The following is a 72,089-nucleotide window of genomic DNA, read 5'->3' on the forward strand; positions in this document are numbered from 1 at the left end:
CATGTATGTATGTATGTATGTATGTATTTATGTATGTATGTATTTGTGTGTGTAATTTTTTTTGATGTACTCTTTTGCATAAATGAAAAAATATAGTAATAAATTAAAAAAAAATATTTAAGAGATTGTAACCTTGAACTTTCCACCTTTCAATCTCACCTTCAACCAACTCACCTAGATAACTCTTCAAGAGTACTCTAAAGGAATGAGACTTTGAACTTATAATTTAGCAAGAATGTAAAGACTTAGAGTAGGAAAAAGGTTCACAAGATTTCAACCTATCTTCTTCATACAAAGGCTCATGATTTGGAAAAGCTACTTTTCCATTTACTTCAAAGCTTCTTTCAATAATCCCACTGGATCAAACATCCTTCCATGCCAAGATTTTGTATTGCCTTAGGATCATGTACATGTCATTTTATGCCCACTTTCCTATTGTAAAATCTCCTACAACCCACAATGTAGGGAGAAAGGTGCCCCTCTTCTTCCACAAACATAGATATTCTTTATCTATGCTAATGCAAGTTTCCATATAAATTAAATTATACCTACCCTACATGAGATTTGTTTTGAAAAAATATGGGATGACATTGGATAGGCACAAACCCTTATAATAGTGAAATGTTAAAACATAAAGATATCCCCTCGATTAAGTTTATATGCAAAATTACTATCTATATGCAATGGTCTAATTATTCCCTTTAGACTTACAGGCTTACTCTCTTCCCTAGTCCATAACACAATTACGATAGGAATAACTATCCAAGTATTAAAATTAAGAAAAAAAGACACATGAGTAGGACTCCCCCAACTAGTGGTCCATTGTTTAAATAGCATAGGTGTACCCATATCTACTTTCATTAAAATCAACTCATCATATATGAAATTAGAACTATAAAAAAATAAAAGGATAGAATAATGCATGAAGTCTACCTTAGTGGAATCTTATTGAATGGCCACCAGGTTATGATGTATCCCCTTTACTAGGTATTCTACATAGTCATACTCCTTGTTGACATGGGATGTTGAATATTCATTTCCATTGTTAGAAAATCTTAAGTCACACTCTTATCACAATCCATTCCAAGGACTTTATCTAGTCCATATACAATGTATCTCATATAATTGTGGAAAGTGTCCCACTCAAATGGTGATTTTACATCATTTGTAATTAGGCATATCCTTTTACCAAGACTAGGCATGTACCTAATTATAAATTTTCTCTTTAGCATAGCGATATCAATATAGGGTGCATCGCTTATTCCAAAAGCTTCCATGAAAATAACTCTATCAATCTTCACAAGGTTGGACTTATCCCTTTTCTTATCACTTTGGCTAGAGGGTATTAATACTTTGTTAGGTCCCTAAATAGGTCCACATCCATGAATAAATTAATCATAATCAATTTCTCTAAGTTTATCTACCAAGGGTTGCACATTGGTACTTCCCACACTCAATTATCCAAGAAATAAATGAATAATGAAGTACCAGTAAAAAGAATCTATACTAGTAGCATGTGTCCTTCCATGTGTGATCATTTCTAGAGATACTATTAGAAATCTTTGATAGAAGGTATAGAAATTCTTCAAAAAAATTTCCAACCTTGGATGTAGTGCTAACACTTGAATCTGCCATTGTTAAATTCTCAAGAGCTTTTACAAAATGCATGCCCACAAGAACTACTCTACAAATTAATCAATTTGACCAACCCTTTACTATCAACACATAAGTCTAAGCTCAAGGTTTCATATGAAAATGGTGAAATTAACTTTGTAATTGACCAACTTTACAAATTTCCTCATTTCATGCAATGTCCTATAACCTCATTTATTAATCCCATGTAACTCATTTATTATCCTCGTCAAGATTTAGACAAGAATTTATGTCATCAACCATTTGAGAGTAACCCTCTATAATTGAAAAAAAAAAATGTCATTTGGAAAGAAGAAGAAGAAGATTTTACATACCATCCCTTTATTTTTTCACATCTTCTTAATCCTCTTCTAGCTCGTATTAAACTCGACTTAGCAAGGTGTTGCAACACAATGTTCTTAGTATGATTTTTTTAAAGAAACCTAGTACATCCATACTATTTCAATTACTTAATTTTCTTTATTGAGTTTTATTAGCTTGTCTCTAATCATCCTAAGAGTATCCTCACTCTAATATTTATGAGGTAGGTTTTCCTAACCCATATAAAAAACTCCTCCAATAATGCTTACTTTTGGTTAAGGTTAGGCATCCAATCTCTAACAAAAACCCTATTCCTCATATCATATGATACCCCATTATTTCTCTTACAAATAACCTTTTATAGAAAAATAGAAGCCAGTTGACATTGAATTCAACATATAATGAGTTCTATAATGATCATGAAGCCACTTTTTAATCTATCCAAACACCAACCAAACCCCTCCCCATTTCATAAAAATTGCCCATTCTCTATGCATCTCTTCATTGTTTTCCTCTAGGCTTCAAAGTCTTACACACTATTATTGCACTATTATCTACTATTTCCAATTTAACTTTTGATGCTCAATTAAGGGTGATAGGGTTTTTGGATTTACATGTCTTCTTCTCCACCTATTGGAAACCACCACTTTTCCAATTCACCAAGTTGGGATACCCTTTCCACCTAGGATTTCTCTCATTCATTTTTTAGCTACTTCACTTGGTACTCAAGGCTTTCTCCACTTGAGGTTTTTCCAAAATACCAAAGCCCTAGTAGGTGGCCTCTATGGTGAGCCGATCCTTCAAATGCTTTCTCCCATGAGGGTTTCATTTCTATTTATAGAAATTCTCATCAAATATTCATTATCTCACCTAAAAAACTTTTCTAGTGGGTTCTTCAACCTTATATGGGTGCATTCAAGGTCCCTAATAGACATGCAAACTATAAAAAAAACCTTTGTCATGTTTTCCTTAATATGGGTTCATTGTATTCTTCTTGCAACAAAAAATATCTTATAGGTTATTGGCCAATTTATTTGTCAAGATTAGGGCTATGGTGTGAATATGTGAGAGGGAAATTTCAAACAAGGAATACCTTTAAACCTTCCATACTTCAACACAGTGAGATCATGCAGTCACTAGTGTACTTCACTATGAAAACATACATAGTTGGGTATCTAACTAGTGAGAAATGATATATTTACATTAACATTATCTCTAGACTTCATTCATTTATATAGAAATATTAATAACCATCACATCCACAAGGTAAGGGAGAAAGTATCAAAATTGTAGTCAAATACAAGTACCTAGTCTAATTTCACCATAACCAAAAACTAATTAACTTATTCAAAAACCACACCATACCCTTCTACCCCTCTTCATTACAATGGATTTCCTAATATATGCCATAGAAAATGAATTTTCAACTTCCTAAATATTCCTATCCAAGTGTACAATCTTTATGACCCTTCACATTCAAAAATTGTCATTTTGCAAGAAAATGTTGTCAGCAGCATTTTTGAGAACTTTGCAATATTTACAAATTTTTCCATTTTTGACATTTTATGCTACCACATGACTACTTGGCACCTAAAATAAGTCTAAAGGCTTACAATGATAATTTTAACATTAAATTTTAATTAATATATGGCCTTGCATGGTATTTTACACCTTTAGAGTGAAAAGCCAATAGAGTGAAAGCATAGCAGCCAGGTGTGAGCTGATAGAGTAAAAGCAAAACAACTAGGTATTAAGAGTAAAGAAAAATGTTAGTAAGCTATTCCAACTAGTAATTTTTAGAGCAAGCCTTAGGTTAATGTGTGAGAATAAATGAGTCTAGGGGATTCCATGTGCTTAGAAGATAAAAACTATCCATTGGATGACAACATTGGCATCATAATTTCAATAATATTGATTTTGCATGTTGAAATATCTAGATTAGTCATTCTAAGGGATACATGTAGTCACATGGTTGGACAATGGGTTCTGAAAGAGGATTAGAGCTCAAGAGACTACATAAACACTAGAATAGATCACTAAAAGGAGATTGCTAAAACTAGATGTAAAAATGTCTAAGCTTTGGAAATTGTGGAAAAGGCATTTTCAAAAATAAAGGGGAAATGAAGATGATTTGGAAAGGAATGTGCAAGTTGGTTGGCCTAATCTTGTGAGCATGATTTGTGTGTGTATTTGTAAATCTTTTATAGTCTTGTAATATTTCATTATTTTTTATTATATACAAGATACTAATAATGCTTGTATGTTTTCAATTTTTTATATTTATAGCCCAAGTATTTCCATTTGAATAAAGACTATGACTAGTAATATGAACCTAGAAAAAAATAGCAAGACAATTACTGGATTGTGGTCTTAGTTCCAAAGAAAAGTTTATTATAATTTTCCTTGCAAAAAGTGTAAGGGATTAAGGAATCAAAGAATTCTAATCACAATAGCCCAAAATCATTGTAGGAAATATCGTCACATTGAAGGGGGCATGGTTTTTTTCAACTGGTCAATGTGCATTTCCAACTGGAGGAACATGGAGGTGTGAATATTCAAGCCAAGAATAATGCTCACATGGAAGAAGATGATCCTATGCTAGAGAATAGAATTGAAGATGATGGTATTAGCATAGCTAATAATGTGCTAGAGGACATGATTGAAGAAGATGGTATTGGCACAACTGATCAATATGATCACGATGATAGTACTAATGCATCTAATAATGATGATAAGATGGTCTTGATGTTCCTATAGTTGAGAAGGAATATGAACCCCTATACCAAGGCTCCCAAACAACTTTTCTCTCCTTTATAGTGTTGTTGGTGAACTTGAAGGTTATGAATGATTTATCCAATGTAGTAATATCACATATGCTAAGGTATGACATTTTTCTCATCTTCAATGTTAGAATACCATTATTATTCATTATATTAAAAAATCATATTTTTTGTTGTAGGTTGATAGGTGAGTTTTTGTTACCACCATCAAACATTCTACCTCATTCATACTAAGAATTATCTACTATTATGAATCAAATTAGAATGAAATATGAAACAATACATGCATGTCCCAATGATCACATTCTATATCATAAACAACATGAATTTGCAACAAAATGACCTAATTTTCATATTAGTAGATATCAATCAGATCAAATAACAAAAAAGGTGCCTCATAAGGTTCTTTAGTACATTTCCATTATTCCATGTCTTGAATGATTATTCAGGTGTACTAGCTTGACAAAATCTATGGATTACCATGTATGCAATAGAAGTCGAGATGAAATTATGCAAATTCCTATAGATGGTTCTACATTTAAGGACATAGAAAATAGGTGGCCAATATTTGAAGAAGAACCTCATAATCTAAAGCTTTCATTGGTAGTAGATGGTGTCAATCCATTTGGAGATATGAGTTCTTTTTACTTAGTGTGGCCTATTTTTTTTATTAACAATAACATTCCTCCTTGGAAGTCCATAAAGAGAGAGCACACAATGTTGTCAATGATTGTACTAGGTATTTTTTCATTTAATAATTATCTAAATTAATTTATAAACATCACATCAAAATAGTCATAATAATTATGTAATATTTTTGTTCATTCAACTACGTGAGTACCAAGTTAAAGATATGAACATGTATATTGATCAGCCCCTTATTGACAAGTTGTTGAAGTTATGGAACATGGGGTCACTATGTATGACATGTCTAGACCAATAGGACACATAAAGTTCCAATTCCATGCAATGCTTGTATGGACAATAAATGCCCCTGGGCTAACTCATTTTTGTGGTATGTTATATTGTTAAGGTCACATATTTTTGTTATGTTATAGTGCTTACACATTATTATTGTATTTTTAAGTTGAACATGATAATTGTACATGATCTTTTATATCTTCAGACAAATGGAAAAAATTGCCTATCCTATTTATGGTCTAAAGATGAAATCTCGTCATTCAAGAAGTTTATGAAAGTAGGTGTCTAATGAGTTTAGGCCTTTTTTGCACAAAAATTAAGTATTGAATTGAATTATTGAAAAACATATTTTTAATGGGAAATAAGAGACAACATCAAGGCCACGAAGAATGACACCTCATTTGTGGAAGTTGGAATACAATAGAATAAATCATTGAGGTAATGTCATTCCATATGACAATTTTTGTTTGAAATTTATATTTTGATATTTTCTTTTATTTAGTAATGATGTAATTGATGCTCGTGAAGGTCATAAGGCATCAACGACCAATTTCATAGAGGAATACAAGTTATCCTACTCATTTGAGTAGGTTTTCGTACTACAAGGATCTCCCAATCATGCATTTACTTGATGCTATACATATTGGAAAGAATGTAACATAGACACTATGGAAAATATTGGATGGAAGGCATGAAAAAGAAAAAATTGCCAAAATTTGTAATGATATTCATGAATCCAATCATGCACTAAAAAATTTCATTGAATCAAACAACAATGGAGACTACATAAATATGAGTGCCCTTTGTTATTAATGGAGCAACAAAGTGATGCATTAAAAGAAATTTAAAAAGTAATTCTCATAGGATTTTCTACAAATATAAGTAGTCTTCTATTAAAGAAATGTGATTTTGGGCTAGGTTGAAAACACATGATTGGCATACCTTTATCAAGGCAAGTCATGTTCTCTATTTACATTATATTTTTAAAATTGCATGTACTTTTAATTGTATTATTTTATAATATATTGAAAAGATATTTTTTTAAATTATTGTAATATGTCCTACCTCTATCCCTCCCACAATAGTTTGACAACAATGTTAAACAAGTTTTATATGATCTTGGAAAATAAATGATGTTAGAAGTATTATTTCTTAAATTTTTTGTACATATATTATATTTATGACTTGCTTTAATTTTAATATAATTTATTGTATATTGTTTTCTAAAATATCATTTATATGTTCTTGCATCTTGAATCTCTTTTAGGTGGTTATCATCTAAATATATTGATAAAAAAGATATAAATTATTAGAAGAGAAAAATTCCCCATCTTATGTGTGAAATGAAAAGGTGTCTACAAATTTTTTCAATGCTCAAGACCACTACCTCATACATCAAGTTGAGGAGATTGAATTATGTGGGCCTGTACAGACTAGGTCAATGTGGATGGTTGAGAGGCACTTGAAATTTATGAAGGGCTTGGTTTGACAAAGAGAACATCTTGAGGGTTATGTTGGCACTCAAAATTGAAGGCCTAATTTTGAGCACCATTGAAGAAATCAAGCCCCATAAACACTTTTTGATGCCTACATACCCGATTGTACTGAGAAGCTTATGAGGTGTTTAATGCTTCTAACACCTTCCATTCAGTATGCTTGTCTGTTTCATGAAGTTAAACTGCCATTCCAAGTCATTTCGTGAAGTCTTGTTTTGAGCATATGTCAAATCTATATTTTTGCTTAGGTGTCAAATAGCGATTGGAGCCTGTGTTTGATATTGAATATCTTGCACCTAGTGATGTTTCATGAATCACCGTTTTGGGAGTATTTAGTGTCTATACTAGAGAACCTATGTTTTAGATTTTGAGTTGTTTCAAGTCCTTTGACTAGATTTTGAATCCCTCAAAGTTGGTCTTTTAAGGTTGTCATGCTGATGTGAATTGCTTAGAATTCTAGAAGGCCCTGTTTGACCTATTATAATTTTGACCCAGTTGACCGAAATGATGAAATTCCTTTTGTGTTGCATTCTAGTGGTTAGAGAATTTTTGTGTTTCAAGTTTGAGCTTATGATGAATCCATTTGATTAGTTTTCAAATCTGATTCCAAATGCAATTTCTAGCTTTTCACTGGTGTCAGCATTTGTAGATTTTTTGGAACCCCTGTTCATGATGTCATATCTTTGATCCCATAAGTGGTAAGATCAAAAAAATTGTACAAATATGTTATACTCTAAAAATACTTTAAGTGTGCCAATTTGAGAGTTTTGATGAATCCATCAACATACTTTTCCACGTCAATTCCATTTCCAAAAATCACTTTTTTGCCATTGTTTCTAGTCTGCAAATTTGAGAAGCCCACTTTGACCGCTCGCCATTTGCGCATAGTTATTCATCATGAGCCCAAATAATAGATCTATACTCTCCTCATGACAAAGAATCAGTGCCACAATTTTCATACCCCCAAATGTCTGTTTACCCAGTTTTCAAAGCCAAATCCGAACTCAATTTAGTGTTTTTTGACATGTTTGTTTGCAGATGTTTCTGAGAAGGTAACTTCGATAGTGAATATATTTTGAACCCAAATTCTTCATGAGATGAGATTTGAAAGGGTAGGAGTGTGTAGAACAAAGAATCAGTGTGCCAATTTTTAGAGCCCAGTTCGGTGTTTAGATCAAGTTTTAAGTCTAGTCAAAGAACCTCCTACTATAAAATTGGCAAGTCACATAAAGTGGTAAAATAATTTTCAAAGTTTTATTTAGTAGTCAAGTTTGACTTTCAATTAGTATTGGGTGCTCAATGGATCAATTTGATGGATCAAGTGTTTGGAAACAAATTTTTTTAGCCGAACCCACTTGGGGGCCCAACTAACCGTCAAACTAATATGATACTTGGAGATGAAGGTATGTTAATACAAGAGCATCATGTATCCTCTAACAAGAAGATTCCTACAACAAGGTGTGGATGTTCCAATAATAGACCTTTTGAAACCACCTCAACAAATTTATTTGCCAAGGATAGCTTTGCCCATTGGTCATGTGAATCAGCTTTCTCTATCAAGATCCTCTTGCAATATTTTTCCTAATGCACAGGATATGGTGACACCACTTCAATATGCTCAGTCTCATCATCTTTGATTATGAATGTCAAAGTGTATATAACTGGAGAGGGTTGAACAACTTCATAAGTTGAACACTTCAAAAAAAGCTTTCACAATTTGATGTCTTTTATCCATTAACAATTTGAAGGATGAATGTGCAAGAGATGCAAGGATAATTATATGCAAACCATTTTTGAACAATTTTTCTCCTAATTCAAGACTTTGCAATGTATTGTCTTTTGAAATGAGTGCCTACCTTTTCTTTGTTTCTTCTGATGTTGTCTGAGCTCTGAGAGATTCATACATTGAGTACAATGAATCTAATGGTATTTTGGGATTTGAAGGGTTCGGATGCCAAGTAAATTTGGCTTTTGTAGAGGTTTTCTTAGATAAATCTTTCAATGAAAGGTCATCTAGAATAAAATTTTTATTAGCCACACATAATTGAATATGTCCATCAATTGTGTGAGCTAGGAGCCTGATATCTTGCCATCATATCATTCCTTTTACACTTGTCAAAGTGAGACCAGGCAAGTCGATGGAAGGGAAGGACCCACACTAGAAAGAAGCCATGGTAGAAAGGAAGGTTTTAGTGCCACAAAAAGGAAGTTTTCAACACCATCTGTAGGTAAGGAACTTGACCAAGGAGGATGCCATAGGTTGAATTAGATTTAGATGCCATCAAAGTATAGAGGAAACCACACATTGAAAATAATCCACTAGTAGACCATGGACAAAGGAATCCCACACTGGTTTAAAGAACATAGCACATAAAATTGAGAAGAGAAGACATTGCAAGCAAAGGAATGTAACATGTAAGGACCAGCTCCACACGCAAGGCTTCAGGAAGAAAACTCATGCAATTAAGGAGGAGCATATGCAAAAAACAAAGGCACTACCATTAAAATATGCATGTGTTTCACACCAAATAAGAAAGCTGCCTATGCATCTATGTTGAGGAGTAGAATCTACCAAGAGGAATTCACACCAATAAACACAACCAATGATCATAATGGAGCATTCATGCCATACCATAAGGAATCTTCACACACAACTAAAGGACATCCCATGCATTGAAAGAAGGGAAGTAACACGAAAATAGTGAAAGCTTTGTTAGAGGCAGAGTGAATTATGTAAAAGAGAAGACCCTACATCAAGAAAAAGAACCCATGCTATTCTACCAAATAATTTTCTAGGTGGTTTGGAGATTCTCAAGTGTCTTACCCAAAGATTGAGAGTAAGTTAGTTCATTGGTAGAATCTAGCTGGGAAATTGATAAAAATGTTGCATCGAAGGAAATGACTTGATTCTTTTCTAAGAAGAAATAATTTTTTTCATCCTCATGGATGATTTTCCATCTCATCTTTACTAAAAATAGGACTCTTCATGAGTTCTCCAACCAAAATACTTTCAACCTCTTCAAAGATGGTACTTGCTCCATCTCCATCCAAACCATTCTCCTAATCAAGGTAGGATGTGAGAAAGGGCCATCCACAACACATATCATGCACACAAAACAGAGTAGAAACATGCCAATAGCCATAGGGGAGCACATATTTGCAGAGGATTTTAAAGAATACACTAATGGGAATAAGGAAAAGCTATGAGTAGTGTTCAAAGCTGCCAGTGCACAAGAAGAAATCTGCAGGGCATGAAGAAGGCAGCCCACATGAAGACCCAACAATGAAGAAAGCATAGTATGTGAAATAACATATATCCCACATTCAATAGACCAAAAGATTTTAAAAGGTTCATATACTATTCCTTACACAATGCTTGGTGTCTTAAATACAAGCACTTTTAAAGCATGAGCATTGAAGGTGGGCCCCATTCATCAAATGTCAATGCCAGTTGGAGATGATGTAAGAATAATTTTGAATAAAGAAGCACACACGATGATGTGGAAAATCAAAGGTGAAACTCATAGGATGCTATAACATGGTAGAACATATGGTTCTCACTATGTCACTAAGGGAAAGATGCATGATGGTTACTATAGCGACATAGCAAGTGCTTAGGTGGCAGGACTAGCTAACAATGAGGTGGCGATTGCATGGCATCAATGAATAGGAGGAGTTTGCCAAAAAAGTGATTAGAATATGGTGGTCACCATGTTGCCATTAGAAAATGGGAAAATTTCTAGCAAGTGACATGGCGACTTGCCAGAAATTTCAAGAATCTAACAGAGTTTGAATGTGGGTCCCGCTTGAGATCATAGCTAATCTAGGTGCAACAAGTGGCATTATTCGATTGGGTGAGGGGATATAAAGATATTTTTTAATATAAAATTCCCCCCACATTCAATCTCCAAATGAAAAATTTGATTTCAAATTTTAAATTTCTATAGTTTAAACTATAGAATATTTTAAATTTTTCATCTTTATTCTTTTAATTGAAAAGCCATGGAATGGGAGCCCAATTTTCAAATGGGTATAATAAGGCCAATTTTTATCCAAAATAGGTGCTCCAATATACCATTAGAACTGAGAACTGGGATGATCTGAATTTTCCATTTCTAAAGTCAGTTTTTGCACATATGCTCACTAGCTCATGTTATAAGCCAATTTGTAAATTTTGGAGCATTCTCAGCAGAATGGGTGTTTTTTTTATCATTGAGCATTAGAATTGGTTAGAGGGTAGATTTAAAGACTTTTTGGGGTTTGAATGTGGAAAAAATCAACTTTAAACAATTTTCTTGCATTCTGGAAGTCATATTGAGCTGATTTTTCACTTTTTACCTTGAGTTCATTTTGGCATCAAAATTGGTTATGATTCTCATCATCTCAAATATTTCTTTCTTGTAGAGGCTAAATGATGGGGATTTGATTTATAGTTATAGAGAGAAGGTAGAGAGATATTTTTTAGCTTGTTGAGGAGATTTTCCAAGTGGACACATGTTAGTTATAGAGTAGATCTAAGAATTTACTTCCTCCTATATGATTCTCATTCTGTCTCATTGTATAGGTTCCAGTTTGTTGGAGAAAAATTTCTCATGGCTTTGATACCAAGTTTTGGTTCCAGTCTTGATGTATTCCCAGTACTAAGACACCATTCTTCAGCATAATTCTCTTATATGAACATCAGTAGTGCAGATTATAGTATAAGTTTAGATCTATTAGGTTTTTTATAATTTCATTTTATGCATATGAATGTATTTTTTAAAGGAAATTAATACAAAGAACACCAGGTTGAGTTTCATCTTGAATCTTGTCTCCTTTATCAATAATCTTCAATGTTCTATGATCTTTGAACAAAGAGCCTAGGTCGAGTTGCAGTCCCTTAAGGCTGTATGTTATTTCATTGTTTCTTATAACTCAAGGGGTTATGTAAATGCTTCAGGGAAATCAATAGGGTTGCAATTTTACTAATGGGGATATCATGTAAGAATGGGATTTAAATTGAACATGGATGTTTGTTCATAAGGTGAATAGATAGATCATATATCTAAATATACAAATAAATATCAGATATCCATATGTATGTATTTGATTCATGGAATTATCCAATGGTTAAGGCACTAATCAGTTATAGGATCAATTGTTTATGTTGCTACATATCTAAGGTTTTGTTGAATCAACATCATTAATCATTTGTATTTCCCTTTCATGTTGAAGAACCTAAATGTGATGCCCTCACTCAGCTTATGAACTCCATGGTTTTGCATTTAGCTATTATAGATTTATGTCATTTCATAGGTCATTAGGAGATATAAGGGTTTTTATTTGCTTTTTTAGATTCATGAATTTTTTTTTGCACTGGTACCATATTGATTGAATTAGAGGTCCACTCACCTAGGTCTTGCAGAGCTTGAAGTAGAAGAAGGTTCTAGCCTTATAGTTGGCCCGGTGTCTAAAGTGATATGTTGAAGATGAGAGTTAGTTGCCCCTAGGTGTGTCATATTCTCATCAGGGTAATTGGAAACTTACAACATTTTCAAACACCAACAAAATGGAAACTTTTCTGGGGAGTTCTATTAAATCTAAATGATAGAAAAACTTGGAGAATTTGAAAAGGATTCAATACAGTAGGAAGGATTTGCTACAACAGTGAGGAATTATGGTGCTCATTTCATATCCTTGCTGAAATTTCATGTTCCCTAGTAAGCTTTATTCTCTTGTAGTAGTAGTTCTTGAATGGGATGTAAATAATGCCAAGAAATGAGTATACCTTCAATCATTTCAATTTTGTGAGTTGTTGTTGTAAAAATCAGAGTCTAGAATCTAAAAATGAAGAGTATCTTGTTCTCTTTTCAAATGTTTGAGGATTTGCAAGTTTATTTCATGTTGAAAGTCTGGTTCAGAATTAGATCAGTAATAATTTCTATTTGAAAGTCTTTTCTCACAATTGTGAGTGGCGACTCTATCTTTGCAACCAATGGCACTTAATTGTATGTGTATTTTGTTGAGGGATTTTAACACATTGTTGGGTAGATTTGAATTTGTTGTTGAATTTTTTTTTTGAAAAGAGAAGTGTAGTTTGGATCGGATGGTGTTGGAGACTTATGTTTCAGCTTTGTATAGAGGTTTCAAATTCAAGATAAATCTAAAGAGAGTTTCTTCTATCTACTATTGTTTCAAATCAATCTGTAGTTCTATTTAAATCTAATTCAATTCATGTCTCACTTAATGTCAGTGGCGACTCCAAGTTAATCTCTGTATCAGTGCAGTATTATACATGAATTGTGATTAGTTGTTGTAGGAGAAGAAAAAATCTAAAGAGGTTGAAACATTTAAATGGTTGCAAGATTTGTGGTGTTTTGATTCAAAAGGTTTAGTAAGGATTTGATAAGATTTTGGGTTTTCTGTTGTAAATAGTAGGTAGAGAAATTTCAGCCATCTAGATCTTGAGGTATTTTACACTTTCATGTGATTTCTTTTCCATTAAAATAAGTTTTACATGTGTGTTCTCCATTAAGTGAAATTTCAGCACTAAGAGGAGGAGAATAGTTTAAAAGGTTTTATACACTTCATTGGATCGAGTTTCAGCTATTGTTTTTAAAACTTCATGAAGTGTTTGAAGTGATTCATGGGTAGAAGGGTATAGATCCACTAAAAATTACAAATCAGATTTATTATGGGTGAATGAGTTTTGTATCTTTAAAGAATATCAAGTTTCATTTCATCTAGTATGTAGCTAGTTAGTGAAATTCCTAGATCTATTTCTACCAAGAGATATATGCCATTAAATTTCAATAGTATTCATGGTTTCCCAAATGTCATTCCTAATGATGTTAGAAATAAATTGCCTAAGTTTAGTGGGAACCATCTTGTTTCAGCTAGTCATCATGTTGAATTGTTTAGTGATTTGATGGGTGACTATGAGGTTTCTCATGAGGATGTGAACATGAAACTATTTGCTCAAACCTTAGAAGGTGATGCTAGAGACTGGTTTTCTTTTCTACCAGGGTGTTTCATTTCATCTTGGGATGAGTTGCATTCTGACTTCATGGAGCAATTTGGAGAGCAGGTAAGCATACCTAATTCTTATGATAAGTTTTTGAGGATTCACATTGAGAGTGATGAAATTGTCCCTCAATTTAACATCAGATTTGCAAATTTTTTGAGTGAGATCCCTTAGAGTTATAGACCTGATGATCAAATGTGTTTACCTATTTACTTTGATGCATTTGACAAGAAAATGAACTATCTACTAAGGGATAAAGAACCACAGAAATTATATTAGGCTTTTATGATTGCTATAGAAATTGAAAACAATCTGAAATATGAATTAACTAGAAGCCATTTTGCTAGAAATGTGTGCCAGTCTAATGTGTTTAAAAGAAAGGATGAACATAGTGTTGATGTTTTAGTTTCAAATCAAAATATCAACACCCCTATTGTAATGCATAATCAGATGGAAGATTTAGATTAGAATGTATGTATAAGGAAGGTTAGTTCAGTTACAAATATAGACACATATGTTCATGATGTTGCAGCAATAAGAGTTATTTCAGACTTTGACAAAAATGAGCAATGCGATGATTTTATGAATCAAGGTTTAAATACAATAGTAATTTCTTTTCATGATAATTATATGTGTGTGATGATGTTACAAATGTTTCTAGACTTGAAGTTGCTACATTTAAATCTCAGTCTTATGCAAGTGAGAAGGCTAAGAATTATCTCTTTGATCATAAGTTTGATGTTGTTGATCCGACATGCCATGGAGAGATAACACAAAATGAATAGTGTGAATCACATTTATCTCAATCATAGTTAGAAGGAAAGAGTGCATATGTTTGTAATGTTTTAGTAGTGGATGGTAATGTAGATTCGGTTAATCAGTCAGATATGCAAGAAATGATTTATCTTATTCATAGATTACATCATGTTGAGAATATTATTAAATCTAAAGTTGAAAGATATTCATCTTAATATGAGAATGAGAAAGTTGAAAGTCATGTTTCAAGTGATAAAAATGAAGTTGCTAATCTGATATATAATCAAGAGAAATCATATGAAGTTGATGATGAGAGTTGTTACATGAATCAAGAAGAAGAAAGTGGTAGTACATGTTTGTCTTCATGTGAATCAGATGTTGATTGGGAAGAAGAAAGAAATGATGGAATTTTTCACTCTTGTGCTAGTAGAGGTATGAGTTATTTTCTTAAATTAGAAAGTGAATTTCCAGTTTAGAGTTATACAAGTCAGCTAGATGTTGAAATTTGTGAACAGTTGTCTACACAATACATGGATAAAGAGGTTGTTTACAAGGACATATTACCTAATTATGTAGATGAATTTCTTGAGAATGGATGCAGTGATAATCAGTAGTATACACATGATTCTAAGGCTAATGCATCAAAACCTATTGGTAAGATAAATAATGATAGGTTTGCAAGACATTTGAATCATTTTAACATAGACAAGACAAGTAATATGGATTCATTTTCTACATGCTATGTTGATAGAATGGGTGGTGTGTCTTTGTGTGGTGATTATAATTTTTCTTCTTCACATGCTGAAAGTGTTCATGAAAGTTATGTTGGAAGTAATTTTAAAGTTTTCACTAATCTATTAAATGGTGTGGAGTTTGATGTTGATCAGAACATCACTTATCATAATGTCTACAAAGGTGCTTTGCATGGAGTTATTAATCCTCTTTTTGAAGAACACATGGAATTTTTAGATTTGATTGAGGATGATCTTAATGATGATATCTTATCCTACTATTGTAAGAGATCAAATGGTTCTTCTTCCAAGTGTGATGGTGAAAGTATTCATGAGATTTCATCTCATGATATGAATAACAAGGTGTTTGATGAGGTTGTTAATGAAAATCAGTATGCACCTTGCAATGAGTTTTATGATGAACATTCTAATGTGAAGACTAATCTATTTGCTGGTTGTGAAGAACCAATTGAAGATTATGGATTAGTTTCAGATTTTGATATTGATGGCATGTGCAAGTACAAATCAGATTGCTTGTTTGAATACCATATGGTTATGCATAAGGAAACACAATTTCAAGGTATGTGTGATCCTATTCCCCAAGTTGAGTATGAAGCCTTCATATTCAAAGTTGATAGCATGCATCATTCATTTTTTGAAGAAGATTTTCAGTTTCAGTCTAATATTTTAAGCATGCTAATCAAAAATTTCATAATGAGAAAATGGTTGAAGATGAACCTAGTTTTACATGCATTGTGAAAGTCAAGGTTTAGATTCAGTTTTGCTGAGTGCATTGATTCAAAATGATAATTTGATTGGTGAAATTGATAGGATAAGTATTTATAGTTTACCTCATGAGAATGCAAATGAAAATTAGATTTTTGACAGAGGTAAAGGTTTTGTTGAAGTTCGGTGGCCAGGAATCATCATTTGTACATAGTAGTGGTAGTTCTTTTCCTATTTTCAATAAAGTTGTTAGAGAGAAGTTTTGAGAATGGTCTACTTCTTCTAGAGATCTAAATCCTTGCCATGCCCACAAGGGATATGCATCCCTAGATAGACCCATTGTTGGCACTCAAAATTGAGGGCCCAATTTTGAGCACCATTGTAGAAATCAAGCCCCATAAACGCTTTTTGATGCCTACATACTTATTGTACTTGAGAATCTTATGAGGTGTTTATTGCTTTTGACACCTTCCATTCAGTATGCATGTGTGTTTCATGAAGTTAAACTGCCATTCTGAGTCATTTCATGAAGTCTCATTTTGAGCATTTGTCAAATCTTCATTTTTTCTTAGGTGTCAAACAACACCATGAGCCTGTGTTTGCAATTGAATATCTTACACCTAGTGATGTTTCATAACTTTCCACTTTGGGAGTATTTAGCATCCATACCAGAGAACCTATGTTTCAGATTTTGAGTCATTTTGAGTCTGTTTGACTAGGTTTTGAATCCCTCAAAGTTGGTCTTTTAATGTTGTCATGCTGATGTGAATTGCTCAAAATTATGGAAGGCCCTATTTGACCTATTATATTTTTGACCTAGTTGACCAAAATGATGAAATTCCTTTTGTGTTGCATTCTAGTGGTTAGAGACTTTTTGTGTTTCAAGTTTGAGCTTATGATGAATCTGTTTGATCAATTTTCAAATGCGATTCCAAATGCAATTTCTAGCTTTTTATTGGTGTCAACATTTGCAAATTTGTTGGAACCCCTATTCATGATGTCATATCTTTGATCCCATGATTGGTAAGATCAAACAGATTTTACCACTATGCTGTACTTTGAAAATAATTTAAGTGTGCCTATTTGCATGTTTTGATGAATCTGTTAGCATACTTTTCTAGGTCAATTCCATTTGCAAAAATCACTTTTCTACCATCATTTCTAGTTTGCAAATTTGAGTAGCCCACTTTGACCACTCACCATTTGTGCCTAGTTATTCATCATGAGCCCAAATCATAGGTCTATACTCTCCTTGTGACAAAGAATCAATGCCCCAATTTTCATGCCCCCAAATGTCTATTTATCTAGTTTTCAAAGCCAAATCTGAATGAAATTTAGTTTTTTCTGACATGTTTGTCTACAAATGATTCTGAGAAGGTAACTTTGACAGCGAATATATTTTGATCCCAAATTCATCATCAAACAAGATTCAACAGGGTAGGAGTATGCAGAACAAAGAATCAATGTGCCAGTTTTTAGAGCCCAATCAGGTATTTAGATTAGTTTTTAAGTCCAGTCAAAGGACCTCCTAGCATAAAATTGGCAAGTTGCAAAAAGTGGTAAAATAAGTTTCAAAGTTTTATTTAGCAGTCGAGTTTGACTTTTAATTAGTATTGGGTGATCAATAGATCAGTTTGAAGGATCAAGTGTTTGAAAATGAAATTTTTTTAGCTAGACCCACTTGGGGGCCTGACTAATCCCATCAAATTGATATGATACTTGGAGATGAAGGTATGTTGATGCAAGAACATCACTAATCTTCTGACAAGAAGATTCCTACAACAAGGTGTGGATGTTCTGATCGTAGACCTTTTAAAACCACCTCAACAAATTTATTTACCAAGGATAGCTTTGCCCATTGGTTGTGTGAATTAGATTTCTCTATCAAGATCTTCTTGCAATCTTTTTCCTAATAGATAGGATACTTTGACACCACTTCAATATGCATGGTCTCATCATCTTTAGTTATGACTATCAAATTGTATATAACTGGAGAGGGTTGAATAGCTTCATAAGTTGAACATTCCAAAAAAAAGCTTTCAAAATTTGATGTCTTTTATCCGTTGACAATTTGAAGGATGGATCTGCAAGAGATGCAAGGATAATTATATACAAACCATTTTTGAACAATTTGTCTCCTAATTCTAGACTTTACAATGTATTGTCTTTTGAAATGAGTGCCTCCCTTTTCTTTGTTGCTTTTGATGTTGTCTGAACTTCGAGAGATTCATTCATTGACTACAATGAATCAAATGGTATTTTAGGATCTAAAGGGTTTGGATGCCAAGTAAATTTGACTTTTGTAGAGGTTTTCTTAAATAACTCTTTCAATGAAAGATCATCTAGAATAAAATTTTTTATTAGCATCACACAATTGAATATGTGCATCAATTGTGTGAGCTAGGAGCCTGAGATCTTACCATCATAGCATTCCTTTTACACTTATCAAAGTGAGAATAGACAAGCCAATGGAAGGGAAGGACCCATGCTAGAAAGAAGCCATGATAGAAAGGAAGTTTTCAATGCAATCTGCAGGTAAGGAACTTGACCAAGGAGGATGTCATAGGTTGAATCAAATTTAGATGCCATCAAAGTATAGAGGAACCAACACATTAAAAAGAATCCACCAGTAGACCATGGACAAAGGAATCCCACATAGGTTTAAAGAATAGATCACATCAAATTGAGAAGAGTAGATGTTGCAAGCAGAGGAATGTAACATGTAATAAGTAGCTCCACATGCAAGGCATCGGGAAGGAAACCCACGCAATTAAGGAGGAGCATATGCAAAAAAAAAAGGCACATCCATTAAAAATATGCATGTGTTTCATGCCAAATAAGAAAGCCGCCTATGCATCTATGTTAAGGAATAGAATCTGCCAAGAGGAATTCATGCTAATAAATAGAGCCAATGGTCATAATAGGGCATTCACGCCATACCATAAGGAATCTCCATGCCAAACTAAAGGAGATCCCATGTATTGAAAAGAGGGAAGTAACAAGAAAATAGTGAAAGCTTTGTCAAAGGTAGAGTGAATTATGTAAAAGAGAAGACTTGCATCAACCCAAATAACCCACACTATTTTGCCAAATACTTTTCCAGATGGTTTGGAGATTCTTAGGTGTCTTAACCAGAGATTGAGAGCAAGTTAGTTCTTTGGTAGAATCTAGCTAGGAAATTGATAACAATGCTGCATCAAAGGAAATGACTTGACTCTTTTCTAATGTAGAATAATTTTGTTCATCCTCATGGATGATTGTTCATCTCATCTTCATCGAAAATAGGAGTCTATGTGAGTTCTCCAACCAAAACACTTTCAACCTCTTCAAAGATGGAACTTGCTCCATCTCCATCCGAACCATTCTCCTGATCAAGGTAGGATGTGAGGAGGGGCCATCCACAACACATATCATGCATGCCAAACAGAGTAGAAACATGCCAACAACCATAGGGGAGCACATATGTGCAGAGGAGTGTAAAGAACATACTAATGACAATAAGGAAAATCCATGAGTAGGGTCCAAAGCTACCAGTGCATACGAAGAAATCCACATGGGATCAAGAAGGTAGCCCACATGAAGACCCAATAATGAAGAAAGTGTAGTATGTGAAATAACATATATCTCACATTCGCCAGACCAAAAGATTTTAAAACATTTATATACTATTCCTTAAAAAATGCTTGGTCTCTTAAATACAAGCACTTTTGAAGCATGAGCATTGAAGGTGGGCCCCATGCATCAGATGTCAATGCCAGTTGGAGATGATGTAAGCATAATTTTGAACAAAGATGCACGCGCAATGATGTGGCAGATCAAAGGTGAAATTCATAGGATGCTGACACATGGTAGATCATATGGTTCTTGCTATGTCACTAAGGGAAAGATGCATGATGGTTACTATAGTGACATAGCGGGTGCTTAGGTAGCGGGACTAGTTGACAATGAGGTGGCAATGATGTGGCATCAATGAACAGGAGGAGTTTGCCAAAAAAGTGACCGAAATCTGGTGGTTGCCATGTTGCCACTAGAAAATGGGAAAATTTTTAGCGAGCACCATGGTGACTTGCCAAAAATTTCAAGAATTCAGCAAAGTTTGAATGTGGGTCCCGGTTGAGGTCATAGCTAATTCAAGTGCAAAAAGTGGCATTATTCGATTGGGTGAGGGGATATAAAGATATTTTTAAATATAAAATTGCCTCCACATTCAATCTCCAAATGAAAAATTTGATTTCAAATTTTAAATTTCTATAGTTTAAATTATGGAATATTTTAAATTTTTTGTCTTTATTCTTTTAATTGTGAAGCCATGGAATGGGAGCCTGATTTTCAAATGGGCATAATAGGGCCAATTTTTATTCAAAATAGGCACTCCAATATACCATTGGAACTAGGATGATCTAAATTTTGCATTTTTTAGGTCAATTTTTACATAGGTGCTCACTAGTTCATGCTATAAGCCAATTTGTAAATTATGGGGCATTCTCAACAGAATGGGTGTTTTTCATCATTAAGCATTAGAATTGGTTAGAGGGTAGATTTTAAGAATTTTTGGGGTCTGAATGTGGAAAAAACAACTTTAAATAGTTTCCTTACATTCTGGAAGTCATGTTGAACTAATTTTTCACTTTTTACCTTGAGTTTATTCTGGCATCAAAATTGGTTATGATTCTCATCATCTCATATATTTCTTGCTTGTAGAGGCCAAATGATGGGGATTTGATTTACAATTACAAAGAGAAGGTATAGTGATGTTTTTCAACTTGTTGAGGAGGTTTTCCAAGTGGACACATTTTAGTTATAGAGTAAATCTAAGAATTCACTTCCTCCTATATGATTCTCATTCCATCTCATTGTATAGGTTCCAGTTTGTTGGAGAAAAATTGCTCATGGCTGTGATACCGGGTTTTGTTTTGAGTCTCGATCTATTCCCAATACTGAGACACCATTCTTCAACATAATTCTCTTATATGAAAAACAATAGTGCAGATTATAGTATAAGTTCAGATCTATTACGTGTTTTATGTTTTCATTTCATGCATATATATGTATTGTTCTAAGGAAATTAATAGAAAGAATAGTAGGTTGAGTTTTATCTTGAATCTTGTCTCCTTTATCAGTAATATTTAGTTTTCTATGATCTTTGAACAAAGAGCCTAGGTCATAGTTGCAGTCCCTTAAGGCTGTATGTTATTTCATTATTGCTTATAACTCAAGGGGTTATGTAAATGCTTTATGGAAATCAATAGGGTTACAAGTTTACTGATGGGGATATCATGTAAGAATGAGATTTAAATTGAACATGGATGTCTATTCATAAGGTGAATAGATAGATCAGATATCTGAGTATATAAATAAATATTAGCTATCCATATGTGTATATTTGATTCATGTAATTGCCCAATGGTTAAGGTAGTGATCAGTTATAGGATCACTTGTTTATGTTGCTGCATATCTAAAGTTTTGTTGAATTAACATTATTAATCATTTTAATTTCCCTTTCATGTTGAAGAACCTAAATGTGATGCCCTCACTCAGCTTATGAACTCCATGGTTTTAAATTTAGCTATTGCAGATTTATGTCATTTCATAAGTCATTAGGAGATATAAGTGTTTTTATCTACTTTGTAAGATTCACGAATATGTTTTTGCACTGGTACCATATCGATTGAATTTGAGCTCCACCCACCTAGGTCTTGCAGAGCCTAAAGTAGAAGAAGGGTCTAGTCTTATAGTTGGCCCAGTGTCTGAAGTGATATGTTAAAGATGAGAGTTAGCTACCCCTAGGTGTGTCATATTCTCATCGGGGTAATTGGAAACATACAACATTTTCAAACACCAATAGGTTCTATGGTGGAGGGATATATGGTATACCTAACCATGGTGTACATTAGTGAATATCTTCCCAAGTTTGTAGCAAATATCCATGTAGATCACATTTGAGATCTCAACTTTATTGACAAATTTGAAGGGGAGTACTTGATGGAGAAAGGTAGATTGAGTAAAGTGAGAGTTAATTATAAGATGTTATTGTAGTTTATTTATTTTTTATAATTCTTCAATATAAGTTGTTTCTAAGTGGTCTATTTATTTTCTTTACATTTGGTCATAAGTGGGATGTACTACATTTTTATATTGCAAACAATCTTGATCTGATGATGGTATAGATTAAACAATCTCGAGAAAATGGTTGCTCATTAACATGGGATTGTGTTGCATCATTGGTTAAAGAAGCTCATCATAATGGAGATTCCTATGTTATGCAAATGGTACTTGATCTAGCATATGGTTTAAGAGGTAGAAAGATACATATAAGATTACTTATCATAGACCATAAGTTTAATATCAACTCACAGATCGATGGAAATAATCGTGACATGTTTGAATCATTGGATATCAAACACCACAAAGCTATGTACTACCATGGACATAATTTTTTCATAAAAATGTTAGAAAAAATGAAGGAAACTTGTGAGCCTAAGATAAGTGGTCTTTGAGGTCACTAATATTTCATTTAGAAATGATATACATCCTAACAATCTAAAAATTGATACTATTGCATTTTGGATGATATAATTGAGTGTTACTTTAACTCATTCAAATTAGTTCTATTTATCATCAAATGGTACAAGATTCAACTAAATCAAAATGATCCTAATAGGATTTTTATTGAACATGAAAGTAGATTTACAATGATTAATACAAGGTCATTTGAGCCAGTTAGAGGTGAGCACTATGTTCTTCCAAGCCAATGTGAGAAAGTGTTTTACTTTGATATTCCACATAAACTAGGTTGGTCATTTGTCATGAGTCATGATCCAAAAGGAAGGCCAATAAAGTATAATGTGATGGAAGAAGAAGATACTAAAGAATTAGAAGTTGAAGTAAATGATGATCATAAATGACTATTACACAATGATGATGAAGAAGAAGAAGATGATGATGATGATTTTGGTGATGCTGACGATGATGGTGATGATGACAATCATGATCATGCTGATGAAGATGGTAATAATCAAGGTGATAATGGTGATGAAGATGATGGTGGTGGTGATGAAGATGGTGGTGGTGTTGGTCATTATGATGATGATGATGAAGGGGACAAGTATGGTGATGGTAATGATGATAGTCACAATGATGACATGGATGAAGATGATGATTAATGACTTGATCAATGAAATATATGTTGAGGTATGATCAATGTCACATATGAGGTATGATCAATGTCACATATGAGGTATTGATATATTCATAGAAATTTGTATGACTTATATTTTTTTATAATTAAGTTATTATGTGTTGAAATCTAATGTCATGGAGTATATACAATGATTTTGCATAGGCACCACACATAAAGTAGAGGTAAGGAATTAGAAAATATATAATAATTTTGATGAATGCATCATGTAAATTTTATCTTCTATATAATTTTTAGCATACATATCATGTAATTTTTGGCTAACTTAAGATAAATGATTTACATATGTAGTAAATTTAATGCCTTTGACCAAGATCATGTACAATGACATGGATCAACAAGTATAGGTCAATAGACTCTATAGATACAATTTATTATTTATGGTCAACTCTTTACCATCCATATCAAATTTAGTCCTACTATGTCTATCATTTGATGAATTATAGGTATCACCAAATAGGTATTTGTCTAATCTATCTTCCTCAAGTGAGGAAAATGTGAGAATAGAAGACAAAAGTGAGACATCTAGTAGGTCTAAAATAGTGATATCAACTAGAGGTCAAAAGATTAGAAGAAAATTCAATAAACAAATGTAATTTTTCCTTGTTGAGGGGGGATCATGTTCTTATGATAATGATACTAAAGGTGATAGGAAGGTTCCCTTAAGGTACACACATCTTCAAAAATAATGGGTACCCAAGGAACTATCTCTAGTTAACACTAATTTTTTTGTTAACAAAAAGATATATCACATAATTCCATTTTCATTACATGATTTGGGTTTATTTTCCATGGATGGAATAAAGGTCAATTATAATAAAGTTGTTGAATTGACAGAGTATGTAGGACTTTGTTACAATTACAATAATTAGATGTGGATTGTGCAATATAAAAAAAGTATGCGTAGGTATGCATTTTCAGCAAATTATATACAATGCAAAGAAAATGATCAAAGTAAAAGGTTCACTATTTATATTGATGGAAGGCCAAAAGAAATAGGGAATATTGTTGGTTCTATAAATAGTTCTCAACCTTTGTCAACTAATAAGCTATCTAATTGTATATTCGAGGCACACTAGGGAAATTGTGTTTTTTTATGTGCGATAAAATAAATAAGTATAGGGGAAGAGCTTCTGATAGATTACAATTTGAATCATGTAGATACAAAAAATTCACTATCATGGGAATGGTAAGTATAACATATTTTAAACCAAATGCCTCCAATTAATATTGATTGCAATAAACAATCTACTACTTTATTAATAATTTTTTTTGGTAAGTCTATGACTTTCATTTTGTTGCTAATTGCTAAGAATTACTAATCTTTTCATAGGGTGACATGGATCCACCACAAGGCATAGGTGGGGATGTTCCTCACACACCTTCAACAAAGGTAACTCTTAATTAGTGTAATTGTATAAATTATATAGAAACATATTATTATGTTCTTTTCTTTATGGATTTGGAGTTATTTAGATAGAATTTTACTGATATTGATGTCACAACTTGATACTTATTGATAGGGAAAAGAAAAAATGACAGCAGATCAAATGCGATAAAAAATTGAGGAAACCTTTTTAGATGACATCACATGTAGTGCTAACCCTAACTTCATGGCTACTTAGATGATAACTAAATATTGTAAATAAATTCTTACTCTTGTCATGGCACAAAACAAAACTGAGGAGAAAGATGCACTCAAAAATGAATTGATACGTAGAGTCAATTGTATGAAGGTAAGCAATAATTAATCTTAAGCAATAATAAAAGTTAAATAGATGTTTATATTATATACTATCTTATATATCATGATGATGTAGGAGCATCTTGGGTTGCACTACTATCCTACATATTTTTAGTTCTTATCTTGTTGCTAAAACTGTGTGATGCCGAAATTGCATTTTCTAGTTTTTGGGTGCCTGTTGTAGACTATGTAACTAATTTTATATAATGAATGAAAGGCTTCAAACTTCAAGGATTGAAGAGGGCCTAGATTAATATCTATAATCCAAGGTGAAAGTTATAAATTCTTATGAAGTTTGGAGATATGGTAATTCTCCTGGAGTATCAATTTATGATAGTTCTGTGTGATAGTTTTCTATGCTTGACATTTAGATTGGATGCACACTTTTCCTTGATGAATCAGACTTTGCATGTAGAGGCCTAAATATCTACTGATAGTTGAACGTGCAAGTTCTAACTCAATTGGAGCTAGGAGATATCACAATTTTTCTCGGACATCAATTTTTGGACAGTTAATTGTTGATGCAGGCTGACTTGTGTATTTAATGTCAAGTTTATTTTCATTTAATATTTTTTGAGAGTAGACTTGTGGCTTCTCAATGTTCTAGAATCAACTATAAGACATTTTGGCTAGTATAAATAGAGTGTTTAGGCTAGGAGCTAGGGCAATTAAGAGTTTTAAGAGATGATTTGAGAACAGAACTGGAAAGTGCAAATTTGCTACTAGATCTTGGATTTGAATGTATTTGTATGTGGCCATAACCTAGAAGGCCTTAGAGTTGGGCATGTATGTTGAATATTTGAAAATTATTTTACAATTCTTCCTCCTTTAGTTGCTATTCTTTATGTTTGCTTCCATTGTGTTAACTCTTGTAGGGTGCTTCTAAAAGTTGGGTGTGCCATTGGCCCTAGTTTTCCCTATCCTTCCTTGCATCAGGTGGTATTAGAGATTGAGGTTCATCCTTGTAGAGATTGGATCATGTATAAACCTAATTATGGATTGGTTTTATGGTTAAAGATTTATGGATTTGGCCTATAGCTTGTAGAGGGTTACAATCTTGTAGGTACTTGATTTGTAAAGATGGTTCATGGTAGAGAAAATGTTGATAATGCTATATTAGATCAATTGAGAAAAATTGTAGCCAGATTAGATGCTATGGAGATAGCCCAAAGGAGAGGAGCACATATTGATGATGTAAGTGATGATGAAATGGCAACACCAAACCATAATTTAGAACTTGAAGAAGATCAAGATGAGCAAAGATTGTTGAGAGTATTATCTAGAGAAAATTTAAAGCATGCTATAGAAGTTGTTCCTTATGATGAAAAATTGGATACCAATGCTGTATTAGATTGGATCTTAGATATGGAGAAGTTCTTTGAGTATGAAAACACTCTTGATAATAAAAAGGTGAAGATTTCAATTACTAGGCTAAAAGGTCATGCTTCATTGTGGTGGGGGCATTTGCAAATTGATGGTAAAAAAGGTAAAGAAAAAATTCCTCCCTACTAATTACCAATTTATCTTGTTAAGAAAGATGTAAAATTTGAATCAAAAGGACATGACTATGAAAGAGTATACTAAGAAATTCTATAGATTGGACATTAGATCTAGACATGTGGATGATGATGTTGAGAAAATTACAAGGTACATAAATGGATTGAGATCTAGAATTCAAGATGAAATAAGTTTTGTGAAGTTGGAAAGTGTGGAAGAAGCATATCAGTCTACCTTGAAAGCTAAGGAGATCTTGACAAAGAAGCATTAACATAGACAAAGAGGTAGATGTGGTAGATTCTAGAGAGGCTGAGGTAGATCTTATGGTAAAGGTGGTAGATCTGATAATTTTGTGCAAGATAAAGGAAAATCTAAATGGAAGAATGATGAAAAAGACAAGACCGGGTGGAAATGTGGTAGTTCATATTGAGGAGGTGTTGGATCTTACTAAAGAATAGGTAATTCTTATCCTAGAGGTGATTTTTGTGGTAATTTTTTAAGATGTGATAAAGAAGGGCATAGATCTTTTGAAAGTGGGCAGAATAATAGAAATGTTGTGATTCAAGGAGACATTAAGAGTTCACCAAGTGGGCCTGAGGATGGATGAAATCTAATCGTGAGAAGAACCTTATATAATAAGGGAAGCAATGAGGAACTTGTCCTTAAAAGAAGTCTTTTCAAGACCAGATGTAAGATGAATGGAAAATACTACAAGGTGATCATTGATAGTGGAAGTTCTACAAATTTGGCATTAGAAGAGCTAGTTACAAATTTACAATTGTAGAGGTTGAAACATCCCAAACCTTATCATGTTTCATGGATCAAATATGAGCATAAGACATTGGTAAGTGAGAAATGTATTGTAAAGTTCAAAATTGGACATTACTTTGATGAAGTTTTGTGTACTATTATGCCCATTGATTGTTGTCATATTTTGTTGGGTAGACCTTGGAAATATTATAGGTATGTTGTATGTGATGGAAGATTGAATCAATATAGTCTTTGGGTAAATGGGAAGAAACAAATGTTGTTTCCTTTGATTGAAAGTCTAGATGAGGTCAGTTGTACCACAATAAAAGTTTGCATGGTTAATGGAAAGCAATTTGAAAAAGAAGTAAAGAAGAATCAAGTTTGTTTTGCTATAGCTCCTAGAAGAATGAGTTTTGGTATTAATGACCAAGCATCAAAAGTTGGTAGATAGTACAAATTGTAAAATTATTGAATGAGTATAAAGATATCATTACTGATGATATTCCTAATGGTTTACCTCCAATAAGAAGTATAAGTCGTTGTATGTATCTGATTCCTAGAGCTAGTTTTCCAAACAAAGCACCATATAGATTGACACCTATAGAGAATGAAGAACTTAATAGACAATGCATGAGTTGTTGCAGAAAGATTTAATCAGAGAAATTTGTAGTCCATGTATTGTACCCATGGTATTAGTACCTAAAAATAATGAAGAATGGAGAATGTGTACTAATTCAAGAGCTATTTAAAAAATAATAGTGAAATCTAGGTTTCCTATGCCAAGGATGGATGACATAATAGATTGTTTGAGTGGAGCAAAGTACTCTACCAAGATTGATTTGAAGAAAGGCTATCATCATATTAGAATCAGAGAAGGTGATGAATGGAAGATTGCTTCCAAGAAAAAAGATGGTCTGTAGGAATGGTTGGTTATGCCTTTTGGTTTGACTAATGCACCCAGTACTTTCATGAGGTTGATGAATGAAGTTCTAAAAAGATTTTTGGGTAAGTTTGTGATTGTTTATTTGGATGATATTCTAATATTTAGTAAGACTAAGGAAGAACATCTTGAGCATATTAGACAAGTATTGTAGAGGTTGAAAGAGGAAAAGTTGCTGATTAATCTGAAAAAGTGTTCTTTTATGCAAGAGGAGATTGTGTATTTGGGATTCATGATTTTAGCAAATGGATTGAAGATGGATCCTGAGAAAGTTATAGCAATTTTAGAATGGCCTGTACCTATGAATGTGGGTGAGGTAAGATCATTTCATGGTTTGGCTAGTTTTTACAGAAAGTTTATAAAGAATTTTAGTTCTATTTGTAATGCCATGACTGAGACAATGAGGGGACATAAAAAGGAATTCAAGTGGACACATGAAGCTGATAAGTGTTTTGAGACTTTGAAACAAAAGGTTGCTGAATTACCTATATTGGCTTTGCCTGATTTCAACAAAGTATTTCAAGTTGAATGTGATGCAAGTGGTAATGCAATCAGAGCTATATTAAGTCAAGAAGGTAAACTCATTGCTTTCTTTAGTGAGAAGTTGAATGATGCTAAAACGAAGTATTCTGTGTATGATAAAGAGTTTTATGTTATTGTTCAAGCATTGAAGAAATGGAGACATCATTTGATTCCTAAGGAGTTTGTGATATATATTTATCATAAAGTTTTACAATACTTAGGAAGTCAACATAAATTGAATTAGAGACATATGAAGTGGGTTGGGTACTTGAAAAATTTTAAATTTGTCATTAAGAATAAGAGTGGAGTTACTAATAGAGTTGTTGATGCATTGAGTAGAAGATGTTCTTCGTTGACTGAAATGAAGGTTGAAGTTCTTGGTTATGATGAAATGAAAGAGTTCTATGATGTGGATCCTAATTTTTATGAGGCATGGAGATAGTGTAGAGCACTAAATCTAAAAAATCATGTAAGTATGATGCATATTTCATTCAAGAAGGTATGTTGTTCAAAGGTATTTAGTTGTGTATTCTTAGAAGTTTCATGAGGTTGAATTTGATTAAGGAAAAGCATTGTAGTGGATTGGCTAAATGTTTTGGAATTGATAAGACATTGATTTTTTAAAAGAGAAGTATTATTGGCCACAATTGTATAAGGATGTTAAAATTTTTGTAAAGAGTTGTGGAGTTTGTCAAGTTGCAAAAGGAGTGAGTCAAAATACTAGTTTGTATACCCCTATTACTATTCCTGAGAAATCTTGGAGCGAGATCAGTATGGATTTTGTTCTTGAATTACCAAAGATAGCGAAGGGGTATGATTCCATATTTGTTGTGGTGGAAAATTTTTCTAAGATGGCTCATTTCACACCATGTAAGAAGACATCAGATGTTGAGCATGTTGCTGAACTTTTTTTTAAAGAGATTGTGGGATTACATGGATTACCAAGAAGTATTATTTTTGACAGAGACAATAAGTTTGTTGATTATTTTTGGAAGACTTTGTGGAAGAAGATGGGTACTAAGTTGAAGTTTAGTTCTACATTTCATCCACAAATAGATGGATAGAAAGAGGTTGTGAATAAAATCTTGGGTAATTTGCTGGGATGTTTATTTGGGAATAACCAAGTAATTGGGAGATGGTATGGGCACAAGCTAAATTTGCATATAATAATTCTATGAATAGGAGTACAATGAAGATACTTTTTGAGATTATTATTGGAATGAAGCCTAAAGGAGAATAAAATTTGAGAGATATTGCTAGTGAAGAAAAGAGAAGTGTTGTAGGAGAAGAATTTGCTGATTTTATGAAATCTTTATATAAGAAAATGAAGTTGAGGATGGAACAAAATAATGAGAAGTATAAGGAGAATGCTAATCACTCTAGGAGACATCATGATTTTAAAGTTGGTGATGAGGTGATAGTTCATCTAAAGAAAGAAATATTTCCTATTGGAACATATAGTAAGCTAAAGATGAAGAAGTTTGGACCTTGTAAGATCATGAAGAAGTTTTCTAGTGGAAATGCTTATGAAATTGAGTTACTTGATGACATAGATATATCTCCTATATTCAATATTGCAAATTTACACAAGTATCATGAGTTACATGATGAAGTTATTAGATTAGAGGATTATCCTAAGAAGCATATTGAAGAAGTTGAAAAGATATTGGATCAAAGAATTGGTAAGAGCACAAGAGGAAAAGATTACTACGAATATTTGGTGAAGTGGAAGAACAAACCTATGGAAGATGCTTCATGGATTTCTCAATCTGAGTTAGATTTAGCTAAACTTGTCACATCTCAATGATTCAAGAGAATCATTTCTTCCAACCCTAGTTGTCTAATGTAGGAGCATCCTAGGTTACACTGCTATCCTGCATGTTTTTAGTTCTTATCTTGCTACTGAAATAATGTTCTGATGAAACTATATTTTATGGTTTTTGGGTGCCTGTTGTGAACTATGTAACTAATTTTCATAATGAATCAAAGATTAAAAACTTTAGATATTGAAGAGGGCCTAGATTAATATTTATGGTCCAAGTAACATGTTCTAACTCCTTATGATTTGGGAGATATGGCAATTCTCCTAGAGTATCAATTTCTAACAGTTCTTTGTGACACATTTTTGTGCTTGACTTTCAAGTTGGATGCACACTTTGTTAGAATTATTTAGAATAACTGAGAGGGGGGGGGGGGGGGGGGGGGGGGTGTGTGAATCAGTTATTCAAGGTCCAAATGCCCTATTAATACCTTTTTAATACTTTTAATGAATCCATACACTTTTCATCCATCCAAACTTAAATCAATCATATAAGCAAGTTATAGTAAATCAATATGCAAAGATAAAACATGCAAGATCAACACATGACACAATGATTTACGTAGAAACCTAGTTTGGGAAAAAACACCAGTAACATGCTACTTGATTCTCACTCTTCTAAAGTGATGCCCTGTTAAAAGCCTACCTTGTTAAATGCTTACAACACACTGTTAAATGTGACCCTGTTAGAGGATTTCACCAAACTGTTAGGAATGGGCCTAGTTAAAGGTCTTTAGAAAATTCACTTGGAATGTCACCCTGTTAAAGGATTTATCTTATGGCTATTAAAACAACCTAAGTCCATAGGATTTAAATGTACTATTACAATTGCTAGAAAGTAATGATAATGATCTTTTGATCTGATATAACTTACAACATACCTTGCAGATTTTAGATCACACTTTCAGTTCAATACTTATGCTTGGCTTCAATCACTTCAGCTCTGTCTGCTTGTTTTCTTCTCAAGCTTCATCTCCTTGAGTCTTCTTACTCATTCTGCCAATGCAATCATCTTTGTGGTCATCTATCTAAGCAGAGTTCCTGTGCTTTCTTTTCCTTAGCACCTTCTTCAGTACTTCATGCTTTTATGCTTGACCACCTCTTTCTCTCCTATATTTTTTTTATTAACTTGTGTCTTCTTAAATAGAAAATTGATTTTCCTTTGCTGCTCAATTCTCCCTCTCCAATTTTAGGGTTTCAAAATGGATTAGGTAGGATACAATGTATCTACCCCATATCTTGTTCTCTTCTAAAATTTTTTCCAGTTGTATGCTTAAAAATGTTCTACATGGTGTTCTGTGCAACCAGCTCATCATTCTTATCTTCCTTTTAATTCACATATTTCTAGATAACAACCTTGTCAGATTAGATTTGGTGAATCTTTGATTTCCAAAATAATGCAGTAACTCAGTATTATTGAGTTACTGGTGCTCGGCACCTCTGTGTTACTCGGCACCTATACCTGCTCGGCACTTGGTTCTGCTCAGCACTTGATTCTACTTGGCACTTGGTTCTGCTTGGCACTTGATTCTTCTTGGCACTTGGTTCTGCTCGGCACTTGGTTCTACTCGGCACTTGATAAAATCTATGTCACTCAGCATCTGAAGTTTACTCGGCATCTGATCTTGCTCGGCATCTAAAGTTTACTTGGTATCTAATCTTGCTCGACATCTTCTCTCTAATGAACTTAGTTGAGCTTTACAAAAAGCTTAGCTAAAACCTTAAATCTTTGATATGTTTCAGTGTGCTCAATCTTTGTATCTTATAGTATGTCATCAAATACACTTTTTCATCAATGGTTTAGCTGATCTTTGTACTTCATTACAACCTCATAACTTCAACCTTTCTCTAGGTGTTCTAGTTACATCTTATTGATTGCCTCCTCCTTGACAATCAACTAATTGATAGTATTTGGATCACTAAAGCAATTGTCATTCCTGCAAGTAGCAAGTTTGACATCAATTACAAAACAATGATTGAGGACATTCTTTACCAGTTCCATATATTATTTCAACAACTTTACTTATGATCATTTCAATCATTTTCAACAGATTTTGGCATTGATGGCAAACCAAACTGATCTCATATATCTCCCTCTTTCATATATATCTCCCTCTTTCTTTTTATTGATCAAATTTTTGCATATTTCTCCCTCTTTGACATAAATGCCAAAGATGTAGCATCTTTATCATGCAAAATATAAGCTTTGGCTTCTTGTTGATTTTCTCCCTTTGTCACCATGCCTGTGACTGATTTGGAGTTTCTACTCCTGTAGTCATCCTTTGCATCAACCTGTTAATATTTCAATGATTTATTCCTGTTGATGCAGGGCAGCTTCCTTGTTGCCTTAAACTGCTTGAGTTAGGGGTATTACCTGCAACTTGCCTCTAAGATATTCATAGGCATCCTTGGGCAATGGTTTGGTTAAGATATTTATAGTTTGTTCTTTTGTGTGAATGTATTCCAACTTTACTTGTTTGTCTTCTACCAATTCTCTGACATAATGATACTTGATTGCAATATGCTTGGTTTTTGCATGCATCACTATATTTTTGGATATGTTTATAGCACTTGTATTATCACAATACAATATCAAGTGTTTTGTTACCTCTTCTTCATTCCTTCCAATAGATGTATGAGACATACAATGTTTGTCCAATTGATTGTAGCTACCACATATTCTGACTCTGCAGTGGATTGGGATGTACATGTTTGTTTCTTGCTAGTCCAAGTGACCAGCCTTTTGCCTAGAAATAATGCACCTCCACCTATACTTTTTCTATCAACAATGTTACCTCCCCAGTTTGCATCTGTATATGCATTGAGCTCAATTTTTTTTTTTTTGTAGTATAGACCAAAGTCATCAATTCTTTTAAGATATCTTATTATTCTTTTCACTGCTATGAGATGATTTTCTTTAGGATTAGTAGAGAACCTAGCCACTATTCTAACTACTAATGCTATGTCTAGTCTACTATGTACATCATATTGTAGTTTTCCAATCATGGATCTGTACATTGTTTGATTGACTTCAACTGACTCATGATTTTTGGATAGCTTATTTTCTGTTTCCATTGGTGTGCTAACTAGTTTGAATTCCTCCAATCTAAATATTTTAAGAATTTCTTTGATGTATTTTGATTGTGTAACAAATATTCCATGTTTGAGTTGATGTACTTGCAACCCAACAAAAAATTTGATTTCTCCAAACATAGACATCTCAAATTCATGTTTCATTTTGTCAGCAAAGCCTTTGCAAAGTACTTCCTTACCACCAAACACTATGTCATCCACAAAGATTTTAGATACAATAATGTGTTTACCTTCTTCTGCTTTGATGTACATGTTGCTATTATCATCAGTTCTTTCAAAATCTGATTTGCACTAGATACTTGTGAAGTCTCTCATACCATGCTCTCAGTGCTTATTTCAAAACATAGAGTGCTTTATGTAGCTTACACACCATATCCTTGTTGTTTTCATCAACAAATCCTTCTAGTTGTTCAATGTAGACTTCTTCTTCTTGTATACCATTTAAGAAAGCAGTTTTTACATCCATCTGATAGACTTTAAAATCTTTGTAAGCAGCATATGCAAGTAAAGTTCTTACTCCTTCCATTCTAGCAATAGGAGCAAATGTTTCCCCATAGTCTATTCCTTCTTCTTGAGCATAACCCTTGCATACTAATCTAGCTTTGTTTCTGGCAATCTCACCATTCTCATCTAGCTTGTTTCTGAATACCCATTTGGTGCCAATAACATTCTTGTTAATTGGTCTGGGAACCAAACTCTAGGTTTTGTTTTTTTTTATTTGATCAATTTCTTCTTCCATAGCTTTATACCAGTCATCATCTTGTAATGCACCATATATTGTCTTGGGTTCAGATCTGCTGATCAGACATGATTCTTGCATTAATTTGTTCCTTGTCATTGGTCTTGCATCTTTGTCACCAATTATTTGTTCAGTAGGGTGATGTCTTTTTACATATTTGGCTAATCTTGGCTCTGTCCTTGTTTCTATGTTTGATCTTTCAGATTCAGGATCACTATGCACTTCGTTGTCAGGTTGTTCTTAATCATGTGTACTGTCTTCAGAATCAGATTGTGCATTTTCTTCATTTTGCAACTCGGCTTCTGAATGCAACTTGGCATTCACTAGTTGAGACTCGGCTGAGACTGAATTTTGTTGTTGAGTTTCAATTTGATTGACATCATCCTTATCAACAGTCATTCCTTCATAAGAATACACAAAGGTTCTGTACTCTTCCATTTTCTTTGGTACTACAGCTTGGACTTCTGTGTGCTCATCAAAACTTACATTTTCACTTTCCACAATTTTTTTAGTGTTAATATTCAAACACTTATATGCCTTACTTCTAGTGGAGTAACCAAGAAATATGCCTTCATCACTTTTTGCATCAAATTTTCCATTTCTAACATCTTTAAGGATAAAGCATTTACAACCAAACACTTTGAAATGTTTTACATTGGGTGAGTAACTATACCATAATTTAAAAGGTGTTGTATTTGTACCTTTCTTGACTTGTACTCAGTTCAATGTATGAATAGCTTCACTTACTGCTTCTCTCCAGTATTTTAGAGCAACAACCTTTTCCATCATTAATGTTCTGGCATAGTCAATCACAGATCTATTTCTTCTTTCAACAATTCCATTCTGTGGGGGAGTTCTAAGAGCTGACGTTTGTCTTTTGATTCCTTTATCATTACAGAATATCTCGAATTCATTTGATATAAATTCACCACCTCTATCTGATCTTAGGCATTTCAAGATTTTTCCAGTTTCCTTTTCAATTCTAGCCACATACCACTTAAACATTTGAAAAGCATCAAATTTTTGTTTTAAGAACATAACAGTCATCATCTTGGAATAGTCATCAACAAATAGCATTATGTATTTATCTCCTCTATAGCTTTGTATTTCCATTGGACCACATAAGTTAGTGTGAACTAACTCAAGTATCTCTTTAGATGTATAGTTTTTGCTTTTGAAACTTGACTTTGTCATCTTTCCTAGCTGACATTGTTTGCACATGATATTATCAAGCTTCTTCAATTTTGGTAAACCTCTGACTTTCTTCATTTTACTGATGTTGACATGACATAATCTTCTATTCCATAACCATTCATCATCAAATTTTGCAAATAAACAGGAAACATCATCCATATCAAGGTAAAACAAATTACTCTTTGTTTGATCTCCTTTTCCTATCAGTTTACCATCAATATCATAGATTTTTGCAATTTTTTTTTCCAAATTCCACTTTGCAACCTATGTTGCCTAACTGTGAGACACTCAGTAAATTGTAGTTTAATCCTTCAACATAGTATGCATTGTCACATGAAATTTTTTTTGTGAGCTTAATGAAACCTTTTCCTTTGATTTGACATGGAGCATCATTACCAAATCTAACACTATTTCCATCATACTGAGTAAAGTTAACAAACTTAATTTTGTCTCCTGTCATGTGATGTGAGCATCCACTGTCTATGATCCATTTGTCATTCTTGTTTATACATGTTATCAGTGTTGTGGAGTCTTCTTCATCAGATTGGTCCTTCATGGCTACATAAACAACTTCATCGTCATTGTCATCAGAATTTTCTTCAACAATATAACACTTCTTACCCTTTTCTTTGTAATCTCTCTTGTCATCATCTCTTCTGTACTTGTATTTTTTGCCTTCCTTGGAATCCTTTTTCTGTGGACACCTTGTAGCAATATGACCTACTTCATTGCAATTGAAACAAATGAAAGGCATCTTACCTTTGAGTTTTCCTTTGCCCCTGTGAAATCTTCTAGAAAGCAATGCCTCCAATTGTTTAACATCTTCCTCATTAGTGCTACTGTCACTGGATACATACTTCATTTTTCTTACTTTCTTTGATTTTGGTTGTTTAGCATCTTTCAGTGATAACTTAGCCTTAAAAGTAGATTCAACATTTTCAGGTCTGTAGTTTTCAAAGTTAGATAACTCAAATGTAGTGAGTCTACCTATTATACCTTCAAAACTTAGATTATTTCTTGGTATACATCTTAGCTCTTGTATTGCTAATACCCTAATATCATAGATAGGGATCAAGGTTATTAAGAACTTACTATTAACGGTATCTTCATCCAGCTGACCACTCAAGCATCTTATTGCACTTACCACTTCCTTTATTCTTGCACCATACTGAGCAACATTCTCATTTTCTTCCATTTTCATATCATCAAACTTTCCTCTGAGACTTTCTATTTTTTCTCTTTGTACATTTTGATCTCCTCCATAGATGTATGATAGGGCTTTCCACATTTTGAATGCAGTATCACATCCTTTGATATCATCAAATTCAGCATAGCTGAGTGCAGAGGCAATTTCTAGCATTGTCTGATTGTGTTCTTGTTTGTTTTTCATGTCTTCTGTAGTAGGAGCACCTTTTGGATATACATGTTTAGTTACAATTGAATTTTGGGCATAATCTTCTATGGATCCAAGATGTAGCTTCATCAAACTTTTCCATGCAACAAAGTTGTCTTTGTTGAGCTTGGGAACTTCTCTCTTTAGCATTTTGATCTTTTCTACTTGTAGTCCCTTTAAATTGAATCAGCAGTCAACTCTGATACCAATTGTTAGAATTCTTTAGAATAACTGAGAGGTGGGGGGGTATAAGTTATTCAAGGTCCAAATGCCCTATTAATACCTTTTTAATACTTTTAACAAAGTCATACACTTTTCATCCATCCAAACTTAAATCAATCATATAAGCAAGTTACAATAAATCAATATGGAAAGATAAAACATGCAAGATCAACACATGAAACAATGATTTACGTGAAAACTCAATTTGGGAAAAACCACCAGTAACATGCTACTTGATTCTCACTCTTCTGAGGTGATGCCCTATTAAAAGCTTTCCCTATTAAAGGCTTACAACACACTGTTAAATGTGACCCTGTTAGAGGATTTGACCAAACTGTTAGGAATGGGCCTAGTTAAAGGTCTTTAGAACATTCACTTGGAATGTCACCCTGTTAAAGGATTTATTTTATGGCTATTAAACCAACCTAAGTCCATAGGATTTGAACTTACTGTTACAATTGCTAGAAAGTAACGATAATGGTCTTTTGATCTGATATAAATTACAACATACTTTGCAGATTTCAGATCACACTTTCAGTTCAATACTTATGCTTGGCTTCAATCACTTCAGCTCTGTCTGCTTGTTTTTTCTTCTCAAGCTTTGTCTCCTTGAGTCTTCTTACAAATTCTACCAATGCAATCATCCTTGTGGTCGTCTATCCAAGCAGAGTTCCTGTGCTTTCTTTTCCTTAGCACCTTCTTCAGTACTTCATGCTTTTATGCTTGACCACCTCTTTCTCTCCTCTATTTTTTTTTATTAACTCGTGTCTTCTTAAGTAGAAAACTGATTTTGCTTTGCCGCTCAATTTTCCCTCTCCAATTTTAGTGTTTCAAAATGGATTAGGTAGGATACAATGTATCTACCCCATATCTTGTTCTCTTCTTAAAACTTCACCAGTTGTATCCTTAAAAATGTTCTACATGGTGTTCTATGTCACCAGCTCATCATTCTTATCTTCCTTTTAAGTCACATATTTCTAGATAATAACCTTGTTGGCTTAGATCTGGCAAATCTTCGATTTCCAAAATAATGCAGCAACTTGGCATTATTGAGTTACTGGTGCTCGGCACCTCTGTGTTACTTGGTACCTATACTTGCTTGACACTTGGTTCTGCTTAGCACTTGATTCTGCTCAGCGCTTGGTTCTGCTCGGCACTTGATTCTGCTTGACACTTGGTTCTGCTCGGCACTTGGTTCTGCTCGGCACTTGATAAACTCTGTGTCACTCGGCATCTAATCTTGCTTGGCATCCAAAGTTTACTCGGCATCTGATCTTGCTCGACATCTTCTCTCTAATGAACTTAGTTAAGCTTTACCAAAGGCTTAGCTAAAACCTTAAATCTTTGATATGTTTCAGTGTGCCCAATCTTTGTATCTTATAGTATGTCATCAAATACATTTTTTCATCAATGGCTTAGGTGATCCTTGTACTTCATTACAAGATCATAACTTCAACCTTTCTCTAGGTGTTCTAGTTATATCTTATTGATTGCCTCCTCCTTGACAATCAATTAATTGATAGTATTTGGATCACTAAAGCAATTATCATTCCTGCAAGTAGCAAGTTTGACATCAATGAAAAAATAATGATTGAGGACATTCTTTACCAGTTCCAGATATTATTCCAACAACTTTACTTATGATCATTTCAATCATTTTCAACAATCTCCCTCTTTGGCATTGATGGAAAACCAAACTGATCAATTAATCAACTTAGTTACCACCAAGATTGTATACGTTGTCTTGCTATATTTTTACTACTGATGTCATATATCTCCTTCTTTCATATATATCTCCCTCTTTCTTTTTATTGATCAGATTTTTGCATATTTCTCCCTCTTTGACATAAATGCCAAAGATGTAGCATCTTTATCATGAAAAACATAAATTTTGGCTTCTTATTGATTTTCTCCCTCTGTCACCATTCTTGTGACTAATTTGGAGTTTCTGCTCCTACTGTCATCCTTTGCATCAACCTGTTAATATTTCAATAATTTATTCCTATTGATGCAGGGCAGCTTCTTTGTTGCCTTAAACTGCTTGAGTTATGGGTATTACCCCCAACTTGCCTCTAAGATATTCATAGACATCCTTGGGCAATGGTTTGGTGAAGATATCTGCAATTTGTTCTTTTGTGTGAATGTATTCCAACTTTACTTGTTTGTCTTCTACCAATTCTATGACATAATGATACTTGATTGCAATATGCTTGGTTTTTGCATGCATCATTGGATTTTTGGATATGTTTATAGCACTTGTATTATCACAATACAATATCACAGGTTTTGTTACCTCTTCTTTCATTCCTTCCAATAGATGTGTGAGCCATACAATGTTTGTGCAATTGACTGCAGCTACCACATATTCTGACTCTGCAGTGGACTGGGATGTACATGTTTGTTTCTTGCTAGTCCAGGTGACTAGCCTTTTTCCTAGAAATAATGCACCTCCACTTGTGCTTTTTCTATCATCAATGTTACCTCACCAGTTTGCATCTGTATATGCATTAAGCTCAAATTTTCCATTCTTTTTGTAGTATAGACCAAAGTCATCAGTTCCTTTAAGATATCTCATTATTCTTTTCACTGCTATGAGATGATTTTCTTTAGGATTAGCAGAGAACCTAGCCACTATTCCAACTACTAATACTATGTATGGTCTACTATGTACAACATATTGTAGTTTTCCAATCATGGATCTGTACATTGTTTAATTGACTTCAACTGACTCATCATTTTTGGACAGCTTATTTCCTATTGCCATTGGTGTGCTGAGTGGTTTGGATTCCTCCAATACAAACATTTTAAGAATTTCTTTGATGTATTTTGATTGTGTAACAAATATTCCATGTTTGAGTTGATGTACTTGCAACCCAACAAAAAATTTGATTTCTCCAAAAATAGACATCTCAAATTCATGTTTCATTTTGCCAGCAAAGCCTTTGCAAAGTACTTCCTTACCACCAAACACTATGTCATCCACAAAGATTTCAGATAAAATAATGTCTTTACCTCCTTCTGCTTTGATGTACATGTTGCTATTATCATCAGTTCTTTCAAATCTGATTTGCACTAGATACTTGTGAAGTCTCTCATACCATGCTCTCGGTGCTTGTTTCAAACTATAGAGTGCTTTATGTAGCTTACACACCATATCCTTGTTGTTTTCATCAACAAATCCTTCTAGTTGTTCAATTTAGACTTCTTCTTCTATTATACCATTTAAGAAAGAAGATTTTACATCCATCTGATAGACTTTAAAATCTTTGTAAGCAGCATATGCAAGTAAAGTTCTTACTCCTTCCATTCTAGCAATAGGATAAAATGTTTCCCCATAGTCTATTTCTTCTTCTTGAGCATAACCATTGCATACTAATCTAGCTTTGTTTCTGGCAATCTCACCATTCTCATCTAGCTTGTTTCTGAATAACCATTTGGTGCCAATCACATTCTTGTCAGTTGGTCTGGAAACCAAACTATAGGTTTTGTTTTTTCTTATTTGATCAATTTCTTCTTCCATAGTTTTATACCAGTCATCATCTTGTAATGCACCATATACTATCTTGGGTTCAGATTTGTTGATCAAACATGATTCTTTCCTTAGAGTTTTCATTGTCATTGGTCTTGCATCTTTGTCACCAATTATCTGTTCAACATGGTGATGTCTTTTTACATATTTGGATAATCTTGGCTCTGTCCTTGTTTCCATGTTTGATCTTTCAGATTCAAGATCACTATGCACTTCATTGTCAGGTTGTTCTTCATCATGTGTACTGTCTTCAGAATCAGATTGTGCATTTTCTTCATTCTGCAACTCATCTTCTGAATGCAACTCGACATTCATTTGTTGAGACTTGGCTGAGACTGAAGTTTGTTGTTGAGTTTCAATTTGATTAACATCATCCTTATCAACAGTCATTCCTTCATAAGAATACACAAAGGTTCTGTACTCTTCCATTTTCTTTGGTACTACAGCTTGGACTTCTGTGTGCTCATCAAAACTTACATTTGCACTTTCCACAATTTTGTTAGTGTTAATATTCAAACACTTATATGCCTTACTTCTAGTGGAGTAACCAAGAAATATGCCTTCATTACTTTTTGCATCAAATTTTCCATTTCTAACATCTTTAAGAATAAAGCATTTACAACTAAACACTTTGAAATATTTTGCATTGGGTGAGTAACCATACCATAATTCAAAAGGTGTTGTATTTGTACCTTTTTTGACTTGTACTCAGTTCAGTGTATGAACAGCTACACTTACTGCTTCTCTCCAATATTTTAGAGCAACAGTCTTTTCCATCATTAATATTTTGGTACAGTCAATCACAGATCTATTTCTTCTTTTAGCAATTCCATTCTGTGGGGGAGTTCTAGGAGCTGACGTTTGTCTTTTGATTCCTTTATCATACAAAATATCTAAAATTTATTTGATGTAAATTCACCACCTCTATCTGATCTCAGGCATTTCAAGCTTTTTCCAGTTTTTTTTTCAACTCTAGCAACATACCCCTTAAACATTTGAAAAGCATCAAATTTTTGTTTTAAGAACATAACAGTCATCATCCTGGAATAGTCATCAACAAATAGCATTATGTATTTATCTCCTCTATAGCTTTGTATTTCCATTGGACTACATAAGTCAATGTGAACTAACTCAAGTATCTCTTTAGATGTATAGTTTTTGCTTTTGAAATTTAACTTTTTCATCTTTCCTAGCTGACATTGTTTGCACATGATATTATCAGGCTTCTTCAATTTTGGCAAACCTCTAACTTTCTTCATTTTACTGATGTTGACTAGATTGTCAAAGTTGACATGACATAATCTTCTATGCCATAACCATTCATCATCAAATTTTGCAAATAAGTAAGAAACATCATCCATATCAAGGTAAAACAAATTACTCTTTGTTTGATCTCCTTTTCCTATCAGTTTACCATTAGTATCATAGATTTTTGCAGTTTTGTTTCCAAATTCCACTTTGCAACCTATATTGCCTAACTGTGAGACACTCAGTAAATTGTAGTTTAATACTTCAACATAGTATGCATTGTCACATGAAATTTGTTCTGTGAGCTTAATGGAACCTTTTCTTTTGATTTGATATGGAGCATCATTACCAAATCTAACACTATTTCCATCATATTGAGTAAAGGTAACAAACTTACTTTTGTCTCCTGTCATGTGATGTGAGCATCCACTGTCTATGATCCATCTGTCATTCTTTTTTATACATGTTACCAGTGCTGTGGGATTTTCTTCATCAGATTGGTCCTTCATGGCTACATAAACAACTTCATCGTCATTGTCATCAAAATTTTCTTCAACAATATAACACTTCTTACCTTTTTATTTGTAATCTCTCTTGTCATCATCTCTTCTGCACTTGTATTTGTTGCCTTCCTTGGAATCCTTTTTCTGTGGACACCTTGCAGCAATATGACCTACTTCATTGCAATTGAAACAAATGATAGGCATCTTACCTTTGAATTTTCCTTTGCCCCTGTGAAATCTTCTAGCAAGCAATGCCTCCAATTGTTCTACATCTTCCTCATTAGTGCTACTGTCACTGGATACATACTTCATTTTTCTTCCTTTCTTTGATTTCACCTATTTAGAATCTTTCAGTGATAACTTGGCCTTAAAAGTAGATTCAACATTTTCAGGTGTATAGTTGTCAAAGTTAGATAACTCAAATGCAGTAAGTCTACCTATTATACCTTCAAAACTTAGATTATTTCTTGGTATACATCTTAGCTCTTGTATTGTTGATACTCTAATAGCATAGATAGGGAGAAAAATTCTTAAGAACTTACTATTAATAGTATCTTCATCCAGTTGACCACTCAAGCATCTTATTGCACTTACCACTTCCTTTATTCTTACACCATACTGAGTAGCATTCTCATTTTCTTCCATTTTCATGTCATCAAACTTTCCTCTGAGACTTTCTCTTTTTGCTCTTTGTACATTTTGATCTCCTCCATAGATGTCTGATAGGGCTTTCCACATTTTGAATGCAGTGTCACATCCTTTGATATCATCAAATTCAACATAGCTGAGTGCAGAGGCAATTTCTAGCATTGTCTGATTGTGTTCTTGTTTGTTTTTCATGTCTTCTGTAGTAGGAGCACCTGTTGGATCTACATGTTTAATGATAATTGAATTTTGGGCATAATCTCCTATGGATCCAAGATGTAGCTTCATCAAACTTTTCCATGCAACAAAGTTGTCTTTGTTGAGCTTGGGAACTTCTCTCTTTGGCATTTTGATCTTTTTTGCTTGTAGTCCCTTTAAACTAAATCAGCAGTCAGCTCTGATACCAATTGTTAGAATTCTTTAGAATAACTGAGAGGGGGGGGGGGGGGGGGGGGGGGGGTGAATAAGTTATTCAAGGTCCAAATGCCCTATTAATACCTTTTTAATACTTTTAATGAATCCATACACTTTTCATCCATCCAAACTTAAATCAATCATATAAGCAAGTTACAGTAAATCAATATGCAAAGATAAAACATGCAAGATCAATGCATGACACAATGATTTATGTGGAAACCCAATTTGGGAAAAATCACCAGTAACATGCTACTTGATTCTCACTCTTCTGAAGTGATGCCCTGTTAAAAGCTTGCCCTGTTAAAGGCTTACAACACACTGTTAAATGTGACCCTGTTAGAGGATTTCACCAACCTGTTAGGAATGGGCCTAGTTAAGGGCCTTTAGAACATTCACTTGGAATGTCACCCTGTTAAAGGATTTATCTTATGGCTATTAAACCAACCTAAGTCCATAGGATTTAAACTTACTGTTACAATTGCTAGAAAGTAACAATAATGGTCTTTTGATTTGGTATAACTTACAACATACTTTGCATATTTCAGATCACACTTTCAGTTCAATACTTATGCTTGGCTTCAATCACTTCAGCTCTGTCTGCTTGTTTTCTTCTCAAGCTTCATTTCCTTGTGTCTTCTTACTCATTTTGCCAATGCAATCATCCTTGTGGTCATCTATCCAAGCAGAGTTCCTGTGCTTTCTTTTCCTTAGCACCTTCTTCAGTACTTCATGCTTTTATGCTTGAGCACCTCTTTCTCTCCTCTATTTTTTTTATTAACTTGTGTCTTCTTAAAAAGAAAATTTATTTTCATTTTCCACTCAATTCTCCCTCTCTAATTTTAGGTTTTCAAATTAGATTAGGTAGGATACAATGTATCTACCCTATGTCTTGTTCTCTTCTAAAAACTTCGCCAGTTGTATCCTTAAAAATGTTCTACATGGTGTTCTGTGCCACCAGTTCATCATTCTTATCTTCCTTTTAATTCACATATTTCTAGATAACAACCTTGTCAGCTTAGATCTGGAAAATCTTTGATTTCCAAAATAATGTAGCAACTCGGCATTATTGAGTTACTAGTGCTCGACACCTCTGTGTTACTCAGCACCTATACCTGCTTGGCACTTGGTTTTGCTTGGCATTTGATTTTTCTTGGCACTTGGTTTTGCTCAGCACTTGGTTCTGCTCGACACTTGATAAACTTTGTGTCACTCGGCATCTGAAGTTTACTCGGCATCTGATCTTGCTCGGCATCTGAATTTGACTCGACATCTGATCTTGCTTGACATCTTCTCTCTAATGAACTTAGTTGAGCTTTACAAAAGGCTTAGCTAAAGCCTTAAATCTTTGATATGTTTCAGTGTGCCCAATCTTTGTATCTTATAGTATGTCATCAAATACACTTTTTCATCAATGGCATAGCTAATCTTTGTACTTCATTACAACATCATAACTTCAACCTTTCTCTAGGTGTTCTAGTTACATCTTATTGATTGCCTCCTCCTTGACAATCAACTAATTGATAGTATTTGGATCACTAAAGCAATTGTCATTCCTGCAAGTAGCAAGTTTGACATCAATGACAAAACAATGATTGAAGACATTCTTTACCAATTCCATATATTATTCCAACAACTTTACTTATGATCATTTCAATCATTTTCAACACACTTTTCCTTGATTAATTAGAATTTATTCAATTAAGGGATTTTAGAGGACATAAATATCTACCCATGGTTTGAAGCACAAGTTATAACTTAATTAGAGCTTGGAGATATCACAATTTTTCTTGGACATCAATTTCTAGAGAGTTAATTGCTAATGCAGGCCAACTTGTGTATTTAATGTTAGGTTTATTTTTATTTAATATTTTTTGAGGGCCAAATTGTGGCTTCTCCATGTTATATAATGATCTATAAGCTATTTTGGCTAGTATAAATAGAGTGTTTAGGCTTGGAGCTAGGGAAGTTAAGAGTTTTAGGAGATGTGGAAAGTGCGAATTTGCTGCTAGATCTTAGATTTGAATGTATTTGTATTTGGCCATAACCTAGAATGCCTTATAGTTAGGCACATGTATTTAGAATATTTGAAGAATAAATAAAATTATTTTACTCTTCTTCCTCCTTTGGTTTGTATTCTTTGAGTTTGGTTCTTTTGTGTTAACTCTTGCAGGGTGGTTCAAAGAGCTGGGTGTGTCATTGGCGCTAGTTTTCCCTATCTTTCCTTGCATCACATGATCTAAAATATGATGTGTTATTCTTATAGAATTTTTTTACACCTATGAAATATGGTCAACATGGTGAGGGTTGTAGCATATAACCTTCATGTAAATAATCCTTAAACCTTTAACCATTCACTTAACCTTTGCATGCATTATTGACTCAAATTATGTTTGGGATGCTTCTAGCACCCCATTTGATCTTTATCCATTGAAAATTTCTTTGCTAATAATGTATTCTTCATCTCATGGTGAAGTGTAGATTCCGCCTTCGATCAACACTCTAATATTATTAACTGCAATGTCGACAATAAAGAGCTTGCATACATCTTTGTTTGAACCAAGATTAATTGGTTAAACCTTATTTTTCCATTTTTTAATGTGCTAATCATGCATTGATTTCTTTGGGGTGCATTTTATACTCATGGACCTATTTTGTGCACTAATATATACACCTACAACTGGTACAAGAAGAAATACCACTACTACTAAAGCTAAACCATTTCTTGGATCAGCCCATGTTACTAGTACTAGTTTATTTGTGGGCCATTTTTGTTGAACAAGAAAACTATGTTTCTATTAAAAGTACCAAGGCTTCTAGGTGCCTTAAAATTATTATTATTTATATTTTAATTGTAGTTTACTTATACATAACTCATTTTGGACTGATAATCCCATGATTTTTTTGTACAAAATGATGTATTTAATGATTTTCTTTTTGAAATGACATTGAAGCTATTTGGGCCCACCATATGTAAAAGGTATGTAGCTTCCTATCATTGGTACAATATTTTTATTTTCTTCCATTTATTGTACTATATTAAAGTTATTGATCCAATAATTTTTTTATTAAAAAAAGGTGGAATGAACAAGGGCTAGAATTAAAAAATCAGCTCATTACATATTTTGAGGACCTCTTTGGAAAAAAAAACCATGTTTGATAGTGCCCTACTTCTTAAAAGTGTATCCAAACATATAAAAACTATGAGGGACCAATATAGAAGGGCTCTAAAGGTTAACCCAAAGTACAAGTGTCCTCCTATGATTCCACCGATGGAGTGGAATGAAATAATAGAAGATGCAATAGAGTAAAAGCTATAGGATAAAGGAATTGAACCAAAAGAGGGAAAAAGAAGGTATGCCATGATAGCATTAAGTATAATGTAATCATGCACTAATTCATGATCTTTGTAAATATATAGTCTAACATGTTTAAAACTTTTCATAGATTGTAGGACACATCAAAAGCTACATAAGTGAGAGCACAAAAGGTTAGCCAGCACAAACTTGGCTCTGGTTGCTATATGAAACTTCACTCTCAACTTGTAAGTAGAAGCAATGGCTTTTCATATCATTTAAAAAAAAAAAAATGCTTGTAAACAATTTTGTTTAATCAAATCATACATACAAAACTAATGATATTAAGCAAAAAATACATGGCACAAAATTCAATGTAGAGTCCATGGATGAAGACAAAAAAATTACCTTGAAGGAATGTTATAAAGTCAAGGTTGCATGCCTACACCAAGAATCTAAAAGCTATATTGAATAATCTAGTGCACCAGATGAGACACAAGTAAATTGGTCAAATGAAAAGTAAATCAAATTAAAATAGTTGATAAATTTCATGGTTGGTGTTAATTTCTAACATAAAATGACTATTTTTGTTTTATATATCAAACAATGATAATAATGTGCATGACATTTCATTATAGCCTTCAAATCCTATCACAAAACCTATGCATGATGAAGGCCATGATGTTCATCACAATGGTGGAGGTACTAATTTTCTTTTGGAAATAAATTATGTAATTATTAATATAATTAAACATCTTCAATTGTAATTGGCCGTATGTGTAATCTTTTTTAAATTATTTTAGAGCATGTTGAACATCATGGTGAATGAGCAGAGCATGTTGCAAGTGTTCAACATGTTGAGGTGGTGGCTAATCAAAATGTTACTCTACATGATGTGGCATTGTATGGTAAAGAAAAATGCATGTTATGTTCTACTAGTTAATGAAATACTTGTAAAGGTACAAAAAAAAGTGTGCAAAGTTAACCCATTTACTTGTTATTGCAGGAGACCCCCCTTTAGTGCAACAACCTTGTGCTCCTCAAAGCAAGAGGAAGCATCATAATTTGACATTATATCCACAAGAGGAGGAGAATGAGTAAGATATTGATGCTCCTATTAGCCTTTTTCCTAAGAAAATTAAGAAAAACAAAAACAAGAAATGATTTTAAAAAGAAATGCTCTTTGATAAACCTTGTTTGTTAAACTTTGTTGGATAATGAAAGAACATTGTTTTAAGTAATTACATATGAATGTTACATATTAATATTGAATTTTGTGTCATGTTAATGAATATTGTTATGTGTTATTGAATTCTATATTAGTGTTCAATATTAATGAATTTTATATCATATTAATGAATGTTATAGTCCAAAAATGGATGAATGAATGAATGAAGTATGCAATTAGATGTTAATGGGGAATTTAGATTGATATTAGGGGGAGGGGGTGGGCTAGATGAGCTTCCATCTTCATGTGGTTGGCCTTGTTAAGTAGAGAATATTGTACTATTTTTGAAACCAAGTGAAGCTCAAACTAATATACCTTCATTATTTAATCAATTTCATTTGTTCTAGTTATTCACTCATAAGTGCATTTTTAATGCGTCATTGTCAAAAAAATATCAAATAAAAAATTGGAATGGCCAATACTCAACTTGTCTAGCATGATTTGGCTTCATCTTGTGTAAGTATTCTCTTCTTGAATCTGTTAAATCTGCATGGTTTATGAACTATTTGAGATCTTATTAGTCTATTTCATTTTTCAAAACTCACTTTGCTTCTAAAAAACTAACATTAAAATCATATTCTACTTCATATATAAATAAATTAGTATATGAACACATTGACAAGGCTTGCATATAAGGGTACTCTATGTTTAATCTTGTACAATTAATTTGTGCTTTGTGATGATGCTTGAGTTATTTTATCTAAATTTTACTATAAATACCCCATTCATGCTTATGCTACACTAAACTAATTTTATTAGCAAATCATGTGCATGATGCAAACACTGACATAATTTGATAGAGTTTTAGATTTGGGTAGATTATTTTAGTAGCTATTTTGATGATATGTTTAGACAAAATGTGGACATCAAATACTCTTTGCAAAATTTATCTTGTACTCATTTTACAATCATATCATTCATAGAAAAGGATATCTTTACTTGAACATCACAAGTCCATCTTTTTTATGTCTAATATTTTTTTCTTTTATTGTCTTTAGGGTTATTTTGTTCTTCTCTCTTGGATGGTAGTATATTTCAAAACTATAAGATTTCTTCTAATTGCAATGTGTGTTATTTTTTTAAAACAATTTTAATCAAGCAATATGTCAAACCAAAATCACAAGATTCATGAATACAATTTTAATTCATTCATATTGAAATTTTCACTATATTTCAATTCAAGCACAGATATGATAAAGTCACTTTCATCTGTGCATATAGGTATTTAATGTAAATTTGAAGAAAGCTACATGGTTTAGTGCTATTCCATGGGGGACAATGGTAGTTTCAAGGTATGGTGTTGGTGCTATTTGAGACTTGTTGATTCAATCTGGTAGGCCATTTAAAGCTTATTTGGTTATAGCTAAATTGCTTATGTAGTCATAAGATTTTCAAGTAAAAACTTTTGTTTCAAAATTCTGTCTTAGTTCCCAATACCATGTTTATCTTTAGGCTGCTACTTTCACAATGGGTTTCATTGATTTACACTATTAAAAAAAATATATTAGATGATTTGTTAGATTTCATAAAAAAACATCGACGAACATTTTATTGATTAGATTTTCACAATTTTTTAAGTATTCATAAAACTCCATGCTTTCAAATCTTATGACTATTTTTAGTTTTTTGAAATGGAGAGCTCCACTAACTATTTTATACATTTAAAAGTACTAAAGCCAATAGTAACTTCTCCCATGTCTTTAGAAAGCATACATAGGTTCAGGGTCCCTTGGCTCCCAAGAATTTGTAGCCCAATTATTTCATTATTTGTGTTGCCAAGTTCAACAATAGTATAAGGTATATATATTATAAAGAAAAATAGTGAAAATAGATATACAATACATTCAATTGTCACAATAGATATGAAAATAAATATTCACAATGAAATTATCAATGTAGAATTTAAGTTTTACTTACATCTATAAGTGCAGGTGCACCTTGTTGGCCATAGACAACAAGAGGAATAGAAGTGTAATTATTACTATGTTGTTAATGGAAAATTATCATTAGAATCTTAAATCCCTTTCTCTTTCCATGGCCTTCATTTCATCAAAAGGAAAATGACCAGGGTAATTTATATAATGTGTATTTTTTGATAGGAATCAATGTGCATAATGTAAAATTTCCACTTAAAAATAAGTAAAAGATAAATTGTACTTTTTTGGTTACAGGGATGAAATGAAGATGAAATTGATGGAATCAACATGGAATCTTGACACTTTTGATTATGGGCTCAACATGATTTGTCTACATCTATTAAAAAGAAAATTGGAAGAAAAATCAACTTGATATTCTGATTATGTTTTGGGTGATATTATTGAGATTATTTATCAAAAAGGTCATGGAAGAAAGTACTACTCAAGTTGTATAGGTCATTACAATATGAATGAGTATAAAATATAAAATATATTTAAAATCATAGGAATATAAATTATTTGAGTAGGATACAAGGAAAACTGTCTGTGATAATATGAACCAATTAGAAAATTTGGAAGTGTGGGACTTGTTCTTGATTTCTCATTATCTCCACGACAAGACAAAATTGGTGAAAAATGCAATAGTATTCTGAGAGGAGCTAAATTTATTTTCTCCTTCTATTAGTTTAAAAAATAGAAGGTATGGGGTACCTAAGTGCAAGCAATTCTTGAGTGACAATAGGTGTAAATTATTGAAGTTTGTGCATAAGGGAAACCAAGAATCAAGGCATCACAAATTATGTTGTAATTCACAGTCTCTTCCTAGAAAGAATACAACACTAACACCATGCAAGTAGTCTAATGACCATTTTATTCTCAAACCACTTGGTAAGGTACAACTTGAAAATTCTTGTTGAGTAGTGCATTTTTAAAGCTTGCTTGCAATATTTGGCAAAGAATTGAGTTTTTTAGTTAAATCACCCTATTGTAGAAAGGCCATACATTTTTCTTGGTTATTGAGATTGTATTAGGTTTGATATGTGGATATAGTCAATTTTGTGTCTTCCATCTTGGGTTCCTCGTACTATTGGTAAAAATTCTATCAATGCTAGAGCAAACTTATATGATTTCAAAGACTAGAAGGAAATTCATACAAATTCCCCTTGTTACTTGTGCTTGAAGGTTACATGGGATTAGAATTGAGTATTCTAAGTTTTGTTTGGAGTTTATACTAGATCTCTAATTCAAGTTTCATTATGATGCACAAATTTATCTTATGAAAATTGAATGAAGACATATCATTATCAACAGTTCACCCATAATTTTTTTATGCAAAATATCATGTCATTTTCTTGTTATCTTGTCATGAATGCAAACTGAAAGTAAGCATAAAAAGAACACTTTATTTGGAAAAGATTTTGCAATAAACACATTTTCCAAAAAATTCTATGGTTGTTATTGTATGCATCCTGCTTGGTTTCTATGCTCCATGAGGTCACTGGAATAATGCATTAAGCATGGAATAGAAATATTATATATACAATTAAATAAAAATGCAATAACAAATGAGAGAAAAACACAAGCACTTATACAAAAACCTAAAGAAAATTGTTTCCTTATCTCTACTATGTTCTTGCAATTTTACAAACTTACTACCTTCTTAAGGCCTTCAAGGATATCAACATTCTTCAACAACATCCTAGCACATGAAAATGCTTTTGATCCATGGAATTATTTTCATCTTCTCAAAAAAATTGGTTATTATCATCCATCTTGGTTGTGAATTCTTCAATGTTCTTCAACACTTGGCAATAATTGACCTACAACTATGCCTTCTTGAGGCATTCAATTTACTCTCTAGCCCTAGGTTGTTCCATAATCACACATGGATTGGATTCTCATGGATTGGATATTAAGAATACAAAGTAGCATATAAAGATAATTATCCATACTAATCACTGACTAGGATGTCGTTGGTGATTAGTTTGGATATTTATCTTTAGGTGTTTTTTAAAACCTTCTATATTTGTGAAAATTTAGACTAATCTTGGTCGAAACCTAACAAATTATAGTAAAAAATTTGACCAAAAGTAGTCAAACTTCTAACCAATTCATTGACAAGGTCACCAACATGGGTTTGGCATCCTGGTTGGATGGGCCACCTTTTTTGACCAACATTGGTGGAAGGTTCAATGACCACATATGGAAAAATTTAAATGCCAATTTCTCAACCTTAACCAAGGCTAGTCAAAAGCTCAACTAGCCTTTTTCAAAATTTTGACAAAATGACTAACCATGATACCATCATTGGTTTGGCATCTTGGTTAGATGAGGCACCTATTTCAACTAGTAATTGTCAAATTTTTGATGACCAAAATGGCCAATTTCAATAAGTACTGGCATGGAGAGTTTGACCTAAAAAATAATTTGTCAAAATTTTAATGGAAAATATACCAAAAAGGCCATTTGTGGATCATTTGACCAAATTGGGTAGAAAATTCAACCATTTTTTGTCAAAAATAGAGGCAAATTATTCTAGTGGCATGAAGCCCTTTCAGAAAGGCATGGATTTACTCTATTATCACTTTAATCTTCTAGCTACATCAACCTTCTCCCTTTACAACATTGATAATTAACATAGAATCTCCCTCGATCGCTAGTCAGTTAACTCTTCTTGCTATTGCTATCCTCATTCCCCATAATAGGGCCAAAGCTTTTACTTCATTATTTGACCCCCATCCATAGTTCCTAGCATAGTAAACCACTAGCTTTCTAGTATTATATCAAACAACACCACTAGCCATAGACCTTCCAATAATGGCCAAGATATCAAAAATTAAGTTTCATCCATGTTTTCAGAGTGGGTGCCAAAGTGTTTAACATTTGGCAACAGCTTTAGAATTGTCAAATTTGGCCACTTTTAGACTTGGTGAGTTGTCATTTGGCATGATGCTGAATGAAAGGAATCCTTTCAAACCCCTCTCTTGAAAATTTTATTGAGCATCAACTCCAAGGTTTTGGGTAGTCTTACAACCTACTAGAATCCACTCAATTAAAGATAAATGTGTATGTTCATGAGTAGGCCTTCGTTAGTTTTGAATTTTTTGGATAATCTGTTTGATCCATTTTTGTTTGAAAAACCAACCACAAAAGAAATATATTTTTGGTATTGTATGTTTTATGATGAATGCAATTTATCAATGCAACTATATGAATTCCTATTTAACCTAGAAAAGAAAATAACAAAGATAAGGTAACAAGAGTTTAAAACAAATAAATGAAAGGAAAAATTCTTAACGGACATAAACTATGGTAACAACACATTTGAAAATTAAATCATCAAAAGGTAGGAAACCAATGGAATTAGGAGCAACACTTACTTAACTCTACTGATGCAATTTTCAATGGGAACTTAATATAAATTGAAATATGTTTCACATTTCATCAAAACACAAGGCCACAGAAAGTGTGCTCATGTGAGACAAGATGCTATGAAAGAACAAAGATGATTCTTTCTCCAATTTATTACATAGTGGAATTTATTAATGTGAGGCAAACACTAAAACTAAAAGGTCACACAATCATAAAAATATAATAAAACCATTGGCTCCATTATTATTCATGAACATGCATGCACAAAAATAACACACTCTACCAAGAATAACTACACTCATAATGAGAGCATTAATAACATATATTATTGCATCAAAATAATGGCCTAGAGTACATATTACATCCATGTATTTATAAGAAATCATCTCCTCCCTTTGTGTTAGGGGTGAGAGCTCTTAAAATATAAACTCATGCTAAAACCTAATAAAAAAAATATAATTATATACAAACTAACTCTCTAAATGGTGCTAAGTAGGTCTCTACCTTTGATTATATCAATTTATGAGTGCATGAGGATTTCTATGACACAAAAGAATGAAATAATGATAAGATAAGAAGAATGTAGTTGTAAGGTGATCCGAGAGTCTCTGGAACCTCTAAAAGTGGAAGCTTGACCTTCTCTAGGTGTTTCTAGGAGTTGAACTACCATCAAAATGTATTTTTGATGCTTGGAATACTCTAAGTTAGAAACTTGAAATTAACTATCAGTGCAATACTTCTTCAAAACTATCAATGCACCTCTATGAAACACACCTGAACACCTTGGTGACAGGTTCCAAAAATCCAAAATTTTCCTAAGCATTAAAACTTGATTTCTAACATTTGGGTTTTTTTCCCTCTTTACACCAAAATGATGTTTGTATGTTTATTGTTAAAATTCACTATCATCTCATCTACTAGGCTATCTTTTGGTAGATCTAAAGCCTCACATTTATTCTTTACCACTTTTCAATAATGACTAACTTGAATCCTTGTCTCCACAAAATCTTCAAGCTTGGTGTCCAGTTCTAACAATGCTTCTTCAGTTTTGAAGGCTTGTCTGATGTCATCTTCTGATGAAGCTTCTTCATAAGTTCCTTAGAATTTTTGAAATATTGATTGCACTACAAAAATATTAGTCTTAGACTCATCTTCAAAAAATTTAAGGCAGGCAACATTATAATACCTCTCTACTTCCAAAAAATTCTCTTGAGCTTTATCCTAATTAGTTAGATCTCTTTGTGCAATCCCTCAATAACTTAATTACCTATGATATTTTATCTATCCAATCATCAAGATCATCTAATTTTTTCACAATATATACCTCCATTGGCATTTCAATCCTTTGGCCTTTTATCATTTTTAATGCTTGTAAGTCTTTGGCCTAGATATGTACTTCATCCATTAACCCAATATCTTGGTTCACTAAAGAAATCAATTTGTCAACACTTGATTGGATGTGGTGCAATATGCTCAAATTTCCCTATATGATCTACACACCTTTCTCTTCAAAACTATCACACAATTTTTGACATTCTTCCAAAAATGGATCTAACTGTGTTCTTGTTCCTTTTCTTCCTAGTGCCACTATAAGAGCAATCTCTAGATTCTCTAGGTGAATGGGGCCCACAAATTTATTAAAGTAGCCTCTTAGTAGCTCATTTTTTATTTTTCAACATTATAAGCTTTGATTGATCTTGGTCCATGTGCCTAAAAACTTCCTTTATGCCATAATGATCATTACTTTGGGCCTTCCCAACATGACCTCCTTGATTTGGTAATCTTTTAGAGTCAGTTCTTCCATGTTAGTGTGAGAAGGAGGAATGGGAATATGTACAAGAAGGTCCTAATCTTGGTTATTCATGATGAAGGTCTATATTCTTGCATCACACTTAGGTATCTTAGGCCTCTTTACTACTTTAATTAGTTCCTTCATTCCTTCCTTTGCTATTAGGTCTAGCTACCTTTCTAATGAAACATAACCTCCTTCTTCAGCCATGCTGGTGTAGTGCCCATGAGTGACATATACCTGGCTAAAGAGCTTGGTTCTTGAACTGGCTCCTTTTCCTTTGTTACTTCTTTCTAGATTCTTCTCATGCTAAGAAAGATCTTGAGAAGGAAGCTTTGTGTTTTTTTGGGCTATGGTCCCAACCTCTGCATCATGATGATTTTGCTAAGTTTCTTCTATTATTTTTCCTTCCTTGGATAGTTCATCAAAATGTTGTTTTTGGAACTCCCCTTCCTCGATTGCTTGTTCTTCTACCTCTTCTTGAGTGCCCAGAGGAAGTGGAGTTACCAACCCATTATCCAAAATGATCAAATCTTTAGAAGATGGTAGTGGAATTCCTAAAGGTCCTTGAGGTAGAGGTAGAAATTAAATCCAATCCTCTCCTAAAGGTTCACTCATGGGAGTATCTCTAATTTTATTTCCAGCCATCTCTATGCCCATAGGCATAAAATGAAAGTCAATCAGGTCAAAGACATCAATTCCTTCACCTACCATCTTTGCTATCCTTTTCTATTGTTCATCTACTGAAGTTGACACTTGGATAGACTATCTTAGAGTAGATGGAAGTGTTTTTGTGGAGGTTCTTCTCATATCTTCTTCTATGGCTTTAGCTGAGTAGGTCCTTTGGATTAAGGGGAAATTCTATTTTTCCCCTTCTTCTTCATCCTCAACTTCTAGGATGGTCTCAGGAACCTATGGGGATGAATTTTTTTTCTTCTTTAGTCTCCTACTCTATGTTTCCACCATAATTTTTTCAATTCTTTCTTTCTTTGGAGCCAAGGGGGAGGCTTCTTCTCTATAGTTGTCACTGGTGGAACCCTCTTCTCCTATACTTGTTCCTCCTCTGGCTATACCTACTATGAAGGCTCTTGAGCTAGAGGCTTAGCTTGTTCATATTTGGGTTATTCTTGTTATGGAGGTGCTTGAGCTTGAGATTCTTGTTTCTTTTCCCTAAGAGGTACTCTCTTTTTCTTCTTCCCTTGATCAACTTCGAAGTACTCAACTTCTTACTCATGTTGATGAACTATTTCTGGCCTTACTAGGGACTAAGTGGGATAGGTTGGTAAGGTGACCTTCACATCTTTTCCTTTGATTGGCCTAGTTGTAGTTTGTAGAGATATGGCTATTCTAAATGGCTTCTTGATCCATTCATTTGTCAATTCGATAACATGCCTAGCCTAATGATTTATATCATTATTTTCATCCCTCCTTATTTCTACATTCATAATTGGCCTATCATATATTTTATCTCAATTATATAAAGGATCCATGACTTCTTTGTCATCCTTCTCCATAGTTTTAAGAGGAATATTCATCTTTAGTGCATTTTTTGCTAGGTATAGACTCATTCTACAATAGTCCCTTATTTGGACATCATAGTCATCAATCACATTCATCCAATCATCCTCTAGGGCATCAACATATACAAAATGTTTTCCTACAAGACGTTGTACCATCCCAATTTTATCAAAGAATGAGCAAGGGGATTTGTATTCTTCTAAGGGATATTGATCCTATTTAGAGTTGAAGGTGGCAATATCTTGATTTTGCTTCACCTCAAAGGCACCAATTGTGATGGGCCAAACCCATATCTTCTTATGTTTTTTTCTCACTCTATCATATGTAGAAGTGAGTTGGCATTTAATATCCAAGAGTATAAGCCTATCTAATGGGTATCTTGGGAGATTCTTGGGGCATTCAAGAGTACAAGCTACCCAAAGATATGTGAAGGTTTTGAATTGAATGTAGTAGGCATAGATCTCTATGAATCTAGCTACTATCTCTATTGATATTCTCTTTGAATAGTCTCCTTCTATAAACCTAATGATTGCAGAAATAAACCCATCATTCACCACTTTGTATTCCACACTTTACAATGGGAGCTTCTTCTTTACCAATTATGTGTATACCACATAGGGCCAAGAATTTACATCCTTTGCCTTTTTGTAAAGGCCTGTTAATCCATGGTTCTTGCTGCCAATAAGTACACCATAAATGATTTCATATAGAAGTGTGGGTCTGCTTTGATGGCTACTAATTTCTTATATAGGTTGTCACTTAAGATGGTAGCCCAATCAATTCCAATCTTTGTCATTTTGATGGTTTCAATTAAATGGACCATCCAAGTCTGAAGGTGACCTATTTCTAGGAGGCCCAGGACTCTAGTTTACCTAATATCATTCTTCATGTACCCCCTTGCCATATCAACTTTTCCCACTTGATGGCCCATTAGTGTTCTATCAATCAAGAAAGAGGATTAAATTTTTTCCTTTTCCTCTTTCTCATTTTCCTTGCACCATCTCTCTACCCCTTCATATGAGAGTTGTAGGTATTGGTCGACCCTTGGAAGGTGAAACACTTTCTCAATGTTTCAAGGTTGGAGATCTAAGACAATTTCTCTAGTTATGCTCTTTACAACATTCTCTTCTATCACATAGTGATCTACAAGGGTTATTATTAGTTCAGATGATTGAACTAATGTTGGGTGAGATGTTGCATTCACAAGCCTTGATTAGATTAGTGTAGATACCATTACCGATATTTCCTTTAGTTTTTTGCATATGGTAAGGAAGGCATTCTAGTCAATATGTCCTAATTCAATGTCCTTGATCTCTGAATTCCCATCCTAGAACCTTGACTTCTTAAGAGCTCCTTGATACTTGAATGCTATAGGTTTTGGAGCCCTTTTCTCCATGATGGAAGATGATAAGAATGCCATGTGATTTTCATGAAAGGGACATACATTAATTAGAATACAAAAATTTATACTCCAAAAGACTTAAAATGATCTCAAACCCCATCAAAATCATTGAAAAAAAATCAAAACTAGTTAAAAAGATAATTCTCCCTTCAAAATCCCTAATGTGTAAGTTAGTACACCTAGCACACCTTTATAGTTGCACTAGTGTGTTTCAAAATCCTTAAAATAACTTATTTAGTGTAGTTGCACACCTATGCACCTAAGCAAGGTACACACATGTGTAGTGCACTTGCCTTTGTGTGTAAAAGGGGATTCAATCTTTAGCTATTTATGTTGGAGGTGTGCACATGTGCACCTCAATAAGCACCAACGTTATTGTTTTTTGGGTTTTTTAATTTTATTTTTAGTGTGTGGAGGTGTGCATATGTGCACCCCTCTTAGGGTCTTAGTCTTTCTTTAGGTTAGTTTCTAAGGTATTAAGGGGTGCACATGTGTGCACTTTTTTGAGATGCTAACCTAGGCTTTGTCTTATGTAGGGGCATGAGTGGAGAATAGGAGTTGCACAATTAGATGTAGTGTATAGGTGTTATTTCAAAGGGGGAAAGAGTTTGAAGTGAGGAGTGAGGGGGGCAGTGGATTTGAGGTCTTATATAGGCCCTAGGTTTAGTATGCACTCCACAAGTGCCAACCTTAGAAGGTACACATCCTCTAAGGGTGTGCACATGAGTAGGTGTGTACATATGCATCCCTAGAGAAGGGGTGCAGTGTGTACTTTCACACTGAGCACACATGTATAGGGTGCACACATGTGCAAGTGCATTAGTGTGCACTTAAAGCACATTTAAGTACAAAAACTCCAATTGCCTAAACTTACCTAGTTAGTGACTAGGGCCTGACCTAGACTCCTAGGGGAGTCCCAAATGACTAGGGATCTACACTAGGAGCCTAGTATAGAAATTTCAAAACTAGAGGGTCCTCATTTTCTACAAAAATGGGGCATGCATTATGAAACCACAATAAATAGCCCAATTAACAAGGGAAGAAATGACAAAGGTATTACTTCATCAACAAGTAATCTTCTGACATGTGTTAAGTAACAACTAAATTTCAAACATTCCAAGCAACTTTCAAGTCCCTTAGGAGTCAAAACTTTAGAATCTTGAATCTTCAAGCTTAATGTGTGCTTACTATATCAATTTCCTTTGACATCTTGAGGTATAGTATTTAATGAGTATCTAGAAACTTGGAGAAAATATTTTGCTACATTGGTCCATTCATCAAGAGTCCTCGTAAAGCTTTCTTGTTAACCACTATCTAACTAGATGAGAGAATCCATTCTGAGGGCTCTTGGTGAGTTATAAATTCATTTCATTTGAGTATTTGGTAATCCCTTTTGATTTTCTTCATGGAGATTTCATGTTTCCAATTGATTCTTATTTGAAGCAATTTTGCATAGTGAGTGCATATCCTTTTATCTAATTACCTTTTAGAAAGGTTTGGAATATTTAAATTTGAACACCTTTTCTATTCCTTTTTTATTTCTTCTATACTTTGATCATGCTTAGACTATGTAGCGAAGGCATTGGTGTTGTTTTCTAGATCCATTCTATAGTTGATAACTCTTGTGTTCCTCTTTTAATGAACTTTTAGGAAATATCCCACACCAAATAGTGATCTTAGTAGTTCCTCGAGGAAACCCTTTGTCTAAAGTAGAAAGCTTGGATTATCCCTTGCTATTGTCAACCTAGATTTCAAAATCAATAGGATAGCCAATTCTCTAAATTTTTAAAGTGTTGAAAGCTATCAATCTATGACTCTAATTTTAGGACTAAAAGTCCTTTAAAATTGCAAGCCATGTCTATTTTCAATTGGCAAAAGAAAAAAAATCACCAGAATGCTTTGACAAAGAAATACCTCATCCCTAAAGTTGAAACTAAATGGAGTGATTTATTGAATGTTTCAAGAAAGAGTCTTGATTACACCTAACCACTAGACTGACAAGAAAATACATACATAACTTTTAAACAAAACACACTTGCAAAAAGTTTTTTTTTTTTCACTTTAAGGCCTCAAAATAATGTTTCAAAAAATGGCCATTGACTAAAAATGGGAACAATTCCCCTTGTAGAGAACTTAACCTAAAAGTATTATTCTCCAAAATCTCTACAATATGATAAGGACCAATCCACAAGTATTGAAACTTGGTGTGACTATTTCACTTTTCTTTTTCCTTGTCCCAGAGCAGACCAAGGTCAGAGGTTCTAAAAGATTTAATAGTGGATCACTTGTCAAACCAACATTTTATAATAGCTTGATGTTTTGCCATATGTTCTAAAGTGACTATCCTTTTCTAATCCAATTCCAAGAGATTCATCAATATGATTTGAAATTTTTTAGCATTCTCAACATACTCTCTCATGAATTTCAAAAATGGAATCATAAGATTGAGTGGGATTATCAATTCCTCTCTATAGATGTGTAGATATGAGAATGTTCCCAAAGATTTTTTTATGACTTTGTCTGTCTATAATGCATATTTTGACAGAGTGTGCTAATAATTTGGTTTTCCCTTTAGTAAGTACTTTATCACTGTGACCAAGTTCTTATTGGTGGATTCAGCCATACCATTCCCTTGGAGATAGTAATTATATGAGAAATTTAAACTAATTGTCTAATGCCCATTGAGAAAGGAAGATTGATGCAAAAGATGACCCATCATCACATACCAGGAAGAATAAAATTCCAAATCTAGTAACAATATGCTGCTCCAAGAAATCCATAAAAACTTTTGTTAGTACAATAATCTATAGCTATGAGGATGAACATATATTCTATAGATGATGGTGGGTTTACTGGCCCAATAAAGTCCAACCCCCACTTAGCAAAAGGGCATATGTCAAATGCCAGTTGTAGTGGCATAGATGGATGTCTCTCTCTTTATTGGTACTTTTCTAACAAATATGGCAAGAGCATAAATGTTTGAATATATCCTTGAAGATTGTGGGCCAAGAATACCCTAATCTCAAAATCATATGGGCCATAGCCTTTTTTGATCCATGTCCTATACCATACTTATCATGATACTACTCCAATACCTCCTTCACTTCTTCATGTCCCAAATCTTTTGCATTGGAAAATAGTCATCTAGTTAGGGTATTGATTTTGCAAAATATAGTAAACAATATCTTGATACCAAACATCTATGGTTATTCCTCGATCAATGTCCACTTGAGACACTATGATCTTTTTTTTGTTGCTACTACTCATTTCATCATAAAATCTAATTTCATTGTCAATACTGATGTCATTATCAACTATCATCTTGGTCAACTCTTGTCCTCTCACTAGCTTTATTAGTCTCTCATCTTATTTGTCTTTCTTTTGAGTGAGAATCTTGGAACATGAGTGTTTAGAGGAGAACAAATAGATTTTGAAGGACAACTCATAATCTATACTTACAAGTACTAGATCCATAGAGATAGATACTTTGATGTCTTCAAAAGATTTCTTTATTTTAGGAACCCATTCATTTTTTTCTCCCTTTTTCAATAAGTCATTAAGGGGGTGTACTATGTTAGAAAATCCACTAATGAATTTGTGCAAAAAATTAATCTTTCTGAAGAAAGGTTTGAGCTCTTTACAACTATGAGGAGGTTATAGATTAAGAAAAGCTTATACCTTTTTAGGATCGATTGATATGCCAACTTCAGAAATAATGTGTCCCAAAAGCTTTCCTTTGGTAACCCCAAGAAAACACTTCTTAGGATTAAATATGCCATATCTTTGGCATCTATTGAAAAATCATCTCAAATCAGCAATATGGCTACTTCAATCTTTTGAAAAGATGGTTAGGTCATCCATTTAGATAACTATACATTTATTGGTCAACACTTTGAATGGTTTTTCAATGGCCCTTTGAAAGGTAGCTCCTACGTTGATCAATCCAAAGGGAATTCTTTTGTATGAAAAAGTTCCCCATTTTGTTGTGAATGTGGTCTTTAATCCATCTTCTTCATCAACCATGACTTGGTTGTATCCTAAATACATGACCTGGTTGTATCCTAAATATTTGTCTAGAAAAGACATCATTTTTGACCCATTTTCAATACTTCATCAAGTGAGGGAAAAGGGTAATTATCCTTCTGGGAGGCTAGGTTTGAATTGAAAAAATCCACACAAAGGGAAATTTCTCTAGTCTTTTTTATTACTGGAACCAAGTTAGAAACCCACATCAAATTTTGAATTGGAAAGATAATTTTAGCATCAAGAAACTTCTGGACCTCTTACATTATTAGTGGTTTGAATAATGGGATTCATCCATCTTTGTCTTTGATGAAAAGGTTTGGCATCAAGCTTCAACATAATATCATGAATGATGATTTTAGGATCATATGTTTTGAGTTCTTCATTACTACAAGCTATGAAATATTTATATTCTATAAGTGAATAAAGCATACTTTCTCATTCCTAGGAATTACATACATTCCCAATTCTCACCATCTTAGGATCTTCTTCTGTGCTCAAATTATATGAATCACATTCTTTAATTCCCTTTTCTTCAATAGTTCTTTTACTACATGTTGATTTGTCTCAATCAAAGATACATTCTAACTCTACCATCCCCTTGGGAATAGTATTGATCTTCAAATTTATAATCCCATCTTCATCCTCTAGCTCATCATTCCAAGGTTTATCAGTGAAAGTATCATCAATCTCTTATCCTTTGAATAGACCATTTCACATAATGAACTCAAGAATATGCTGGTCATCCTAGAAAACTTGGAAACTTATGATGTTATCTAGAATAGATGGGATATGAACTAATTCAATTGAAAATCTCTTTAGTTTGTTCTTTCAATGGGTTGCAATGTATATTTTGAAATGGCAAGGGCATCACATACCATTTCCTTCTTTCTTGGTATGGACCTTATGTTCAAAGCCTCAAAATATTCCATCAAGTCCCAAACTCTTTTCTAGTAAGAAAGTAGTCTTCTACCATTACAAGAGTAGATTGATTTAGCTTGTCTAATCACTAATTGAGATTCTTCTTCTATTATGAGAGATTTTACTTCTTTCTCTAATGCAAAGAGAATTCTATAAATCAAGGATTCATAATCTACAACATTGTTAGTACATCTAAATTGTAAATGATATGATAAATAAAAAGACCTACCTTTGGGATTAATTAATTCAATACCTACACTAGCTAATAATTTGCATTTAGAGCCATCAAACCTGAGTGTCCAAGTTGGTTGTTCTTTGGGCTTTCTAGATTGATTTTTATTCATTCGAAGCTTTTCTTTCATTTAAACTTTGAAGGAATATTTCTTTGGGATCCATTGCAATCTTTTGTTAGCATGAATTATAATGATACTACTATGGGTGAGTATCCTAAGAATTGGAGAGTATTGACATGTTGCATTCGTGACTATGTTTGTCATTGATGTCAACATCACATGGTTTTTGTAAAGACTAGCTAAGTAGAAGGAAAACATCTTGATGGTATGAATAATGGTTTGATTTTCTAGTGATGTACAATTATGGACATGTTCAACACAATGTCTTGATGATGTGGTCGAGTATGTAGAGTCTAAGTCAAAGATGTATGGAAGTTACACCTTATTTAAAGAGAGCAGTTTAGAGATAGAGTATTGGGAAAGAAGTTCTTGATGTTTGTTTGCTATCTTACATTTAAGAAGTAATGAGAAGATGTGTAGTTAGGTAGTGGTAGATGATAGTCTGTGTATGATATCAACAAGTATACAAGCCCTAGTATCACACGTGTGAATTTTTGTATGACTATGAGCTAATAGTTCTATTTTAATTGTAATTAATAAATTATCTTATTATAATTAATTGAGAAAGCCTCAAGGCTGACTCAAGGAATTATGAAGATATGGTATAAAGGAATGATGTTTTCTTTGTTTGTAAAGTGTTGTGATCATTATAAAAAGTGTGAAGTGTAAAAAGAAGTAGAGTTTTTGAGAAATGCATGTAAGAAATCCAAGGGATTATTGAATGTAAGATTTGTGATATGGTTACAATATCATAAGGAGAAGAAGTCCAGTTGATATGACATAAAAAGAGGAAGAAAGTACTATTCATTTCTATTATTCTATAGGAAATAATATAGAGATAATTTGGAACATGGGTTCATTGGTCTTGCCACTAAGGCTGTTTGGGTAGTGGGTCTAGTTATCTTCCATAACTCCTAAAAAGGTTGGTATAACTCTTGATAGGTTTAGAATCTCATAAAAAGGATTTAGAGTCTCCTAACAATGACTCATATGTATTGAATGCATTTATAGACTCCTAACAGGGTCCATCCTCTAGCAAGGAATATTTATATTGGTACATTTTCTTGTGGGTATCATCCTCAGTAGGTTTTTCCATTTGATCAAGGGTTTCCCTAGTTAACATATATGGTGTCATTGTGTATGAGTACTTTTTTGTGGTTTCAATTTACATTGATCATATGGTTAAGTTTGTTTAAGATTAAAAATTGTGATAATAGTTGGATAGCTGATTCACCCCCTTCTTAGTTATATCAATGGAGTATATATTCTAACAATTGGTATTAGAGCATTAGATCCTTGAAGGATAAGTTTAATGACTTTAGGAGATCAATGGTGAATCTTTTCAAAAAGGATAGTCCTAGATTTGATGGGGCCAACTATGATAGTTGGAAGGAGAAAATGAAGACTCATCTATTGTGCATGAGTCTATGCTATTAGATATTAACAAAGAGTGGGAAGATGATTGTGAAAGAAGATTAGCCTAATCAATACACTAAAGTAGAGATACATCTGTTCATGTGTAACATGAGAGATAGAGAAGCTCTACTATTAGCTCTTCTAGAGAATGAATACAGTCAGGTCAAGTCACTTCAAACATCTCATGAAATTTGAAAAGAATTAGAACATACTTTTGAAGATGATACACATGCAAGAAGAATGAGATTGCAAAATTTGATATGTGCAATTCAAGATGATAAGATGATGGAAGATGAACCTATAAGAAGAGATATTGGTAGAATATTAGAAATTGTTGTAGGAATTTGGTCTCTTGGTAGAACCAAGGAAGATGATGGAGTAATATGGAAGATCTTGAAAATATTGATGGCACCATTCAAGTAAGTAGCTTAGATGATTCAACTAGTAATTCCCTATACTAAAGATTTTAAAGGAAACATTTCTTGGAAGATTACAGTCTATAGAAGTAGATCTGAGATAGTTTGGAGATCTAGCTAGAGTTGAAATAGCTTTAAGTTCCTTGAATATGACCTAATTTGACAACACATGGAGATTTTGATGGTAGCAGCAAATCTGATGAAGACAAGAGGATTGAGGAAGAAATATCCCTTCTTATGAGCAGTGAAAAATATGGTAAGAAAATATTTAAATGTTAGACTTGTGATGAATTTGATCATTATGCATCTAAATGTCCAAAATGAGAGAAAATTTATAAAGGAAAGTATAATCCTAGAAGAGATAGAAAATATTTATATGCTAATGAAGATGAAGAATTTTATGAGAAAGGTCAAAGTAAAAGTGATGATGAATTGGGATTTGTGGCTATTAAGGAAGATGATCTTGATAGAGAAATTAGAGAAGAAAGAGCTCTAGTTTCCTAAGTGGAAAATAAATTTGATTGGATAATTGATATTGGTTGTTCACATCACATGACTGGTGATATGAATAAGTTTTTTAAGTTCAAGAATCATGATGGATGCATTGTTAGAGTTGGTAAAATTATAGCCCATCATATAACAGGAATTGGATCCATTACTCTTGATGATAAAACTAACACTGATGATGTCTATTTTGGTGATGGATTGAAGCATAACTTGTTGAGTGCTAGATAGTTGTTGGAAAAGGGTTATCAATTGCAATTCAATAAGAAGACCTACATTATCAAAGATAGATATGGTAAGTTGATTGGAATAGGGACAAGATCTAGAGGTAATATATTTTAGTTGAATCCTACTAAAATGACATGTTTGGTAGATAAAGTGGACAATAATTGGTTATGGCATAGAATATTCTATCACATAAATTTTTATAATAGTGTGAAGGTTAGTAGAAAATTTTAGTCAGAGACTTGTGTAAGATTTCAAAGCCTAGTAATGTTGTGTGTAAAGAATGCATTTGGGTAAACAAAAGAAAGTATAATTTCCTATCAAGAAGTTCACTACCATAGATTAGCTAGAGATAATTCACATAGATATGAGTGGTCCTTCTAGAATAAAAGGATTCTATGGTGAAAGGTACTTTATGATTTTTTTTGATGATTTCACTAGCATGATGTGGCTAGAATTTATTAAAGAGAAATCTAAGGCTTTTGAGAAGTTTAAGATATTTAAGAATAGAGTTGAGAATGAATCTGGTGTTAATATAAAGTGTTTGAGATCAGATAGAGGAGGAGAGTGCACCTCTAGAGAGTTTAACATATTTTGTGAAGAGAATGTAATCAAAAGAAAACTATCTTCACCTAGAACACCTAAGAAAAATGGCATTGCTAAAAGAAGAAATAAGTCAGTAGCAAAAGTAGCTAGAGCAATGTTATTTGAGAATGATATTTCTAAAACATTTTGGAGAGAAGTAGTCAATATAATAATATACACCCTAAACAAAGTACAAATTAGAAAAGGTATGAAAAAGACATCACTTGAAATATCCCAATTTTTTTAAAAGAATGCAAGAGAAAACCCATTTGGTCCTAGGGCTTTAAATTGGTTCATACTAAACATAAATTTTCTCACTTCCTCCTTAGTGACCTTGACAATCAAGGCATTATTCATTTTCTCATCCACAACCATGTTCATAATCCTTAAAATATTATCCTGAGTGTTAGTACTAGTTTAGTTTGGAGAGGGTTGTAGATCTCTAAAAACTATTTAGAGACCCAGTCATCTATCACATCCTCCTCTAATATTTCTTGAACATTATTGTGCACCAATTGACTAATGGTATTCCTCTTTTTTCTCTTTAATGCTGACCTATGGAAGAAGGTCATGTTCCTATCACTCTCCTCCAACCACTACACTCTTGATCATTACTTCTAGAAGACTTCCTCCCATTCTATCAAAACTTTCCACTTAACTTGGCATTCCTTCTCCTCCTATTGATTTTCCTGAGATGAATTACCACAAGACAAATTAGCTTGGAGGGACTCTAACTTCTTTTCATTCATCTTCTTTCCAAATGAAGATTTACTCCATCTTCTGACCTCTTTGTGGATCCTTTCTAATTTCCTAGAAATACATAACAATGCATGGATGAGGGTGTTCCACCATTGGGCTATACACGCTCTAAAATTTGCATGCAAGTGCCACATTATCTCATACCTAAAGGGTCTTCATCTAATTGTTTGGTTCTTTTTCCATGAGAATAATAACATAGAATGATCAAAGATGATCATCAGGTATGTCATTAATGAGGTATGCAGGAGAATATCCTAGCTTGTCAAGATAAGAATATGATCAAGCCTAAACTGAATCAAATTGTTTCCCAAATCTATTATTTGACCAGTTGAAAGGGGTTCCCTAAATATCAATATCAATAAGATCCTTCCACCCTCTAAATCCTACCAGGTTATACACACTCTCAGAGAAGTTCTCTGAGCTACCCATTTTCTCTGAGGGATGCATGGGGGTGTTAAAGTCTCCTATACACAAAATGTTCTCATGCCTCATCATGCTAGAAAATTTTGTTTCCTCTTCATAGATAGAAAGCTACCTATTTCAGGTGTTGAGGGCATAGACATTAAACATGTTCAAGTCAAAATTTTTGGAAACAAAGTCCACAACCATGAAATGGGGATTTGTGAGGATCTCTCTACTCATGATATTATCTAAATTCCAAAGAGTCACAATGCCTCCCTAAGCACCCACCGCAACACTGTAAGAGAAATTTTCTCTTGGCCATATATAGTTTACCACCATAGGGAATACCTCTGCTGTCATTTTTACTTACTGCAAAAGAATCATGTTCACTTTCAATTCCATGATTTTTTGTTTAACTTCATACTAATTCTTGGGGCTATTGATCCCTCCCACATTATAGGATATTATCTTCATCTTCCCTATATTTGGATCTCACCTAAGGTTTTGTATCTCCCTTGGGATATATCTCTTCCTATTTCCATCTATTAGAGATTCTTGGTCAGGGGTATCCCTACTTTCACATCTATCCCAACATCATCTTCATTTGCACCCCTTAATTTCCTTTTGGGGATGGTCCATCTAGCATCACTATCCTAACTGTAGGCTCTACTATGGACGGGGGAATGAAATTCAAAAAAAAATAGGAGGGAAACCTTTAGGGTACCTTCCATAAAAGGTGAGTCATGCCCCTTCACTAGGGAGATATTATGGGTTTCTATAGATTGGAAGCTCCTGCCCTCATTTAGGAGGCTCAAAAAACTATTCTTTGTCCCCCCATTTGTTGTGTGACTGGCTTGATTTGCAATATGGCAATATCCCCTTCATCAAGTTCAAAAGCTATATCACTCTCTATCATAGATGTACTGCCAACAATCTCACCCTCTTCTAGGTTAGTATCCCTCTTCTCAGGGCCTCTCTCCATCCCCTTTTCTTCAATTCTCTATAGGGTACCTTCCATAAAAGGTGAGTCATGCCCCTTCACTAGGGAGATATTATGGGTTTCTATAGATTGGAAGCTCCTTCCCTCATTTAGGAGGCTCAAAAAACTATTCTTTGTCCCCCCATTTGTTGTGTGACTGGCTTGATTTGCAATATGGCAATATCCCCTTCATCAAGTTCAAAAGCTATATCACTCTCTATCATAGATGTACTGCCAACAATCTCACCCTCTTTTAGGTTAGTATCCCTCTTCGCAGGGTCTCTCTCCGTCCCCTTTTCTTCAATTCTCTATAGGGTACCTTCCATAAAAGGTGAGTCATGCCCCTTCACTAGGGAGATATTATGGGTTTCTATAGATTGGAAGCTCCTGCCCTCATTTAGGAGGCTCAAAAAACTATTCTTTGTCCCCCCATTTGTTGTGTGACTGGCTTGATTTGCAATATGGCAATATCCCCTTCATCAAGTTCAAAAGCTATATCACTCTCTATCATAGATGTACTGCCAACAATCTCACCCTCTTCTAGGTTAGTATCCCTCTTCTCAGGGCCTCTCTCCATCCCCTTTTCCTCAATTCTCTATTCATCCTTCTCCATAGGTCCATCATTCTTACTTGAAAATTTAGCAACCACCATCTACATAGTCTTTGGAGACTCCATGTTGACTTGATCCTTTGCTTTTGTAGACTTCAAGCATTCCACCCCAACAACTCTAGGTGAGGAGACTTTTTTCTTAAGCTTCTCACTATGCTTGTAGTCCATAGCTAGGTCGCCAAATATAGTGTAGTTTTGGTAGAAGGGTGCAACATTCTCATGTAGAGTTGGTTGTGACCAAACACCCCATTTCAATTTTAGAGTCATAATGGTTGACAAGGGTTTATTTATCCCTACATTCACACATAATCTTGGAAAAACTAGTTTGGTCTTGGAACTAGTATTTAGGTCAACCTTGATAAAGTATCTTAAAGAGTCTCCAATCCACTTGAACACTCTCTCATCCTAGAATTTGAGAGGAAGCCTCAATAATTTTGAAAAAAATAGGTGGAAACCTAAATAGTTCAAGGTTGGGGAAAAATATCAGTTTCTATCTAGTGAGAATCAAAAATTTTTTTCCATAGTGCCAAGAGCTTTTTGGGATAGTGTTTCAGTTCACTTTGGTTGTAAATCTAAATAGGAAGAGAGAGCTTGCCATCATAGAGACAATCATCGATCTAGATAACCTCCATTTAGAAGAGCACCATTTCCTAACCATGTCCACATTAGGTTAGAAAGAAACAAACTTTCTAATGAGGTTTAAGGAGAGTCCAGATGAAATCAAATCAACAATAGATTCTTAGAGTGAAATCTTTGGCCTTACTACAATTGAAACTACCTTAGGTTTCTCCCAAGAATCCAAAATAGTCTTGGATCCAACAAAAACCTCCAACCAATTTGGTTTTTTGGAAGCAACACACTTGAGACCCACATCTTTTGTGGGACCCCTCTAAAGTAGGGGAGCATAGAGGCCAAATCATTAGGGATGTCAATCGACCCAATAGGGTTGGGATCCCAAGTAGGAATAGACTCCTCCTGGGAATTCAAGGTTTTAGTTGAGAGGATCAGAAGAAGGTTTAGACAAATCTATACTAGATCTAGTGGAAGGGGGCCTCCATCCCCCTGAGAGATTTGAAGTCATGCACAAAAGTTGTAGGCAAGAGCAGAGGTGGCAAGTTGTAGAGAAAAATTGAAGTAGATGTTTCAATAGTTAAGGTAGATAGTGGGAAAAAGTTAAATAAACCTCCTTTATTTTAAGTCATTACAGACCACTGTACTTATCTACATCATCTTCCTCTTCATTATGATTATCTAAATACTGGGCCAAACTTAAGTCATCCTCCCTTTTCTTTATATCACTGCAATTCATTTTATTTAGTTATCAAAAAAAGTTAAATAACCTTTTTTCATAACTTAAATGGAAGGGATAAATAATCCTCACAACCTTCCCAAATAAAAATGTAATGATTATTTTCTTTTACAAATTCTATTTCAAAAAATTGCATTTACACTCGCCACTAATTTATACAAAGACTATCCAAAAAAAGGACAATTTATTTTAATTTTTTTTTGTTTTTTCATATTAGATTGAATTTGAAATAATAATATATAATAGCACTTTCATTCAAAGGAGGTGCAAGAAATATGTTGATAGGTGTTTGATTTTTAAAGCATAACTAAGGTTTATTGCACCAATGTGAGGAGGTTGAATATCAAGTATGCCAAACTTTGCACCCAAGAAGTTTGACCTATCTTATTGATATACAAGCTGATTAAACTTTCTAAGTTACCTCACTTTTACAACATCTCAATATGAAGCCAAGAACAAGAAAAATGACTACCAGGGTCCATGAAGTGACAAGGAAATTTTCTAAACCAAATCCAGTCCATCTTACGAGAAAAATCAGACAAACAAAGAAATTAAATTGGTCAACCATTCACAAACCATTTCAACATCTGTTCATGACCAATATGTATTTTAATCTATAGCCTTCAGTTCATGTTTAAAGTGTACATCTTCTATTTAATCATCTATTATTGTGTTCCATGGGTTTACTATTGTCTGATTAATATTCTATTTTCAAAATCCTTACCAAAGAATATCATTTGTTGAACTAAAAAATATGCAATAATATTGTTTGTTGTTTATGAGCTCCCTCCAAAGAATTTATAATATTATAAATTTGAATCTTTTGGAATTTTTTTTTGATGATGATACTAAAATTTTAATTATTTTTGTAGTTGTACCTAAAAAAAAAGTAAACATTTTTATCCTTAAAACCTTTCTTTCTTAGATCAAAATGCTTCCATTTATTTCATGCTTCTCATTCCTTAACTATAGATATCAGTCCATCCCACAGGCCATAGAAGAGGGATGAAAGCTTCAAAGGAGATGTTGCCAATAAGGACTCAAGTGCTAGATTTGGTAAAGATCTGTTCCCAATGAGCTATTCTATTTAAATATCATAGTTGGTCTGTACCAAAATTATAAAGAAAGTACTTTGAATTTTCATTGATTGATGATTTATAGTTAAACAACTATACTCTGAGAGGCTATACTTCTATCTAACACTTGTATGCACACAAATTTCTAAATACCTTGGGCTTTATAACTATGCT

The sequence above is a fragment of the Cupressus sempervirens genome, chromosome 1, assembly GCF_028749045.1.
Source record: "Cupressus sempervirens isolate cs-2001-9-10 chromosome 1, ASM2874904v1, whole genome shotgun sequence".
In the NCBI taxonomy this organism is placed as follows: domain Eukaryota; kingdom Viridiplantae; phylum Streptophyta; class Pinopsida; order Cupressales; family Cupressaceae; genus Cupressus; species Cupressus sempervirens.